General features: G+C 40.7%; 1 protein-coding gene across 1 annotated transcript; it reads left to right on the plus strand.

Annotated features, from left to right (window-relative positions):
- Positions 1 to 17,131: 17,131 nt before the first annotated feature.
- Positions 17,132 to 57,690, plus strand: NEIL3 (nei like DNA glycosylase 3). Its single transcript, XM_065405543.1, has 10 exons — positions 17,132 to 17,272; positions 21,384 to 21,508; positions 26,846 to 26,980; positions 32,802 to 33,015; positions 37,080 to 37,154; positions 44,119 to 44,285; positions 49,335 to 49,504; positions 51,426 to 51,852; positions 55,876 to 56,050; positions 57,508 to 57,690. Exons 1-10 carry the CDS (start codon positions 17,132 to 17,134, stop codon positions 57,688 to 57,690), a joined length of 1,812 nt encoding a protein of 603 aa, XP_065261615.1.
- Positions 57,691 to 72,089: the final 14,399 nt, after the last annotated feature.

Below are 72,089 nucleotides of genomic sequence, written 5' to 3' on the forward strand. Positions count from 1 at the left end.
GTTGGGCTCTCCCTCCAGCGTGGTCTTCTCCAGTCTTGTCTTGCTCTACGCCTCACTCACTCCTGGGTCTGCAGCTTCCTCTCTGTGCCTTAGCCCACCAGCAAGGTCAACAAAGTCCTCCCCCTTCAGGGAATTCACAGTCTTTCCAGACCTGCTGTCTGACTGGTGCCTCCAACACCCTTGCCATTTCCCACTGGCTGGTAGAGGAACCCAGGCCTGCCCTCTACAGTGGGTTCCAATCCAGGGACCCTATAACAAGCAGCCACAGTCCCTATACAGTCCTTCTCTTGCAGCTGTTTCCCTAGGCTTCCCTCCTCTCTCTGTTTGCCAGCCTCCAAGTCTCCTCCACTGAAGAAGTGACTACAACCTACTTTCCTGCAGTCTTTCCCAGCAGCAGCCCCGCTCTACTGCCAGCTACCTCAATTAATACAGGCCCTGGCTGTTCATGGATGGGTGAGCCTGTCCTTATTTAGCTGTCTCCAGCCTAAATCTCCCCGGTTTGCAGCCTAATTAGCTGATTGGGCCCACCTGGCCTAATTCAGCTCTTGCAGGGCTAGTGTGGGGTGTCCACCCCATCTCAGGGACATAAAGGAATATATGATTAAATTTAATCAATCTTTGAGAGTACAGATTTTTTATTTTCCCACTGCCATTAGGGACTTTGAAGTTGATCTGGCTCAAGCTAGATTCAGGTGATAGTGAGGTGACACAGATAGGCTGAGAAAGTAAAGCAGTAATTCTGCATCTGTGAATCCTGGATCATCGGTGGACATATGTCCATAATGTTTCCAGTTGGTCCGTGGAACTGCTTTGTCACAGTAGTGAAACATCTGCAGTGATTTTTCCTGATAGTTGTAGCCTAGGTCAGGTCACTTTTAGGGTTTCCAGAGGCTTTTTTGAACAAATAACTCCCTCTCAAAAGCAAGAAACCTTCTTACCCCATTATCCCTCTATACCCAAAACAAGCACTTTTCTTGTATCCTGTGTGGCTGCTGCTTCTCTTTTCTCATTAATGTTGGTTATAAATTCAACAGTGTTCAAACATACTGGATATACAAATTAGAAAGGGTGGCAAACCCACAGGAAAACAGATCCAAATAGCAAAGTGACTCAGATAGCTGCAGGCAATGAGATTACATTTTCCCCAAACTGAATTGTGTTTTGTTAATATCTGTTCACATTCGTAATCTATCGAGGACCCTTGGAATTACTTCTGTGTAACATCTGCCAATTTAATTAATGTGCTGCTTAATCCCTCTTCCAGATCATTAATGAAGATGTTAAATAAGACCAATTCTAACACTAGTCCCCATGGTATCTCAGACACCTCCCTCCCAACTCAATTTATCACAACCCTTTGTTTGTGGATTGCTTGGGAGATACAGCTGATGCAAAATGAGGCTGCCCACCTGCTTGGCTGTGTTAACCACAGGGAGCATATTACACCAATTATTTTAAAACGTCACTGCCTTTTTATTTGCTTCTGGCAGCAATTCTGAGTGTTGTTGACATTGATCTATAAAGTTGGCCTGACCACCTGAGAGACTGCAACTGCTTCAACAGTTAAAAATCGGCACAGATACTCTTGCTAGCAATCCATAGAACCAGATTCTCAGCTGGTGTAAATCAGCATCCTTCCACTCTCTTCCTTGGAGAGCCACAGATTTACACCAGCTGGCAATCTGGCCCATAGATCTGCACTTCTGGAAGATGAAGGTAGGTGGTTCATAGTGGAGAGCAACAGATGTGGAACTTACATTTCTCATTGGTCAGAACCAAAATATGTTAATTTCATGGGTGTAGTTTCAAACCTATCTATTCTTGTGGCTTTCTGTTAGGAGGAAAGAGGGGCTGGCTGGTTTTATATGGTTTATTCTGTGTGTCTGAGATAATTGCTGACATTGGTTAATAAAATAGCCATCACAAAAGTCTAAAGAACAATTACATCCTCAGTAAGTATCAAGAACACCTTAGAAAAAATGTATAAATTATTTTCTTTTAGTTTGAGGGCAAAGTCTATTTACCTTCAGTTGACACATATTCAAGTTAGCTTGGATTGAGTCATCTATAGATATCGCAAGTGAAACAGAGTAATTATCAGAAATTTAGTTCATCAGAGATCTACAGAGTCTCATAACTCAAGGTTTTTCAGATAATGGTCCATACAAAGGGGTTCTTACCTATATGGAATCACTGCCTTCATTTCCCCATCATTGCTCTGTATCACTTCCAGTACACGATTTCCCTGTGTCATAATCTGGTGCTTCTGTTTTCCTTGCTGTAGGATAGTTTGATATGGTCTCGGTTGCATTGGCTTTCTGGTCAAAGCAAGGGTCCTCCCTTCTGGAAATCAAACAAAATTCAAACAAAAACAAAACAGACTTTTATTTGGCCCTCCCCAGGCTCAGCACTCCTTAGCCTCTTTGTGTAGCGATTTCCCATACCACTTCTGTAGGGCCATGTATGGGGGCCTCCTACTACACCAGACTTCAACACTAAACTGGAGGCAGGAGTTTATGTTAAACCCAAGACTACCCTATTTCCCTGTTTCTCAGTGCCACTTCCTACAGTGCCTGTCCATAGGTCAGACCTTTTCCCCTGACTCCCCAGTATAGAAATCTCTCCCTGTTACAGGGTTGCCACTTCCACTGTGCCCCCTCATGGCCAGGGGTGGACTCTGCAGCAGTTCTGCCTCAGTTTCCTCTCCTAGACTTAACCCTTCAGCCATTCCATTAACAAGAAGTCCATCCCTTCCAGTCCTTACAAGTCCAAAATAAGCACAAGACACAGAGTCTTTGCCCCAGTCTCAAACTGGGCCCAGCCCCATCTTACCAAGGGCTCTGTCTTCCCTTCTCAAGTTCACACGCTCTTCTGCCCAGTCTCTGGACTCCACTTTCAACCTTCCCAGGCTCCTCTTCCTCCCTCCCCTCAGCCCTTCCCTGGCTCCTCTGGATTCCCAAGTCTGGAATCTTCTATGAGCCACTAGCTCCTCACTGCCTTCTGCTTCCCTCTCCAGACAGCACTCTATTTCTGGACTTCCTTCCTCTTATGGCCAACTCTGCACTGGTAGGGCAGGGGCTAATAGACCAGTGCTGACTGGCCCAAGGCCTCTGGCCCTTAAAGGGGCAGGCCACCCTATTACATCCCCTAATATCCTTCTGTAGCACAGCCCTAAGCCTCCTCTCTGGTCTTTTCTGGCTTCTTACAAAGGGCCCTTCCTGGGCTCCCTCTCAGAGGAAACCACCATTGATCCTTCTCCAGTTTCTGGAAAGCCTCCAAACACAGTGCCAATCCTTGTGCCAGCTCTCCTTCCTACTAACAGCAGCCTGCCTCTCAGTCACTTGCTCTCTCAGTCATACAATCCAAGAGGGGAGGGAGATGGGTTATGAGTTAGGCCTAGGACCCTTAGAAAAACATGCTCAGCCTGTGACAACCCACAATATGTACTAGTACAAAATGTAAAGATTTTACAAACCACACAAGGCGGTGGGGGGATGGGGCACAATACATAGAGTCCAAAAGAGACAAAGTTAAAGGGACAAGCACAGCAAACTGTTCAAACTGTAAGCATATTCTCAAGGAAAACAAAATAAACAAAACCAATACAAAAAACGTACAAGTGCCCAAACATGAATATGCCTAACCTCAGTAACCATGTGATCCTATTGCTGTAACCCTCATCCCATCTCCAGGGCTGACAATCCCAAACATTCAAAAATCATGAGATTGGCCCCAAAACCATGAGTGGTTTTTTTTTAAAGACATCACATGGTGTTTTGGCAGCTGACATTTGATTTTTGAACTCCCCCTCTACCCATCCCCAACGGATGTGACATTTAGTGTCGCCCACTCTCCCAAATGTATGGAGCAAGGTGATTTTGGTCCCCAAATCTGCAGGAGCTCTCCCTGCCTGCCTGAGCCCACCAGATGGTAAGGAGTTCCAAGCTTCTCCACAAACCCCCAAATTCTAATTAATTAATTTTTTCCCCTCAGCCCTCCAATTAATTATTCACCCTCCAGTTCCCACATTAATTATGCACCCCCTCAGTCCCTATATCTGCACTTCCCCCAGCTTCCCCTCTGGTCCTTTGCTCTCCCAGGCCTGGGGGCAGCAACTTCTGGGGTTCTTCACTCCCCTCTTCTCCTCTCCATGCCGGTTGTTGCCAGGACAGACAGGGAGGGGAGAAGCAAAGGAGCCATCCTGGTGCTTGTAGAGGGAATGGAGAGGAACAAAGAGCAGAATGATCCACTGTTCACATGAGGGGAGTACAGTGGAGGGAGCAGAGCCACTTGGAGCTGCTAGATTCTTTCTGCTCCCTCCTAACCACCACCATGAGAATGGTGTGGGCTTCTCCCTTCCCCTAACCCAAAACTTCTTTTGGCTCCTGAGGGGATGGGGAAAGCTCAGCCTACCTGCTGCAGCAGCCTGATTGGCTGCTATGCCCCAGGTGCTGAACAGATATGGCAGGCAGCCAATCAGAAGGATCTTTTTCCCCCACGCAGGGTTGAAACTTCTAGTGTCATTGTGAGACTGGCTCCAACCTTGGCCAAACTCAGCAACACTGTATCCCGTCCCTCATATCTGTCATCCTTGATTGCTGTGTCAAGTACAAAATTTGTAAGCTGTTAGGGACAGGGTTTGTGTCTTCCTATGGCTTCTTTGAGTGTCCATCACACTTCCTGGCACATGAAATAATGAGTGATCTGAAAAAAAGAAAACCAAAATTAAATTGATTAAAGGAAATTCTGTCATTGTTTCATCTACTGAATTCAAGTTCTGCTACCATGCTCTTGTATAACTTGCTTATGGAGGTGAAAATGAAGGTAAAAAATAAATAACATTTACCTATGGAAGGCAGCCAGTTGTGTTTAATTTACAGACAGTGTATAAGGAGCTATGAATCATGTCAGAGATTTAAAGGGATTACTGACAGAAAAGAGTGCAACCTTTCTTCTGATACAACAGCTGCACTGAGAAATTTCCATAATAACAGTTGCTTTTAATTACATAAAGAACTGCAAAGCCCTTTTAGCTTCATATCAATAATGCCGCTTTGATTCTAAAGTTGCTAAAGAGATAATCCTGGGCCCTTTTGTCAAGGCCATCTTGTGAATAGCGATTATTTAAATCCTAGTGTCTTAAATCTCTTGAAATGGAAAAAAAAGTAGGTTTCCCCCCCCCCCATATGGAGAGCATAATTATAAATAATGGCTAGGAGGCATATTTCTTGTATATGAGACCTCAAAAAAATACTACGGATGCCTAAATAAATTCAGTAAAAATAAAAAACCAAACACTCCATAGGCACCAGGCAATTTTAACCTAAACCATCTATTCCAAATCCTCTGACAAGAAATATGTGTATGTCTAAAATTGGTGCAATTTGTTAGTAAAAATGAGTGGTGGTTGTTTTAGGGGGGTCTTTTTGTTTGTTTGTTTGGGTTTTTTGTTTTTAGTAATTTGAGATCCAAAAAGTCAGTGAAAAACCTGCTTGCTTATCTTCCATTCTTCTAGCTCCTCTCTGTGATTGAACAGTGCCCTCTGACTGCCTATTACCTTATTCATTCCTCATTTTCTGGGCAGATCACTAGTTCGTGAAGATAATTATGGACCCCTGCTATTCCATCTAAGCCTTGAATCTTGAGGCTAATTAAAATAGAGTGCTGCACACATGCAGGCAGCTGATAAAGGCTTGTAGCAAGGACTGAGAACCAGAGTATTCGTATAACAGAGAGGCAAAAAGAAGGTGTATATGCTAACCCAGAAATTGCTATGGGCCTTATGGGCAGCGGGTATAACAGGCCAGGGGAGATGCCTGGGCCATGGTGGCTCTGCCTTTTCTCCTCCTTGCTCCTCCCCTTCCCGAAGGTCCCCAACGGTTGCTGCTGCCTGGCTGCTCCTATCCAGCTCTCCTCCACTCCACCCCCCTCTCCAGAGGTTCCCACTGCCCCTTGCTGCTTCCCTCCTCTCCCCACCCTGCTCCACACCCTCCCTGCTTGTCCCCCGCTGCAGCCATTTGCTGCATCCATCCTCTTTTCCCCCTCCCTCTCTGCTCAATCCCCTTGCTGCCACTCGCCCTGTCCCTCCTCTCCTCCCCCCCCCTCACTCGACCACCCTGCCGCCGCTCACTGCTTGCATCCCGTAATGGCAGCTCCTGGTGCCAGCTATGGGGCCAGAGATGGCTATGATGGGCCTTGCCCAAAGTTGTTCAGGAAGCGCATTTCTGAGTGATGGGGCTCTGGGGCAGCAGGGTCCCTGGGCTGGCCAGTCAGAGACATGCCCTGGTAGTGCATTGGAGGGTATTGCAGGAGTCACAGCTCTGGTGGATCTGGAGTGAATCCTGTCAGCTTTCCCTCAACCCAGACTCACAGCAGGCTCAGCAGCTTCACTTCCTCCATTACTGGGTCCAAATGTTAGGCCTAAGCCAGGCTCCTGCCCCCAGAGAGAGGCATCAGTCAATGGCCCTGGCTTGCAGAGCTGGGCAACAAGCCTCCGCCAGTATCAAGCCCCTCAGAAATCCAGTCCCAGTGCCCAGCTGCCCAGTTGGAAAGCAAGACCCCCTGCTGTCACCAGAACAAGAGGAAAGGAGGGACACACGCAGCGAGCGGTGTGGGGGGGGGGGCAGGGGAGGGACCAGGGCCTGGGGCAGAGTGTGGGGGGAGTGTGGGTGGGGCCGCGGGCAGAAAAGGTGGGATTGGGAGCTAGCCTCCCCCAAGAGAAGCTTCACCCCCCACCCATGATGGACCTCCTTGTTTGTATTTTGCAATACAGTCCCCAGTTGAACTGTAATAAAGCTCTATTATTAAAGTTTTTTGGATCTTATGATATATTTGTGCTGTTACTTTCAATATATGCTTTTCCCCCATGGTTTTTCTGGTGAGTCTGAAAGCCCAACCTTTCTATTCCAAGTAGAAACAGCAGATTCTTCATCCAAAGTTCTCCTTCTCCCAAATCTTTGTATTTTCTCTGGAGGATGTTAACCCTCTGACATAGAACATTCAGGATAAGTGAACCCAGCTCAGAACAGCACTATCATTCACCTGGAATGGTTTGAATAGTATGCAAGTATGCTGCATAGAGTGGTTGCTCTCTGTTTCTGCATCTCTCCAGTTAGCAAAGACTCATTTTTCTATATACTGTCTCTTTCAGCATGCAGATAGCCTGGAGGAGCTGCTTGTTTCTTAAATGGCTTACTATTTTATCCTCTGAATTAAATTATTCCTGTGTTGATTTTAGGTGATGGGCTTTTTTTCCAAACACAGGGTATAACTCTTAGTTAATTTGGGTGGTGCTATTGGCTGCATCCCTGATTTGTTGACATACGGCACTGGATTGGGCCTCAGGATGCAGCAGAAAGTCAGGACGCTGCTCACAAAGCTATTCTGTGTGGTTTGTCCGTTTGTATCCTGTGGATCCTCAGTTTCAATAATTCTGCTGATTGCGCCCTGAGGCAGTTGCTCATCAATGTCAGCTTTCCTTCTCCAAATGAATTTACATTGTGACTCTGAATTAGACTATGGCACTGTGAACAGGTGGAGGGATCTGTGCTAATGGGCCTGTGGTGAGTCAGATCCCCATCCCAGTCAGAAAGGAGTTAATGAGATCCTTTGGGCACAGTGAGCACCAACCCCTGGGCACCTGTGAGGCCTGTCAAGCCTGGAAGAGGCCAGGTCCTTAAAAGGGAGGTCCTGCGCAATTGCACGTGATACGCTAACGGAGCAAGACTGTAACTCAGAGCTTCCTGCCCTCTAGAAGATGAGCCTGTAGATTAGGGAAATGGCTGGAAGGCCTTGGCCCTCTCAGAAAGGAGAAGAGCTTGTACTTCTCTTCCCCCCCCCCTTTAGCTCCTGAAATCCTAGGACTCTGCTTTTTTGTGGGCCCTGTGTAAGGGGACGGATGCCCTGACCATCACAGCTGGAAGTCTGTGCCCTCTGAGACTGGAGCAGTGCCCACCCTCTCCCCAAAGGTGTGTTAGAGAGGTATAGTGTACTACAGGATCCAAGTATCTAAATGCAGGATTGAGAATTTATTTGGGAGGGGAACATGGGGCCTTTGTCACTATTTTTTTTTTAATATGTGTTTGTTCTGAGTTTTGAATTATTTTATTCTAAATCTAATTCAGCTCATGACCACCCATCTCTAATACTTCATTTATAATATTAGAACAAAAGAAACAGTCCTTTGAGGCCTAACACATTTACAAGAATAATTTTGGAAGCACACATGATCTTGCTTAATATGACTATGCAATTTAAGAAGGTCTTTGTCCCCATAAATGAACATTTTCAGACATTTCTCAGGGAATTCATGTGTTGAGATATTCCCTTTTCTCCAGCTCTGCTTTCTAATCCTAGGAAAACTACCTTTAGAGTAACAAAGGGCATGAGTCAATTAATAATGACCTGAGACACTGGGATCCATCCAGTCAAACATTAAGAATTAGGAATGTTTATATATCTCTTAAAATTTTGTCCAGAAACAGTGTTTGTTATTCTTACCTGACAATTCTCCCAGATTGACTCTCATGCTGCTCTTTCTAATCAGAAAATAAAACAGTTTAGGAGTAATCTTTAATAAAAGTGTAAAATATTATTTTAAAAAGACAAAAGTTACCACAAAAGCAATTGAAACAACCAGAAAAGGCTGGGAGGGTAGGTCGGGAATACTTTATTTTGATCTCAGGATTACAACCCCGTGTTGAAAGAAAATTAATATCCAAATGCCTCCAGCAACAAGTGGTAGTGCTGTACAATGTTTATTTTTAGAATTTCCCAGGTAATATAGGAACACTTATTTTGTTTATACTAGAGAAATAGCATATTATGTAGTCTGGATAAAAGTGGGATTAACCAGGTCAACTGACCTATTCCAATAAAGCTCCTGGAAGACCCTGGCGCCAGATGATTTAGCTATTGAAAGAGCTATATTGAGAATTGTAACCCTGGTACAGAGAGACTCTTCTAGTGTGGTTTAAATAGGGAAGTGCCAATATCCTGATTCAAATAAAACTAAGTTGGCATAAGATTTGATCATATTTATGAAAGGTGGTTTATGAGGCCCTTACTTATACACAAGCAAGTTTTAAGTTTATTTCTGAATGAACAAGTCTTGTCAATTATCAGTTTCAAACAAGATGGATACAGATATTCTATCTGAGTGTTTTCCTAATGAAATACAAAATGGTAAGGATACAATCAAGACAGGTTTCAGATCTAATATCTGAAAAGCACTCAATCTCTTGGGGTTCACACATAACCAAAGTGTGCCAGACTGAATGAACATTGGTTCAGATATCCTAGTTCAGCAAGGGGACAAAAGGAGGTTTACATAGCACAGAGGTTCTTTAGGAAATAAATATGATTCTTAGTGTTTGAAAGATAATTCACTGCTAATTTACTATGCCAGTTTTATATGCTAAGGTTACCATACTGAGAACTAACTTGTGAAACAAGCATTGATAAGGATTGCCAGGGATGATTATTGATTTAGTAAAGAAAAGACAGAAGCTGAGGTAGAGACATGACTTATAGCTATAAATATGATTAACCCTTTACTTAATATAATAAATTAACATTACATTACTGACATGTCAATATTTAGGGGTTTGAACAATGTACTCACTACTGGTGAATAAGAAGATTTTTCATTCCAAGTGCAGTATCGTTATCCCTGCAAAATTTTCACAAAGTTTAAGATCACACTTTTAAAAAAAAGTTCCTGGTTCTCATAATTGACTCATCCATAGGGCCCTACCAAATTCATGTCCAGGAAAAACACATCACGGACTGTGAAATCTGGTCGTGTCCCCCTCCCCCCCCCCCCCCGCCATGAAATCTGATCTTTTGTGTGCTTTTACCCTATACTATACCAATTTCATGGGTGAGACCAGCGTTTCTCAAATTGGGGATCCTGACCCAAATGGGGGGGGGGAGGTTGCAAGGTTATTTTAGGGGGGGTCTTGGTATTGCCACCCTTACTTTTGCACTGCTACCTTCAGAGTTGGGTGGCCGGAGAGTAGCGGTTGCTAAGTGAGGGCCCACTCTGCAGGCAGCAGTGCAGAAGTAACACTGGCAATACCATACCATACCATCCTTATTTCTGCGCTGCTGCTGGCAGCAACTCTGCCTTCAGAGCTGGGTTCCCGGCCAGCAGTCACCACTCTCCAGCTGCCCTGCTCTGAAGGTAGCGCCGTCACCAGCAACAGTGCAGAAGTAAGAGTAGCAGTACTGCAACCCCCCCTACAATAACCGTGTAACCCCCAAAAAACTCCTTTTTGGGTCAGGACACCTACAATTACAACATCGTGAAATTTCAAATTTAAATAGCTGAAATAATGGAATTTATGATTTTTTAAATCCTATGACCGTGAAATTGACCAAAATGGACCCTGAATTTGGTAGGACCCTACTCATCCGCATCTCTTCTTCTCCTTCATTTTTTCCTAAAATAGTATATATCACTATAGAAGACAATACACACAATTTTTATAAATAAATCTTTTCAAAGTGTTTTAGTGGACCCATTGGATTTTGGTATTATTTAACATGTAAAGTTTGATATGTTGCAATCAAGCTTTTTTAAAAGATGTAAAAATATAGTTAGTGAGAATTTTTTTTAAACTTTCATTTTTAAGCATCAAATAATTTGAATAAAATTTGCCTGGAGGGTTAAAAAAACTAAAAATTCTTCTGAACTATAATAAATGTATTCAGAAAATAGTTTAGTTAAAAACATTTTTTCAGTGCACCTGTCAGGGGTTTGAAGACAGACTCTATCATAAAACTGCAGCCGCAATATGAATTATGGAGCCATTACTGAGTGGTTCCATAATCAGGGTAATTTTTAGTCACCTGTAATTCAGCAACAGTTTGACTAGTTTTCTACATATGTAAAGGAACAGTAGGTGCCTTTCTGTAATTAATCAGTGCTAAAAATTAAAAGAAAATCAGCACTATTACTAAATAAACCATACAGCCCTGTTCGGTTGTGACTAGAACCTTGAGCCATTGGCTCCAAAACAAGACATTATGATATGAGCTATTGTTTATTATTTCTTTTACCGTAGTGCCCATGAATGCCAGCTGTGGACCAGGATGCTATTGTGCTATCATCATCATGGCAAATGACAAAGGGATGTAGCTTCCTTGCAGTTCAAGTGCCATCCAGTTTGATCTTTATCTGTATGTCTGTCATCGGCAATCTTATTATGTCACCAAAGGTATGTGATCGCCAACTATATGGTCACATTCCTTGGTAAATGCTCTTTCATAATTAGTTCATCTTCCATCCTAATAATATATTCAAATCAAGAAAGCCACCAAAACCAAACCACTGCTGATGGAGGTTGCTGGTGGGTTCAGCTACAAATATCCTCATTGTTGATATTATACTAAATATGAAGCAGCTGCTGAAGATGACAAGAATTGAAAAGGTCAATCCAGTGCTCTTTAGCCTTCCTCAGTGTCCACATTTCACTGCCATACAATAGAGCTGTTATAACTGTAATCTAGCTTTGTAGTAAGCTTGATGTCCTGATGCCTCCACAGAGCCTGCTGAAGGGCCCAGAACATGGTGCTGGCTGCTGCTAAACCACTGTCCACATCTTTTGAATATTGTGCTAGGCACTGTGCAAATGAGGTATCCTGTCAGCTACAGCAAGACCAAAAGTAGGTTTTGTTAAAACTCTTTGGGTGAAATCCTGGCTTCATTGAATTCAATAACAAAACTCCTGTAGACTTCAATGGAGCCAGGATTTCACCCTAGATATTTAGTAATAATCTAAAACCCTTACATATACTGCTTTACTTCCTCAAAACACTGTAAAACATAAACTAATTAATACTCTTTAAGGAAGGTAAATAAATATTATCCCTATGTTACACATGGGGACTTCTATGGGGGAAAGATTTTACCTAAAGAGCAATAAGTGACTTGATCAAGGCCACACAGGGAATCACTGTCAGCAGAGATTAGTCCTGCACTGCATCTCAAGTGTTATATTGTTAATCATGAGCCCATAGCTCAAGGAGGTGGTTATGAGAACCTCAAAATAGGAGTAACTTTGTATTACATAACTGAATGCTTATTTATATTGTATGGGTTTCCCTGTGGGCCCTTGATCAAGGTGGATATATAAACCATGACTTTTAAAATTAAATGAGAAAGTTCTTGTCTTTAATATATCAATTAGAATCCTAAAATTATGTTAATCTGGGGCCAGATCTTCAGCAGGTGTAAATTGTGATAACTCCAGTGACTTTAAATTATCGCTGTTGTTTATAATCCATTGATGCAAATGAGTTTTATTACTATCAGTGTAAAATCATATTGATGATATCATATCAGTTACAATTACATTTTATCTTGACTGCAACATTTAAAAAATACAAACTAGCCCTCACTCAGCTTGAAAATCTATTTCAGCCATAGAGATTTTACTGTGGTTTACTCAGAACCTCCTATCTCCACTTTTTTTAAAATTTACTTTACAATAACTACTGTATTATCCTTCAACAGAGTAAGTCGGAATAGTATAGTTTGTGTAATAGAATAAATTGGCTTTCCACAAACAGAGGTTCATACCAGACATGTTGTCATTTATATTATGGGCTAATAACCAAAGAGTGATTTAACTTTGCATCTCTGTGGACTGTACATAACCTTCAGCCTAGACGGGCAGGTTCATGACTCCATGAACAGGGTAAACTGCTTTAACACCACAACTTTGGATTAATTGCATTAACAGACTTCATTTAGAAGGATTTGGGAATGTTTTTACAAGGTTTAGAAAGGATTTCATTAGGATTACATGGTATGCAATTTTGTGTGTGTTTCACCCCTCTCATAAGCTCCCTAGGCAACCATGTAATGGATCATGTCAGCCTTGCTTATGCATTCTTATCTAACATTTTTTTCACCCACATGAATGCCTGCTCTGACTATATACTTTCACCATCCCAGAAGAAAAAAGGTTATGGCCATATGAAGGATCTCACTGTTAAAATTGCCTTTATGACTATTAGGTTTGGAAAAGTCAATTCTGTGTGTGTTGTTTTCAGAGAAATAGAAGAGATTATACATTATTTTAAAATTATATTAATTTAGATTTCTCTGTTTCAACATGTCCCTTTGCTTCTCACTACTTCTTTTTAAACTTTTGATAAATTGTACTTTTTATGGATTTTTAATTGTTTTGTTCTTAGGACATTGATGAACTAGAGAAAATCAAAGTAAAGCAGTGGAAATGATTTCAAGGTTAGAGGAATTAGCTGGCTTTATTCTCCACTATGTTACACGAGTTCTATGCCCGTGCTACACCAACATAAAACTTGTACAATAGAGTGGAGAATCAGGCCTCATATACAAATCTTGGGAAACAGACAACAAAAAGGGATACATACATTTTCTATATAACCCTGGGAAACTTGATTTTCAAAAAGAAAAAATGTCATTCTATTGTGTTTTTTCCCAGTGAGCTCATAAATGGGATAACATATTCAAGGTTTGTTTTCAAAAACCATATGCATGCAATTGTGTGTACAAAAATGTTTGTGCAGTGTATGCCTAATTTTGGCATGCAATTATTACAAATGCCTACACAAATTAGGTAACTGCATCCAATTTCCAGTTAGATACATACATGAGTATTTGCACAGTTGCACAATTTTCACACACAGTTACAATAATTGTGTGGAACTGTATGCACATTTGTGGAATTCCTCACTTGCAGATTTAAAAAAGTAGGTCCTAAATGTTTACTGAAATAGTAAACATTTAGGTTTGCCACCAGTTTCCACATCTGTTATCACAATACCTCTGAATGATGTGGTCCTGCTGATGTAACAGCAGAAAGGAAGGATAGCATTATGTGAAATGGCCAAACAATTAAACTTGTTCTTTAAATTCTGCAAGTAGACTTACCCTTGGGAAGGGCTGTTTCTCTTTGCCACTGGATTTTGCAGAGCCAAAATACAGTGCCCTATCTCTGTTCACAACAATAATCTACATTTTAACAATGGACCACAGAAAAAGTTGAAAAATACCCCCCCCCCCCCCCCGTAGCCCAAGTAAATGCCAAGTACATGGTTAAAACTTGAGGACCACAATTTTGAATTTCCTAACATTCAAAAGTATTGCAGTTATCACAGCAGCTAGGATGATTCTACTTATCACCCTGTAAAACACAAACGGTTTTACATGTTTGATCTTCACTACACCTCCAATGTAATTAGAAAACTGTATGACCACTATTTTCACTCAGCTGCTGTTGTTTATAAAACTGCTGTCATTGATGTACTTGTACTTTTCACCGTGGAACAAAAACAGAGATTTACAAAGTTCAATATTTGGCATTTGTTTTAAAGTATAAAAGTGTCAACCCAGTGTGTCTGTTGCAGTGCTTTTCATTGCATCCTTTCCCTTTAAGGTATTTGTATCCTTAAATGTTTCTCTTAATGAGAACAAACTCCAGACTGTTTACAAAGTATCACCAAATAATATAATGCTCACTAATAATGGTTTGGATACAACTAGAGTTCAATCAGAAAGGGAATGAAAGTGTATGTGAAGGGAGGGTCACTACAGATCACCTTGTTAAAATAAAATTAATTAGTGTATGTGAGAAGAGTAAGAAAGTAAAGATATCCTTATTAAATGGTTCTTATTGAAGCCATGGATACACCTCCTTCCCTGTAATTGGATGTGACTGTTAAAACCTGATCTGTTGTAACATGTCATAACAGGACAGTTATTGCCATTTATAAAATGTCCAATAATAAACTATTTTTTCGGGGGGGGGGGTTACATTTTGATTAGCAAGTAAATGGGAGCTGCTGGTCTCAATACTTCTTAAGATGCTTAAATATGAATTTATGAGCCTAACTTTAGGCACCCATTTTTTTGTAAATCTTGGCTGGAGCCCCAAAGTAGGGTGCAGGGAAAGCAGAGAGAGAGAGAGAGAGAGAGAGAGGGCTGAGATTCACACATTGCCCCTGAACATTGGTGGTTGCTTCCTCTGACTAGTGAGTTTAATTCTTTGGCCAATAATTGTCAATTTGTCAAACCTTGTTTTTTCAAGTACTAATTAATCTCAATAGCTTCTGAATCAGCATGTTTATTAAACAACCAGCTATAGATATACATAGTGATGTACACCACATTATACACTTTTTAATTTTCTGGGCAACATGTTGTATGCTTTATTTATAGGGAATATTTTGCATCTTCAGTTGGGCTTTGTATAATATCTGACTACGATATAATGCTGCCTACAATGGCTACATAACCTTGAAGTAAAAGAAAACAGACAGCATAAGCAAAGTTATCCATATGCTATCTTTTCTGACCTGCTTCTTTTGGAAAGTACTGTATTTAGCAATTTATTCACACATCCTTGAAAATTATAGGTATATGCAGGGGTATGGAGAGGGTCAACAAGTCTCCTAAGGTATGCACAAATGCACGAGCAGTGTTGCCCTGTGTTTAGCATAGGGGACTAGAAGTCAGAATTCTTTGGTTCTGTTGTTCCCAGTTCTTGTGCCAGGTCACATACAGTCCAAATCATGTTAATAATTTCTAAAGTATATTTTCCCTTAGTGATTATTAAAACATATATGGGGATGCTCCTGAGATTGCCAGGGATTTTTTTTTTTAAATACACATTTAAAGTTTGCATGTCAACACTCTTGATTTGGCTATGAAATTCGCCGTTCCACGCAGGTGTCTCTTCTTTTCAGAGGGCCCTGAGATTGTGTGGATAAACGCGTGCAATAGCAGTGCTTATGTCACCATTCAGGGATTCATATGATAATATCTGGGAATAATTATCTAGGATACAGCATTACAATGAAAATAGGAAAGAATTCATGAGAGAGCCACAGGACCTGGGGGGGGGGGGGGGGGGGGAATGATGTGTTAGGACAGTAGCTCCAGTCCTTTTTTCTGGAACCTTTCATTGTGACAGATCAGCAAAATGCCTGTATGGATGTGCCTTCCTCACCATGTCCCACTACAGTTTCCACCTTTTCTCATGCTGATGGGCCCAAGACCCAAAAGCTGGATGCTGGCTGACACGAAGTTCTGGTGGTGGGAAATTCAGATCCTGCATTTTGGTTTGTTCCTTTACAGAGACGGACCATTTATGACATTTGAACGCTGGCCTAGATTCCAGCTGAGGCTGAGGGTGTGCAGACTGGGTTAGGCTCAGGTTTGGGGTTGAAGCCCATTAGGCCACTTCATGGGTGATAGGGATGGAGGGTAAGGGATCCCATTTGGTCCCTGTCCACAGATCCAGGGCAGGAAGCCACCATTGACCGTTGCACAAAGATTAGGGTTTCCAGGTGTCCAGTTTTGGACTGGAATACCTGGTTGAAAAGGGATCCTGGCGGCTCTGGTCAACACCAATGACCGGGCCATTAAAAGTCTGGTCGGTGGTGCAGCAGCTAAAGCAGGCTCCCTGCCTGCCATTGCTCCACGTGGCTCCCGGAAGCGGCAGCATGTCCCCCCTCTGGCTTCTACGCATAGGAGTAACCAGGGGACTCCGCACGCTGCCCCTCCCCAAGTGCCACCTCTGCAGCTCCCATTGGCTGGGAACCATGGCCAACGGGAGCTGCGGGGGCAGCACCTGCGGATGGGGCAGCGTTCAGAACCCTGACCATGCCTCCATGTAGGAGCCAGAAGGGGACATGCTGCTGCTTCTGGGAACTGCTTGAGGTAATCACTGCCTGGAGCCTGCACCCCTCCTGTGCCCCAACCCTGATCCCCCTCTGAACCCCTCATCCCCTGCATCCCAAATCCCTCATCCCCAGTGGCACCCTCGAGCCCGCACCCCCAGCTGGAGCCCTCGCACCCCAACACCCTGCCAGAACCATGGGGGGGGGGGGAATGGAGTGAGCAGGGGGTGGGGCCTGGGAGGAGGGACGGGGCAAGGGTGTTTGGTTTAGGGGCAGTAGAAAGTTGGCAAGTTCCCTAACACAGATGGGGGAGTCCTATCTAGATCCTGGACACAGAGAGATCGGGCGGGCCTCCAATTTGCCCCACCCCAGACCTAGGCTACGGGCCTCCTCCTCCTGCAGGGCGCTGCGGAGACAGGGGCGGGGCAGCCACCGAGCGGGAGACTTGAGCGGCTCCGGGATGGTGGAAGGTCCCGGCTGCGCCCTGCACGGGGAGAGGATCCGGGCCCGGGTGCGCCGGGGCCAGGCGGTGCGGGGAGTGCGGGGCAGCGCGCTGCTGCCAGCCCGATCTGGGGGCCCGGGGCTCGCTGTCTGCACCGGGGTGAGCAGCGACTGCGGCGGGAGCAGCTCGGGCGGCAACAGCCGCCCCATGGCCGGCGGGACAGGACAGTTGCTCGGGCCCTTCCGGGGCCACGGGGGGCGGCAGCGACACGCTGCTGGTATCCCCAGGTTGCAAAGGGCGCTGGCGTAGGGGCGACCCCCGGCTGAGCCCCGCAGCGTGGGAGTAGCTGAAAGGGGAACGACGCGATGTTTATAGACACGTGCGGGGTGGGGGGAGCTCCTGCCAATCCCTCCGGCCCCCCATGTAAATAAAGTGCAGGGGGAGAGCCTGTCCCTTGCTGCACTCCTGCCTGGCTCTGGCGCTTTTCAGTGTCGTCATTCATTTCCTTTGACTCTTTCAAGCGCCGAGCCCAAGCGCTGGGCATTTTAGGACACTTACAAGAGAGAGCGTTACACAAGTTTCTGAATTTTGTCATGAAACGCTGAGCCCTGTTGCAAGGTGTCAGGACCTGCTGCTTCCTGGCAGTTGAGGAAAATCTGGCGGGATGTGCACAATCTCCTTTGGTGCTTATGCAAGAAAGCCACTCTCCTACTGTGCAGATAGCCTGACTTCATTCCCCCAAGTGTAAATATTTTCTGTCTCCTCAAAACAGGCATTCTTTTGATAGCGCCCTCCATCTGTCTTTGGGCACAGAGAAGAAAAGGATTATTGCACTGTAATCTTTCAAGAAGGCCGATACAAGGACTAATTATTTCGCTGCTTCCCCACTAATTACATTCAGGTAAAGTTTTCAAAAGTACATGTTCATTTTCAAAAGAGATGTAGGCACTTAGAGGGCCAGATTCTTAAAAGAATTCTGGTATCTAGAGATGCAGAGAGGCATCTAGTGGGGTTTTAAAAAGTGCCTAGACCCTGATGGCCCATCAAAATTATTTCAGTGGGAATTACATTCCTAGGTGTGTTTTTTTGAAAATCCCACCAGGTGCCTATGCATCTTTAGGTACCTAAATACTTTTTTAAAATCTTGCCCTAAATATTTTTAAAATGACATTCAGGCTCCTTAGCCACTTAGTACTTTTGAAAACTTTACTTCTCTGTTTAATGCTAGGAAACCGGATTAAGTGGACTTAATTTTAAATAAATGTTGAGAAGGCATTTGTTGCACTAGTGTGCTGTATCTGATATAAAGGTTTTACACCAGTACAAGTGATGCAGTTGACACTCCTTTTAAGTTTTGAAAGAATGCAAGAAAGCTTTACTAGATTTGTAAAAATTCTGTTGTAGTTTTGGGGATGATAAAATGTGCCTGACTGATCTGAACTTCAAACAAGATCATCAATGTGACTGACATAATTTGTTTCTGCAAAAATCATGGTAGAGTTAACTACAGCAGAGGTTTCTGGCAGTTTGAGATTTTTCACATTTTTTTTTTTAAATCAGTGTACCATAACATATTCTTGTCATCAACATAATAAATCAGCCATAGCAAATCTGATGAATTTGAAGAGATAGAGCTGGAGAAACATGCACCCATGTAGGAAATAATGAAGGAAATCTTTTCAAGTCATTTTTTTGTCTAATCAAAAAGATGGTAATTTTTTTTAATATCATTTGAGTTCAGGAACCCTGTAAGGAAAATCATAGAAGTTGTTGCTGGCATTAGTTGCTTTTTAATTATATAGGGTTCAGAAGTGTACAATACAAAGCCTAGAAGGAGAATGATACACATTAGCCCACAGAAAAGGAATTTTTACTTCCAGAATTACTTTGTTTTTTAAAAAAAAACACATTAACCAGACAAATTATTTAACCAAATAAAGATTGGGGTATCTGCTTTCCACGTACTCAGTATGTAATGTCTTGGCTAATTTTTACCCATTTTTGTTGCCAATATAAAACTATTCAACAGCGTACAACTTTTGGGGCTTGTGGGACCTTTTTGTAGAAAAAGTTAAAATATACATGAGCAGGTCTGGTTAATGAGCTGTGAAGATTCAGTACTCCATTCCTGATTGTTGAATTGGCTTTTTTTTTGGTCAGTTTCTGCACAAGTGTGGGAAACTTGGTGCATACCTTATGTTCTAAGCAATAGGAAAGTCACAGAAGGATTTTTTCTTATGTTTGATATGTAAGCCTAGACACAGATTAATGTTTTGCCATAAGTCTGTAAAAGGTTCTACAGCAGTGCTCTTGCCCACAACTTTAAAAAGAATGTAGTGCAAGAGATCGTGTCATAAATTAATTCTCATAACCTTCTGGTTTCAGGACTTAAATAGTATTTTTACTTTTTATGCTCTCATGAATTTAGCAAAGGGGAAAAGATAGTAAGAATCATATTCTCAGCTGGTGAAATTCATCCCAAGATGAATTTTCTCTCTGGACAGAGGACCATGACAAGGTCTGTGCTCCACTTAGTCCTTGTGATGGTCCTCTGCATCATGGCCCATGTAAGGACTTAAGTGGGGCATAAAGGGCCTCTGCTTTGGAAGAATGCAAGACCTTATCTAAGCACAGAAGTTGAAATGTTTAATTTAAATCCTTTAAAAAAACCATTTAATTGAACCTTTTTTTGTGTGGAAACTCTTGTTCTGGTTAAACTGATTGCTAATTGGCTTAAGATAAACTATAATAAACTTTGCTTATCCCAAAATAAGTGTCTATACAGGGATTTGCACAGGTTTAAATATATTGTTTCAAAAATCACACCTTGAGACTGGTTCGACAGTCTTATATAGGCAAAAGCTCATACATTTTCTTTTCTCTTTGTCAACAGGCAAAGTGATATTGAATATAATAAACAATGGGCTATCCAACTTATTTTGATTGAATAGGTACTTTTATAATTATAGTTAGGAATACTAAGTTACAGGATAATCTATATATAACTTAGTTATTTCACAAAGCTATTTAAAAAGAAAAGATAGTGATAAATAACAGTCTTGGTTCTGTTAATTACTCATAATTTTGACACTTCTGTACATATCTCAAAAATAGAGAGAGGATTTTAAAATAGTATGGCAAATGAATTAACTAAAAATGTCAGCATGGTTTTAACAGAATTTTTTTTGTTAATAAGGAGCAATTGTACCATACTGACAAAACAGCTAGTCATCTAAGGCACAAAATGTAGGTCTAATTGTGTATTCTTTATACAGACTTGAAGTTTTGCCTCAGACCTGTGTCATAACTGTTCACTTGGGCTTCTGCCTGTTACGAATGGAAAAATGTTATTTTTCTCATAGTTGCACTGGCTTTAGAGGTTTTGCAACAATGATGATAGAAGTCCTGGATACTTGTGAATTACAAATGTGGCTTTGAAACTAGTCTGATTATGCTAATGCTTGATCCATATACCAAAACATAAGCTCTGAAATGAAAGTAGTTCCCTGGGCCAAATTAATCCTTAGTGTAAGTACTTACGTCTCTATTTGAATAAATGGAGTAACACTTACTATGTGAGTAGTGAATTTTGACTCAGACCTTTAAAATGATCCATTCCCTTCATTCCTTCACCAGTGTCCCCACCCCAACACCTTTGTGTCTTGCTGTTGAAAATCTGATCTTTGAAAGGAAAGGTACTCCTGTGGGGCTGTATGCAGATTTTTGCTGGACACAAGTCTCATCTAGTACATAGAACATATATCAGCACTGTCAGTGGCTCCAAACAGAGGCATTTTGAAAAGGTTTTTGCTTTTAAAATAACAAAAAATGGTATCACACACTTTCTCCTACAAAATACTCTTCTCAGAACTCCTGAATGGAGTTGGTGATCTGGCAGGACACTCTGTAAGTGTCTGTTAGAGATTTAAGGTGACATCTTATCTGTCAAATTATGTTTTTACATAAATGATGAATTACTTATCTTTTTTTCTAGGATAATATTTTCTGGAAACCAACAGGGCAGAGTAAAATGGGCGAGTGTCTGATGGCCTTGGTTACACTGAATAGCAGCTTACTTTGCAAGTAGTCCCATTGATTTCAGTGGGATGGTTGGAGGAATAAGGCTGTACTCAATATGATTAAGGGTGGCAGATTTTGTCTGTATAGTTGCGTATTAACTGATGACTGCGAGATTTTGATATTGGTTTTAGGACTGTTTCTTTTCTAAACAGGTGTGTGTGTGTGTGTGTGTGTGTGAATTTATTTTCAGAATGCTGTGACTGGGAAAAAAACCTCCTGTCAGGATTTCCTGAGATTGCTGAAAGGATGTGTGTACACTGGTGTAGAAACTTTGGGGAAGGAGCTTTTTATGTATTTTGGACAGAAAGCATTGAGGTAAGAGAAATTTCAGTATTCCCTCCGTATGTATTCTCTATCCATTTTCAGTTTTTTTTCTCTCTCAGTACTATCATTTTCAATTATGTGAAAGTTAATTAGTATTGTAGAGAAGTTTCTCTGTGCAGTTTGCATCTAGGTGCTGTATATACTAGACCAGTGGTTCTCAAACTTTTGTAGTGGTGACTCCTTTCACACAGTAAGCCTCTGAGTGTGACCCCCCCCCCCCTTATAAATTAAAAACACTTTTAAAATATTTAACACTATTATAAATGCTGGAGGTGAAGCGAGGTTTTGGGGTGGAGGCTGACAGCTCACGACCCCCCCAGGTCATAACCTCGTGACCCTATGTTTTTAACCAGTTACCAATCCTTCGCTTTTATCCCATGACAGCTTACTTTGCTTAAGAGCCTTTGGTGAGGGACCTTGTCAAAGGCTTTCTGAAAATCTAAGTATTCTATATCCACTTGACCTTGTCCAGATGCTTGTTGACTCCCTCAAAGAATTCTAGTAGATTGGTGAGGCATGATTTCCCTTTACAAAAATCATGTTGACTCGTCCCCAACAAATTATGTTCATCTATGTGTCTGACAATTTTGTTCTTTACTATAGTTTCAACTAGTTTACCCGGAACTGAAGTCAGGCTTACCAACTTGTAATTGCCGGGATCACCCCTGGAGCCCTTTTTTAAAACTTGGCATCACATTAGCTATCCAACACTTCTAGTCATTGGCAAAGCGTGTCAGATTCCCTTCTAGTGGCTGGTCCACATACAAGGCAACAGCATACTGTTGCATCCAGTTCTCTTAGCTCAAGTAGTTGAGTTCTGTGTTGTGGATCTAAAAGTCTTGGGTTCCACCCACACTGATAGACTTTCTGTTTGCTTAAAAAAAAAAAAACTTAGAAAATCACATACAAAAACCTTAAAAGAATACTTAGGTGGTAGAGTAAAGCACTCAAAAGTTAGGAAATAAATTCCAGAATTGAGGCAGAGGGTTGTAAGACGAGAAAGAATATTTTCTTGTTGCAAAGTCTGAGAGTTGGCAGAGCTGGGTTCTATTCCTTGCTTTGCTCCAGACTTTCTATTTGACGTTAGGCAAGACTGGATGATATTACATATGCACAAGGGGGTCAAATCAAGCTTGCATAGTCAATGTTAATTCTGGTACTTCTTAAATGATGCGTGTTTGGCTTTGCATTCTTAACATTCCTTTTTTGTGTAATAACCAAATACATTATAGTAGTCCCATGGGATGGTAACCAAAATGAGCCCACCCAATTTTTAATAAAAAGTCTTCCACAGACTTCACAGCACAAAAGTGAGACCTCTAAAATTGGTAACACATACATGACATTTGTTGTAATTTTCTAAACTTAAATGGTTTGTTCATAATCAATATACTGAAGAGTCTAAAAATACCTTATGTAGATAACTCCCAATGATTTCCATTCAAATAGTGGCTACTCAGCACCTCTGAAACTTGGGCTCATACTGTCTAAGGATCTAATTATACTTCCTTTTTCCAATGTAGCATGCGGTATGTGTATTGCAGATGTCTACTGCAATGCAAGTGAAATGTGTCAAACCTAAACTAAAACGTTTGGGGTGACTCATTTGAAAAACAAACAGAAAACCTAGTTTATATGGTCTGTAGTGTAATATAAACAAGTAGAGTTCTCAGATATTTAACATGAATATGAAACATGCATTAACTAAAATTTTCTTTGTCAACTATACCATTTTGCAAAAGTTATTTTCATTGTATGTCCATTAAAAAAGAGAGGGTATGTGCCCTCATTGTAGTATTAGACTACAATCATATGGCACTGCAGGATTTTAAGTAATCTTCATTTTTAAACTACCTTTTAAAATTAGTTACTGAAAGTATGTGATCAAAGCTGTAAGTATAACAACAATTAAAATTATGTAGATGCTTCATTTAACCCCATCTGTTACTTTTGAATCCTGATCTGAAAATTAAAGGATGTCTAACACTGGAAACTGATGTCCCTTGTTGTTGTTGTTTTTTTTTAATGTTGGTCCACTCAATCACATCACTAACTGCTCTGGAATGCCTTTATAAATTGCACCTATGAAATTCATCCTGTAGCTAGCAGGCAGTAGTTCCTTATTACCATGGAAAAATGACCTTAAAATTGTTCTCTTAAAGCTGGACTGTGTACAGCTCTAACACAAGTGAGTGTGCAAGGGAGGAGCTGGGAAAGGGCCCAAGGAAACACTTGCTCTTTGGCCAAAGAGCCAAACACTATAGATTTCTGTCCCCCTGGCTAGCATCACTTCAGGGAAAAGGAAGATCTGGCCATCCTGGAAATCCTCTATGCTGATTGAATGACTTATAGATGAATGTGGTTCATCATGGATAACAATTAGCACATGAGGGAAATCCCATTTTTTGCTGAATTTGAGATCCACCTATCATTGATAAATGGGACAGTATGATCCACTTTCTGATTAATGAACAATAATGTCAGGGAATAATTCTTTTGAGGAATTTCTTTCATCTGAGAACAAGCATCCAATAGTAGTAGTAATAGAACAGGTGCAGTGAATTCACCAAAGGCCACAGTGTAAGCAGCGGCATGGAGAATTTGAACTTATCTCCTACGTTTTCCTTGATTTTTGTATTTCCTCTTAGTTGATTTTTGAGGATTACCACTAGATATCTTTGTGTTTATGGTAGTCTCTTAAAACTAAGAAAAAAAATGAATCAGTTAAAACCTGAAGAGGTGAGTGGTGGGGAATCTTGTAAATTAGCACAGTTTGTAGATGCATTTTACCAGTGACTAGTGAATAATTTGCTCTAGAGTGAAGGAAATGACAATTAGGGATGTGAGAGATACTATATAGAAGATGTTCCGACAATCTGTTTTCTTCAGAATAACTATAAATGTACCCTTGGACCTCGGCTGAATAATTCCATCTGGAAATCTTCAAGAACCTATAACAATACATATATTTTTATTTTCTTTAAAAAAGGCAAAACTTAGACACATTCCATGTGGAAAGGATTCTCATTTGTAGAGCCCAAATAAAATGCTATTAAAAGTAGTGGAAAGATTCCCATTGATTTCATTGGGAGTTAGATCCAGGACTTTAATGCACCCTTCTAATAAAATTCTGTTACCAACTTTTTTTCTTGTGCCTATAACATAGTTTGTGCTGTTACTGAGCAACTATTTTCTAGGAACTAATGAGAGCTTTGCAATTAAAAAACAAACAAAATCCCCAAGAACTTACGTCTTGTACACAACTGAACAGTTACAACAGCTCAGTTTTTTTCTGTTAAAAAATATTGAGCTTTTTAACACAAGCTGTCATCAGACAGCAGAACCAAGATTTCAATTAAAGTAGCTTCCATCCTACTTTCTCCTTAATTAAAATGACAAGAATGCTATTTTTCATTGTTTCAGCACATCAGGGATAATGAGGTACACTGGAGTGGAATTTGTAAAGTTCTTTAGGCTTTTAATATAAAAGGAATTTATGCATAGAAGTGATTGTGAAATATTCTATTACTGTAGCCATGAACTGAGAAGTAGTTATGACAGCTAATCGTTGTGACAGTAGTGCACCTTTAAACAGGGCACTGAACCTCCATAACTGAGACCATTACAAACATGCACATTATTTTTTTTCTTATCAAGAACTTTTGGGGAATCTTAAATGCATTTACGATTGATAGCACGACACAGAGTTTAAAGCCTACATTTAAAAAAAAACCAAAACTGCTTAATCTTGTGCAATGCTTTAATATCGCACCGGAGAATTGGAAGAATATAGCAATAACAACTACTGCCAAAATAGTTATATTTATTAACTTAACTCAACTGAACGATAAGAAAAAGCTTCTGAAAGGTACAATATATTTCTTGAGAATCAGTTTACAATACTTCTCTTCTTTGGGATTTGTAATCAATTACTAACAATGTAGTTTGTCAGTATTTATTAATTGATACACTGTAGCTTTTAAGTTAACTGTAAATATTTTTTAAAAACCATCCTTCCAGTACTTACGGAAAAATAAGAGTAAACAGATATGTGGCATTACAGGGGATGGATTAAAAACAAATAAATGTTTGAGGTGCTGTCTTTGTGTTCTGTCATGTGCCAGGCCTTTTTGTTGTTCATCTCCCAAACCACAAAATAATTAACCTTCCTCTGATATAAAATATTTTTTAAAGGAGAAGCTTAGAAATAAGACTTCCCTTTGAGGACGTGGGGTATATAAGGTATGTTTGGATTAACTTGTGAAAGAATACTTTAATCAGGGCTGCAAATCAGATTTACTTGTCCTTTGCTCACTACACTGATATCAGGTAGAATATTGCATCAAATTCAAGATCTCTGTCCTCATCTTAAAAGCATTGAAAGATCTGCACTTGGGGTACCTAAAAGATATATCAAGCTCTGGACAACTCCACTCCTTTGGCATGTTGCCTCAAGAGTAAAGCTCATCAGTGAAGGAGGCAGATCTTTCTATGGGCAGGCTTAAGACTGGAATTTCTGCAGTATCTAACAACCACCTCAAACGTCATCACTTTATATTTTTTGTGCCTTTAGTTTTCAACCTCACCTTAACTAATATACACCAGCACTTATATTTAAATAATAATTTTTAAGAATTTTAAAAACCTACACAATCTTTCTCCTGAAGAGAGGTCGGAAAAAGAAAGAACCAGCTACCATACGGCAGATGCTAGTCATATTGTTTTGAGGACAACTGGAAGATGCTCGATACCATGGTGAAAGTTGTGGTAGTGAAACAGCTGGCAATTTTGTCTTCTATATTGGATCATTTCCACTTGGCAGAAGAAGAGCTGATGATAGAATATTCTTTGAGAAGAACACTGTTCTTGTTTTAGTGAGTCTTAATTTTAAAATGAGTCAGCAAGAAAGAAAACAAGTGTATTTTTTTTGCCATTGTCCCTGGACTTGCTTGAACTTCCCTGGAGGAGCCTGGCAGGGGCTCTAGGAGGGCAGCAGTACAGGTGAAGAAACTCCCAGGATGTTGCATGTATTATGGCTGCACAAACATGTTTCAAATTTAAATCATTAACTGAATGATTGATTATATAAAGATCTAATAAAGTCACTATATACTTGAGTGCTTCTTAGTTGCTACTAAACACAGTCCTTTGTGGGAGGAAAGAGAGACCATGTAAACAAGCACGTCATGTCACCCTGTTGCTGCTAATGATAAGAATTATTATATATACTTAGTGAATTTAATTGCCAAGCTAGAAAATAGACTACTAACATGCCTGGGAGTGTTGTTAAGATGCAGATTTTTTTTCAGAAATGTGTTTCTCGCCTAGGGTTCACTTTGGCATGAATGGTTCCATGTGTATTAATCCAACTACAAGCAAAGACCGAAATGGAGCACCACCAATTCTGGAAATACACCTTACTGATGATATGGTTTGTTTCTTTGATGCAACAGTAGAGCTTAGGTAAAGTAAAAATTAAAGCATTTCTTCAGTGTTCAATCTGTGTTTTTTATAAAAATAAGGTTTTCACCATACAGTTGAGGAAATATTATTTTGCATTTATATAGTGGTTTTCATCTGAGAATTTCAAAGCACTTCATAAAAATTAATTAAATATGCCTCCCAGATTTAGGGTAGATAAGTATAACTCATTAACTCATTAAATCTTCCAACATCCTATTTACTTTGTGTATACATAACTTAGGTACAGAAAGTGACTTGCTTAAAGACATCTAGAGAGTCAACAGCAGAGAGTCAACAGCAGATTGGGATTCAAACCCATGACTCTTGATTCTGCTCCCTGCTCTAACAACTGAATGTGCCGCCTGTATTTTGCCCTTTACACTCCCGCTTCTGCAATCAAATCTAGGCAGATGGACTTCTGCTTCTGCATGGATCTGATTGCAGGGTGAGGGTCTAAGCCTTTAATGGTTACTGTATAGTTCCTATACTTAAAACATACCATGTACTTCTATCTTGTGCTTCAATATTTCAGAATCTGTCCCAAAAAATGTAGGCAGGTATTTTTTTAGCAGTGCTTGTGACACATTTTTTGGGGCATATTCCCAGCCATTGGCACTGTTCTTCTCAACTGTATGGAAGCTGGTGAGGAATAGCATCTTGGTGAAGTTTTTCTGTAAAGCACTGTGAAGCCTTCAGATGAAAGGGGCTGTATAAATTCAAGGTGATTTTAATATATGTATTTTCTATTCTAGAATAGGCATGAAATATAAATATGTGTAAATCTGGGCTTTCTTGCATCTGTTATTACTTTTTGTGGGGGGGGGGGGTTCTTTTAATTTATGGCTAAGCTTTATTTTAACATGTAAATATTTATCACAATAAGGTGCTGATCTCCTGAGCATTCACAGTGCAATGTGGTGTTGATATCTTAATCCAATAGCTTTCACTTCTGGACACTGAATTTTTTTATTTATTGTTTTATTTATTAATTCCATTCAGTATCAGCTGCCCTCTTTGTAAGTTAAACTGTAAATAGGTATTTTTATTTTATTTTTTTACACTTTGGCTAGAATGAAAAACAAAAATGCTGTCTCAGAACATCAGGAATATTTGCATTTGGAATGACACACACACTTTTTAAATGATGCCATACAGATATGTTTATGCATAAGAATGGTGGGCATTCAAATCTGATTTAGGTCATGAATCTGATTTAGGTCATGAATGAAATGAATCTGATGGTTCCTCTATATCCCCAAACTGTTTTTGAGGACCTGCTAATGAAATAAATTGCACTTCTGCAAACTGTGTTTTGTGCTGGAGCTGCATGTTTTCATGAGAGATTTGGGGCAAATTTCCCTAATGCAGATATCTAATCTCATTCATATTTCTCCCTTGTCACCATAGTATCTGAGCATAGAAACTCAGTCTTTAATTTATTGATCATCACAACACTCTGTGATGTGGGGCAGCACTAGTAGTTCTACAGATGGGGAACTGAGACACCCAGAAAATAAGGGCTAGATTCACAAAGGGAGTTGAGCATTCTGACGCTGAGTGTTGCAGTGCCTAACTTTTAGGTGCCTAGCAAATCACAGGAATAACACTGCCATTCACAAAGCCTGAGTTAAGTGCTTGGGCTCTCTATAAAATGAATGAGGAGAGAGAGGCACCTTAGACTGCCATTGACAAAAAAACAGTACTCTAAGGGACTTCCTGCCTAAGCTAGTGAATGGGAGATGCCATTGACATGGGTGTGTCCTAAGTCTCACCCTTCTCACAGAGATAGGCACCTAAATACAACCTGCAGAAGAGCACTATCTCTGCTTGTGATTCTCAGTTATGAAGCCTCTCCTAGAGTTAGGTGCCTGTGACAGTGTACCCCATAAGGCTTTATGGGGGGGAGGTGCTTATAAATGTATGTATGATATAACTGGAATAGGGTTTTGCTACATATGCCATGTAACATATCTATGTAAGGGTTATGATCTACTGGTTATGTTCATCCTAGTTGTATTCAGACACCATTCGTGTGTTCAAAGTTATGTATACTTGCTTGATTTCTAAGTAAGCTTTGTGAGGCATTTGGTCAGCTTCTTTAGGAAGGAATTCGCAAGGTTAAGTACCCGATCAGGAAGCATTTGGGGAACAATGCATCTTGGAATGCTGCAATCCACATAAGAAGTCTTCCTGGAGACATACAAGATACCATGTGGACAATGGCTTCTGCCTGTAAAGACTGAGTTATGCATGGACATGTGACTTGCCCAGGTGACTCCAGAACTCCATCTTGGAGCTGGACTTTGCATAGGAGTGAGGAGGGGGAGTCTCCACCCACAAGAGAAAGTCTATTTAAACCTGTGGGAGACCCCTCCATTTTGTCTTCAGCTGGCTAAAGAAGGAGCCTCCCTCCCCCTCCCCCCCCAGGATACTTGAAGGAAACTGGAACAAAGGACAGTAACTACAGGTTACCCGCATGGCCCCACAGTATGCCAACATCTTTATGGCTGACTTAGAACAACGCTTCCTTAGCTCTCGTTCCCTAACGCCCTTGCGCTACATTGATGATATCTTTATCATCTGGACCCATGGAAAAGAAGCCCGCAATGAATTCCATCATGATTTTAACAATTTCCATCCCACCATCAACCTCAGCCTAGACCAATCCACACAAGTGGTCCGTTTCCTAGACACTACTGTGCTAATAAGCGATGGTCACATAAACACCACCCTATACTGGAAACCCACTGACCGCTATACTTACCTACATGCCTCCAGCTTCCATCCAGGACACACCAGACAATCCATTGTCTACAGCCAAGCTCTAAGATACAACCGCATTTGCTCCAATCCCTCAGACAGAGATAAACACCTACAAGATCTCTATCAAGCATTCTTAAAACTACAATACCCACCTGCTGAAATGAAAAAACAGATTGACAGAGCCAGAAGAGTACCCAGAAGCCACCTACTACAGGACAGGCCCAACAAAGAAAATAACAGAATGCCACTAGCCGCCACCTTCAGCCCCCAACTGAAACCTCTCCAGCGCATCATCAAAGATCTACAACCTATCCTGAAAGATGATCCCTCACTCTCACAGATCTTGGGAGACAGACCTGTCCTCGCTTACAGACAGCCTCCCAACCTTAAGCAAATATTCACCAGCAACCGCACACCATACAACAAAAACACTAACCCAGGAACCTATCCTTGCAACAAAGCCCGATGCCAGCTCTGTTCACATATCTATTCAAGTGACACCATCATAGGACTTAACCACGTCAGCCACACCATCAGGGGCTCGTTCACCTGCACATCTACCAACGTGATATATGCCATCATGTGCCAGCAATGCCCCTCTGCCATGTACATTGGCCAAACTGGACAGTCTCTACGCAAAAGAATAAATGGACACAAATCTGACATCAGGAATCATAACATTCAAAAACCAGTGGGAGAACACTTCAACCTCTCTAATCACTCAGTGACAGACTTGAAGGTGTCAGTTTTGCAACAAAAAAACTTCAAAAACAGACTCCAAAGAGAGACTGCTGAACTCGAATTAATATGCAAATTAGACACAATTAACTTAGGCCTAAACGGAGACTGGGAATGGTTGGGTCATTACACTAATTGAATTTTTTTTTCCCCATGTTAACTTCTCCTCACACCTTCTATGGATCATCTCGATTATCACTTCAAAGTTTTTTCTTCTGCTGCTACTGATAGCTCATCTCAATTGATTGGCCTCTTACAATTGGTATGCGTACTTCCACCTTTTCATGTTCTCTGTATGTATAAATATCTTCTGTCTGTGTGTTCCACTCTGTGCATCTGAAGAAGTGAGCTGTAGCCCACGAAAGCTTATGCTGAAATAAAATTGTTAGTCTCTAAGGTGCCACAAGTACTCCTGTTCTTTTTGCGGATACAGACTAACACGGCTGCTACTTTGTAACCAGTAACTACAGGGGGTGTGAGTGATTGCTGGACTCAGGCTAAAAGGAGATTAGCCTGTAAAAGGGAGCATTCTGGAACTGGTGAGGATCTTATCTGTATTTAGTTTGATTAGACATAGATTTGCGCATTTTATTTTATTTTGCTTGGTGACTTACTTTGTTCTGTCTGTTACTACTTGGAACCACTTAAATCCTACTTTCTGTATTTAATAAAATCACTTTTTACTTAGTAATTAACTCAGAGTGTGTATTGATACCTGGGGGAGCAAACAACTGTGCATATCTCTCTATCAGTGTTATAGAGGGCGAACAATTTATGAGTTTACTCTGCATAAGCTTTATACAGGTTAAAACGGATTTAGACCCCATTGGGAGTTGGGCATCTGAGTGCTATAGACAAGCACACTTCTGTGAGCTGTTTTCAGGTAAACCTACAGCTTTGTGGCAAGTAATTCAGACCCTGGGTCTGTATTGGAGCAGACGGGAGTGTCTGGCTCAGCAAGACAGGGTGCTGGAGTCCTGAGCTGGCAGGGAAAACAGGAGCAGGGGTAGTCTTGGTACATTAGGTGGCAGCTCCCAAGGGGGTTTCTGTGATCCAACCCGTCACAGTGCCTAAGACATTTCTTGCAAGAAGCTGGGGGAGGAGGAGCAGCTCCCTCATAATCAGAGGTTAAGGTGTCTCCCTCAGTCTTGCCTGGAGGTGCTGTTTCACTTATGGATAAATAAATATTAATTGGGCTAGAGAGCGAGTGAGAGTGACTCTGTTGCTTAGGACACTCGCCTAGGAGGTGAGAGAGCCGGGGTCTAGTCCTCTTGCTCTAGTGACTCTTTCTTTTATGATTTATCCACCGCAGAACAGCTTCACTGGGAAAGACTGAGGGAGCCCTATTTCAGAATATCCCATCGTGCAATGCCCCTGAAAGGTGGCAGATCCCTGTTCAAATCCTCTTCAGGCAGAGTGGGACTTGAACTGGTGTCTCCCACATCCCAGTGTTGAGTCAGTTAGGTGAGCACTCTAATCACTGGGCCAAAAGTTATGAGAGAGCACCACCTCTCTTCCTCCTCTCTCTTCCCTCCATGTTTTGTGAAGAGTTAGGTGGCCTCTGAACATGCCTACTGGATCGGGGGCCCACGTGTCTGTTAGGTAGATGAACAACCTGTCTTCCCCTAGTTTGTGAATCATTTGGGGGTCAGGCAGGGGATAGGTGCCTGGATGCTTGGAGACAGCAGTATATATGCTCAGAGACAAAAGCTTAGGTACTTAGGGAACTTTTTACTGCAAAAGCTTAGGTGCCGAGCGAGTTCAGGCTTCCCCAGGGTTAGGTTGCGACTGAGAAAGAATTTTGTGAATTCTAGTGGTGCCTAAAAATGGGATTTAGGTGTCTAAGTCTGGGGGTTAGGCACCTAGCATCTTTATGAATCTTGCTTAAAGGGTTTTGCCACACAGGAAGTTTGTGGTGTAGAAAGGGATTGAAATCAAGTCCCAGGCTAGTGGCCTACCCACTGGACCATCCTCCCCTATGGTTAGTTACAATTGAGAGTCTCTGCTTAGGAAATGCCTTTAACACTGTAAATGCTAGGCACGGACTGATAATTTATTCTTAGAGCTGACCTGAACAAGGATGGGATGCTTGCCTATGCACATGGCCTGGCACTAGTGTATTCTATGTATGTGTCATTAAACCACCATATTTTTAAAAAAGGGTAAGACTTCTGTGTTTTTCTATGCATGTCATGAGTATCTGCGTGGCTTTTTGATCTGTGTGTAATGTGCTATGGCACTCATAAATAATACACATTGTGTAAGTAGTGTCTAGTTACAATGCAAGTTAAAATACAAAATAATCTATCTTGTCTTGCAGGAATGCTGCTGAAAGTGAGCAGAAAGTAAGAATGATGGAAGACTTAGATGTATGCTCTCCAAAATTTAGTTTCTTAAGAGCAGAAAGTGAGATTAAGCAGCAGAAAGGTCGCATGTTATGTGATGTGTTGTTGGATCAGGCAGTGTTACCTGGAGTGGGAAATATCATAAAAAATGAAGCACTCTTTGACAGTGGTCTCCATCCAACTGTTAAAGTAAGTGAAATATTTCCAGGGATTCCCTTCTGTATTTATTGCAAGCAGCTATTAAGAACATAAACATATATCTACAAGATATTTTGGTCTAGTTTAGATTTTTGTAGGGAGGAGCTTGTAACGTCTGAATAATCTTCTGCTCCCTCCACTTTCCCTAATTGATGCCACCCTGGATTCTGGTGATCTCCCAGACTCTACTGTCATGCTTGACCATCCTGCCCTAGGAGGGTTAGTGTGGCACTCTCTGGAGCATGTCAATACTGCTCATGGGTTGGATGGGAGAGTTGCTGCAGCATTTCGTTCCCCATAAGGAGAGGCATGCTTTCTCTTCAATTCACATCCCTTCTTGACCAGAAATTAATTTAATTTTCAGACTTTGACCTGCTGTCTTGAATCATGTTGTGCTACCATGAAATTGCCATGCCAGCCATTATAAAATAATGAATAAGCATGTAACAGAATGTTCTGATTTTGCTTGCTAAAATTCCTACACAAAAATCTCTGTGGGCTCTAGATAGTTTAAATTACAACATATTTTCTTCATCATATTCAGTTACTTTAGTCCTTCAGACTCTGCTCTCAAGCTTTTCCCATACAGTGCATTCACCAAACCTCATGAGACTCTATCTCAGGGGTCGGCAACCTCTGGCACGCGGCTCGCCAGGGTAAGCACCCTGGCGGGCCGGGCCAGTTTATTTACCTGCTGACGCGGCAGGTTCAGCCGATCGCAGCCCCCACTGGCCGCGGTTCACCGTCCCGGGCCAATGGGGGCGCCGCTTCCCGCCGCCCCCATTGGCCCGGGACGGTGAACCGCGGCCAGTGGGGGCCGCGATTGGCCGAACCTGCCATGTCAGCAGGTAAATAAACTGGCCCGGCCCGCCAGGGTGCTTACCCTGGCGAGCCGCGTGCCAAACGTTGCCGACCCCTGCTCTATCTGATTTGAGGCTCCAGACCTTCCTCAGAGTGTGTACGCCTTGTCTTTCATGACAGGTATGAATAAATATCCTCGAAACAATTTAAGATCACTTGGATTCTTAACTAAAACAAGGTTGATCCGAGTGAGTGAGAGAAAATCATGATAAGTCAATGGAATGAAAACATATCTAGCCTTTGACTGTACGAAAGCTAATCTAGGTGAGTTAGAAATTTAGGCCCTAATCCTACAAAATGAACTCCTGAAGCTAGTGAGGGGACCTCTCATTCTCTTTGCAGTATTGAGGGCTTTTAGGTTAAAAACTTAAGTATTCCTGTAGGAATGGGCTTTAGGCCTTGTCTACACTGGGAAATGTTACCCCAAAATTCCCACTGGTTCTGTCACTGGCTCATCGCAACCAAGGTTAAAACCAGTGGGAACCATAGCTTGGATAAGTCTCCAGCAGTTGGAATCAATTTTACCACTGTTTCGGTTAGAGCAAATTTAAGTAAAGTGGTGGTTTAAAAACTGTTTAGTTGCCAGAGTCTTGTCTACACTCTATCTCTCGTTGGTTTTAACAGTGATTCAACTGAATTGGTGGCGGGAATCTTTTCATATGCTTCCCCAGTGTAGACACAGCTCTAGAGTTCAGGTATTCCTGTCCATTCCTCAGGTATTTTTGTTCACTCCATTGTTAGTTTTGCTCATGGTTTGAACCTTAGTGCCCATGCAGCTTCCACATGATAACTATGTTCACCAGCTAATGATAGTCACGCTCAGAAATGGAAACCCTTTGACCCTCTCTTCACTTGCTCCCTATGGGTATGACTTTACAGGGATAAAAGACCCGTGGCACGTCTGTGGCTGGCCTGGGTCAGCTGACTCAGGCTTGCAGGGCTTGGGCTGCAGGGCTAAAAATTGCTGTGTAGATGTTCAGGCTTGGGTTGGAGCCTGAGCTCTGAGACCCTCCACCCCCACAGGATCCAGGCCAAGCCAGAAAGTCTACATAGCGATTTTTTTCAGCTCTGGAGCCGGAGCCCCGTTAGCCTCAGTCAGCTGACCCAGGCCTGCCGTGGGTTATTTTTTTTTTATCTCTCTGTAGACCTATCCTAAATTACAGGAGAAACAGAAGTGCTGTGGGGTGTGTCCTGGTAGTTAATAAATCTGGGCTCTGGGGGAGAAGTTCATTTCAAAGTTCAGCGACCCATAATAGAAAATGTGTGGCTCTAGACACTCTCCTGATTAAACTGAGGAGCCTTTAACTAGAGGTATGCACTGTTCTTGTAGCTGTGTTGGTCCCGGGATATTAGAGAGACAAAGTGGGTGAGATAATATCTTTTATTGAACCAACTTCTGTTGGTGAGAGAGAAGTTTTCAAGCTTACACAGAGCTCTTCTTCAGGTCTGGGAAATGTACTCAGTGTCACAGTGGAATACAAGGTGAACAGATTGTTTAGCATAAGTAGTTAACACACAATTCAAGGCACCATTCAAAGTGAAGTGGCCTGATAACACTTCTCCTAGTCATAGACGAGAAAGGGGGGGGGGGGGGAGGGAGCTTATAGGAGTGGGGGATGGGTTAAATGGGTTATAGATCGTTGTAATAAGCCATAAATCCAGTGTCTCTATTCAGTCCATGATTTTGAGTATCAAGTTATGAATTTAAGGTCCCAGGCTCGTCTTTTGAAGTTGTTGTGTGGGTTTCCTTTGAAGATGAGGACTGAGAGGACATACATAGAGTAATCGCCTTATGAAAAGTGTTCACCCACAGGTGATACATTGTGTTTGTCTTTCATCATTTTTCTGTGTGAGTTCATGTGAGAGCACAGTGATTGTCTCACCACATAGTTGTTATTGGGGCATTTAGTGTATTGGATGAGATACCCACATGTAGTGATAGGCACAAGTAGGACCCATGGATCTTGAAGTGTGTGTTGTGGGGGTGTTAATCATCATAGCAATGGAGATAGATCTACAGGTTTTGCATTTGTTCTGGTGCCACTTCGGTTGGTGTGTCCTGGTCTGTAGGGAGCTTGCTTCTAATTATGAGGTTGGGGGGTTGTTTGAAGGCCAGAAGTGGGAGTTCAGGAAATATTTCTCTGAAAATGGGGTCCCCATCAATGATGGCTTGTAATTGTTTGATGATACCCCATATGGGTTCCAGTGTGGGGTGGTAGGTGATAACTAAGATTATGATTTAGTCATGGGTATTTTTAGTAAAAGTCATGGACAGGTCATGGGCAATAAACCAAAATTCATGGTTGTGGCGTATGCATGACTTTAGTATAAATACCCCTGACTAAATCTTGGGGGCTGCTGCTGCAGGAGTGTGTGTGCATTGGAGGGCTGCTGTTGTGGGGCTCAGCATCCTGGGGGGGGCTGCTGCTGGGGGGGCCGGGGCCAGTGGCTGCTCCAGCCGCTCCGGGGACTGCTGCCCACCCGAGCAGTGGCCGGTGCGGCTGGTTGCGGGGCGGCTCCAGCAGCAGCCGGTGTGGCTGTTACGGGAGCCACCAGAGCAGCTGGCCCTGGAGCCAGCTGCTTGGGCAGCCCTGGGGTCAGCCACACTGGCTGCTGCAGAAGTCATGGAGGTCATGAAAAGTCATGGAATCTGTGACTTCCATGACCTCCGTCAAAGACCCGGAGCCCTAGTGATAACTAGAGGTATGCGGTCGGAAGGGGTTTTATTTCCATATTGAAGCAGGTGGTGGAGATGTCACACACAAGAGAATTAAATTCTCTAATACGAGATTCTAAATCATGGAGGTGTTGGTGTTAACCTATAAACTCCATCAAGAAACCAAGAGGCAGCTAGTGCAGATTACTACATGAAACTAAAACCCATTCAACTGTACTACTGGGGACCATTAGGTCAACATTGAAGTAAAACACTGAAAATGTGTAGCTGTTTTGGGGGAAGCAGCACAAAGTCAGACACTGTGGATTAGTAAGTAAGCATATTTGTGTGTGTAAATATACAGCAGAGGAGGCAAAAAAGTATGAGAATATATGAGATCACGTAGCTATGTAATACCATGTTTGTTGGAGGTATCCATAGAGACATTTTAATTATAAATCTCTTTACTGTAGTTGCTCTAGTGTATTATAGTTGTATAAACCTATTTTTTTTTAAAGCATTTTTGCCTTTTTCACAGGCTTGTCAATTGACAGATGAACAGACACATCACTTGGTGAAAATGACCCGTGATTTTACTCTTCTCTTTTATAAGGTGAGGGCAATAACTTCTAAGAGAGAAAAATCCACTGAAATTTTGCACCAAAATGTGTAAGCTGTATGTAGCCATCTAGTGGAAACAATAAAAAGAGGCAATAAGTCAACATGCTTGAAGTGGGAAGGACTTTTTGGTTCAGGCACTACTAACTGTTTGAGAAAAAGCAAGCAAATAATGCGAGATATTTGAGGGTAATTGGATCCTCACTGCTTTGTTCATAAAGTTTGATATAAGATGTGTGGGGTTATTTAAATACAAAGAGTAGTTTTGACCTAGCTTTTTAGATTTTGAACTTAAATTTTGTAGAAATTCACCAAGACAATCTTCTCATTCACCAGGGATGAGTGGGGCTTTAAAACCCTGAATCCATTGAAGTCAGCACGAGAGAGAGAGAGAGTCTTGTGGTTAAGACACAGAACTGGGAGCTAAGAGATGTGGATTCTGTTCTTGGCTGTGCCAATGATTTTTAGCATGACATTGGCTAAGTAGCTTACCCTTTCTGTGGCTTGGTTTCCCAATCTTTAAAATAGATGTAATATTCTGCATTTATACAGTATTTGCGTTGAAGGACCTCAAAGTGCTTTTAAAGAATGAAGTAAGCCCCTAAATCCTCTCTAAGATAGCTCCTTAGCTAACCCATTTTGCAGTGTTATTAGTAAGAGTGGTAACATCTTATCATTGTTTCTAAAATGTTAAATACTGTGGTGTACACAAATTCCAGTTAAACTTTACATGATATTGGCATAGAAAGTATGCTTACTACGTTAGCAGATGATACCAAACTGGGAGGGATTGCAAGTGCTTTGGAGGATAGGGTCAAAATTCAAAATGATCTGGACAAATTGGTGAAATGGTCTGAGGTAAACAGGATGAAGTTTAATAAAGACAAATGCAAAGTGCTCCACTTAGGAAGGAACAATCAGTTTCACACATACAGAATGGGAGGAGACTATCTAGGAAGGAGTATGGCAGAAAGGGATCTAGGGGTTATTGTGGACCACAAGCTAAATATGAGTCAACAGTGTGATGCTTTTGCAAAAAAAGCAAACGTGATTCTGGGATGCATTAACAGGTGTGTTGTGAGCAAGACACGAGAAGTCATTCTTCTGCTCTACTCTGCGCTGGTTAGGCCTCAGCTGGAGTATTGTGTCCAGTTCTGGGCACCGCATTTCAAGAAAGACGTGGAGAAATTGGAGAGGGTCTAGAGAAGTGCAACAAGAATGATTAAAGGTCTAGAGAACATGACCTATGAAGGAAGGCTGAAAGAACTGGGTTTGTTTAGTTTGGAAAAGAGAAGACCGAGAGGGGACATGATAGCAGTTTTCAGGTATCTAAAAGGGTGTCATAAGGAGGAGGGAGAAAACTTGTTCATCTTAGCCTCTAAGGATAGAACAAGAAGCAATGGGCTTAAACTGCAGCAAGGGAGGTTTAGGTTGGACATTAGGAAAAACTAACTGTCGGGGTGGTTAAACACTGGAATAAACTGCCTCGGGAGGTTGTGGAATCTCCATCTCTGGAGATATTTAAGAGTAGGTTAGATAAATGTCTATCAGGAATGGTCTAGACAGTATTTGGTCCTTCCATGAGGGCAGGGGACTGGACTCGATGACCTCTCAAGGTCCCTTCCAGTCCTAGAGTCTATGAATCTATGATGCAAATATTTTGGGTCCTGATTTGTGTACACAAACATTGTTGGGTATTCTTAAAAACATTACTAAAATAGGAAGGAGCGCAAGTATTTAAACAAATGCTACAAATTACAGAAAGAACTGGCTGGTCGGTCTTCTTGGTAGTCCATTGATCCGATGATGACAAAATCTGTGCAGGTCATCAATTGGTGTCATGGTGTGCCCTCTGATGACTGTACAAGCCAATTCTAGAGGTGCACATTTTGCTGCAGATGGTGCATGGGAAGTTCGCGGTCAATGGATTGTGCGCTGCTGATGCTCTGTGACGTCGTTCGCGTGCCTCTTGTAGACGCCGGCAGCGGTCTTCCTCAGAGGCGATGCAGGTATTTCTGACTGTTGCACGCCACTGTGTTCTGTCGCTGGCAGCGTCCTCAAGGTCCCTAGGTTTGATACTGCTGTAGTGCAGATTAGCTTTGATGATGTCCTTGTAACGTTTCCGTGGACGACCTATATGCCGGATGCCCTGGGAGAGCTCACCATACAGAAGCTGGCGGGGGATTCTGTTGGCATCCATGCAGCTGACATGACCGGTCCAACATAGCTGTGACTTCATGATCATCATTTCGATGCTTGTCATCTGGGCTCTCTCGAGGACCTTGAGATTGGGCACTTTGTCTTGCCAGCGGATCTTCATGATGTTGCGGAGGCAGTGCATGTGAAATGCTTCGAGCTGCTTGATGTGACGCCTATATAGTGTCCATGTTTCGCACCCGTACAAAAGAGATGAAAGAACAACAGCTCTGTACACAAGCAGTTTTGTTGACATCCGGATGTTGTGGTGATTTAAAATTTTGACACGCACACAGCCAAGTGCCTGGCTTGCTTTGGATATTCGTGCGTTGATCTCATTATCCAGTGATCCATCACTGGATATGGCACTACTCAGGTATTTAAAGTTCTCCACTACTTTCAGCTGAGTGCCGTCAATGGAGATACTCGGGACAGAAGCATTTGATCCAGGTGCAAGATGATGGAGAACTTCTGTCTTTCTGAGGCTGATAGTTAGTCCGAAAAGTTGCGAGGCCTCAGCAAACTTGTTGACAATGTGCTGAAGATCATTTTCAGTGTGAGCCATGAGGGCACAGTTGTCAGCAAATAGTGCCTCAAGAAGGAGTTTCTGCACTGTCTTAGTCTTTGCATTCAGGCGACGGAGGTCAAAAAGTGAACCATCATGTTGGTATTTCAAGTATATACCTCGGTCCATATCTTTCGTTGCATGGTTAAGGACACATGCAAAGAACAGGTTAAATAGGACAGGAGCGAGAATACATCCTTGTTTCACGCCGTTGGTGATGTTAAAGGGGGCTGATGTGGCTACATCAGACAATACTTCGCCTGTCATGCTGTCATGAAAAAGGTGAATAATCTGGGCAAATTTTCTTGGGCAGCCAAGTCGTGTTAGAATGGTCCAAAGGGCTTCCCTGTTGACAGTATCAAACGCCTTTGTCAGATCTATGAAGACAGCATGCAGGTGCATGTTCTGTTCAATGCACTTCTCTTGTATTTGTCTGACAGCAAACACCATGTCGACTGTGCTCCGGCCAGGTCGAAAACCACATTGACTTTCAAGTAGATTTGCCTCAGAAATACTGGCTATTAGGCGGTTCAAGATGATGCAGGCGATGATCTTCCCTCCAACGGAGAGGAGGGATATGCCTCTATAGTTTCCACATTCTGCTTTGCTGCCTTTGTTCTTGAAAAGAGAGACAATAGTAGCATCGCGGAGGTCCTGTGGTATGTTTTCATCCTCCCAGATGTTGATGATCACACTGTGGAACGCTGCTAGTGCTGCTGGACCTGCTGCTTTGTATATCTCTGCTGGAATCCCATCTTTTCCAGGAGCTTTCCCTGAACTCTTCTGGCTAATAGCTTTCTTAATCTCATCTATAGTAGGCGGAAAGTCAAGATCTGTCAGAGCAGGTTGTTGTGGAATTTCATTGAGGACAATATTATTCACGGTTGATGGTCTATTGAGAAGGTTGCTAAAGTGTTCTCACCATCTTTCGTTGATGCCTTCTTTATCTTTAATCATCGTTGTGTTGTCTGAGAGCAATGGGGTGGTCCTTGGTTTAGAAGGTCCATAGACAGTCTTAATAGCACTGAAGAACATCTTTAAGTTGTGGGTCTCAGCATAGTGCTCAATTTCTTTGGCTTTGCTCTCCCACCAGTTGTCTTGTATCTGACGGAGGTCTTTCTGTGTTTTGCTCTGAAGGTACTTGAAATGGCCCCGTTTAGAGACTGAGGAGGGATCATTCTGCCATTCGATAAAAGCTTTTCTCTTTACTTCCAGTGCTGAGCATATTTCTTCTTGGTTCTCATCAAACCAATCCTGATGTGTTCTTTTCTTTGGTCCAAGAGATGTTATTGCTGTGTCAGTCACTATCTGCTTGAACTGGTCCCACTTTTCGGTTACAGTACCGATCAATTGTCCGTGGGATGTCAGTTTGTCATCAAGACTCTTCTGGAATTTGTTGAAACATTGAGCATCCTTCAGTTTGGCTATATTGAAAGCAGGTCGCACATGCTTAGGGCGTCTGTGCCGAGAAGGAACGATGTAGAGTTGAAGAGACGTCCTGACTAATCTGTGATCTGTCCAGCACTCTGCACCTCGCATTACTCTAGTAATCAGTACGTCTCGGATGTCTCGCCTTCTAACAATGGCATAATCTATCAGATGCCACTGTTTGGACCTAGGGTGCATCCACGTCGTTTTGTATTTGTCCGCTTGTCGGAACAGAGTTAGTAATGGTAGGTCATTTTCAGAACAAAGACTCAAAAGGAGTAGTCCATTGCTGTTCATTTTGCCTACACCATGTGGCCCGATTACTCCTTTCCAGTTCTCGCTGTCAGCCCCGACTCGGGCATTGAAATCTCCAAGTAGGAGTAGTTTGTCTGTTACAGGTGTGGCTTTGATCAATCTGTCGAGATCTTCATAGAATTGTTCCTTTGAGTTGTCAGAGCATGTTAAAGTGGGTGCATGTGCACTGATGATGGTGACATGACGTTTGGCATTTAGTGGGAAGCGTAGCTTCAGCAATCTTTCATTGATACCCACTGGAAGGTCTGGGAGTTGATGCATCAATAAGGTTTTTATTGCCAGACTAACTCCATGTATTCCATCCTCTGTCTCAGTCTTACCCTTCCAGAAGAAGGTGTAACCACCTCCTGGTTTACTCAAGAAACCTTCCCCAGGCAATCTTGTTTCACTTAATGCCGCTATATCGATGTTATACCGGACTAGTTCTCGAGCAATGAGAGCTGTCCTTCTCTCAGGTCTTGCAACAGCTTCTCGATCCATGAGGGTACGAACATTTCATACACCAATGGTAAGTTTTCTCAAATTTTTCTTTTGGTTTCGGCCGCAGATTGGGTTGAACTGCCAGCCGCGGCTTGCTGGCCAGTTGTTATTGTAGGGCAGGCAATTTTTAGGCCACCTTTTCTAGGCCCCTCCCTTACTAGGGTGAGCAGTGCTGTCCTGAAGAGGGCTGCTCAGACGCCTGGGATGCTGCCGGGCAACTCTGCTGCCCCAAGTACAGAGCTGGACGGCCACCTATCCACAGACCTCCTGCGTGCAGGATTGGGACTACGACTCCCAGTGGTAACCTCCACCTGTCGCTTTGCCCCTCCCCCATTGCCGCAGGACTTGGGTGGTATGATGATAATGTTTGATGATTTGCACAGGACCTGTGCGTGAAGCTTTTTAAGTGGTAGAGCCGTCGCACAGGAGCAATCCCACTCTCTCGACCTTAGAAGCCAGACACCAATGGTACGAAAAATCGTCACAACTGGTAACTTCTTTGGTTGCAGTGGATGGCCTTGACGTCTTTTGTGCCTTGTCAAGCCCCTCGCTTTCCACAAAGCATTGCAAAACCGCCTTCTTGGCCATTGGATCTTAGTGATCTCTTTCGCCCAGTCCGCCGGAGCTGATGTTGCATGCGGGGTAGGCATATCCCTAATTCACTGAGGGTTTGAATCCCATCAGTTACACTCACCTGGTTTGGCCGGCCTGTCGAAGCCATTGCCCGGCGTGTGGCTGCTGCGCATGCTGCAGCTACTTGGAGCCACAGGTGAGAGCTGAGTGACAGGTGGGGACCAAAGTGGATGGACTACCCCTGAAGGGGTACGACAAGTCCCCCCATCAGAGGTACTACCCCTCCCTAGCCACCCCATACACCCCAAAGTACATGTCAGGAGTGGGAACTGGCTGGTAATGAGAACATAATTCTAAATGTAGAACAGAAATCCAAGAAGAATTGAATTATGAATATTTGAATGAAGTGGTATTCATGTTTGAATCGGATGCAAAGACAATAGATGAATATGGCCTGTCATAACTATAAAGGGAAGGGTAACAGCTCTCCTGTGTACAGTACTATAAAATCCCTCCTGGCCAGAGACTCCAAAATCCTTTTACCTGTAAAGGGTTAAGAAGCTCGGGTAACCTGGCTGACACCTGACCCAAAGGACCAATAAGGGGACAAGATACTTTCAAATCTTGGGGGGGGGGGGGAGGCTTTGGTGTGCTCTTTGTTTAAGGGGTTGTTCGCTCTTGGGACTGAGAGGGACCAGACATCAATCCAGGTTCTCCCCATCTTTCTAAACAAGTCTCTCATATTTCAAACTTGTAAGTAAAAAGCCAGGCAAGGCGTCTTAGTTTTACTTTGTTTTCTCAACTTGTAAATGTACCTTTTACTAGAGTGTTTATCTTTGTTTGCTGTACTTTGAACCTAAGACAGAGGGGGGGTCCTCTGAGCTCTTTAAGTTTGATTACCCTGTAAAGTTATTTTCCATACTGATTTTACAGAGATGATTTTTACCTTTTTCTTTAATTAAAAGCCTTCTTTTTAAGAACCTGATTGATTTTTCCTTGTTTTTAGATCCAAGGAGTTTGGATCTGTATTCACCAGGAGTTGGTGAAAGGAAGGAGGGGGGAAGGGTCAATTTCTCCTTGTTTTAAGATCCAAGGAGTTTGGATCTGTATTCACCAGGGAATTGGTGAAAAGTTTCTCAAAGCTTCCCAGGGAAGGGAATGGTGGCAGCGGACCAGAACTAAGCTGGTAATTAAGCTTAGAAGTCCTCATGCAGGCCCCCACACTTGTACCCTAAAGTTCAAAGTGGGGATACAACCTTGACATGGCCATTCTTAATTATCTGTGTAATTTATTTAGCTGCAAAGTTGTCAGTTTGTGTGTGTGCTCTCTCTCTTTATATGCAGATGTCTTGCATTGGATCAAATCTCTTTCTAATCGCATTATAAAAATGTTCTATTTCAGTGCCGCAAAACAGGATCAGCACTCTACAAACATTACAAGGTGTACAAACGCCCTAACTGTGGTCAGTGCAGTGGAAAGATCACGGTTTGTCGTTTAGGAGAGAATAACAGGATGACATACTTCTGTCCTCAGTGTCAAAAGGATAAACCTCAGCTTGTTGATGTTAGGTATGGCATTTGCTTTATAACCCTTTAAAGTGTGGCCCTACTCTGAAAAGTGCTGAATAGAACTGCTCCCTGTGTGTATTCAAAACTCTGTATGCTGCCTTTACTGACAAAAAGGAGCTTTTATTGTTTTTTTTCTTGTGAGCACTGCAGCACTAGCTCAGCTAAGAGAGTGAGCTGAATTCAATTCCTATTTGTATGTCAACATAGTTGTTGACTAAATTCCACACCGTTTCAATTATTGGCTAAATTCCAATTCAAAATACCCTATTCAAACCTTTTAAAATTATTTGAACCATCAATTGTTAGCCTACATAATGTGGATTTACATAACTATGTGAATTTATAAGTTTTCCTTACTCTCGCTCTAATTGTCCATCAATCATCTTTTACTCATTTGTGTCATCTTGTCTTAAATTAGATCCAGATCCTGCAAATACATAAGCAGGTGCTTAACTTTATACATATCAGTCCTGTTGATCCCACTGGGGTTACTTGTGTAAAGCTAAGCACTTCTGTAAGTCTTTGAGGATCAGGATTTTAGATCATAAACTCTTCTTGCCAAACTTGACATTTTACAGAGGCTGGATTTCTAGGAAATGCTGAGCATCTACATTTCTGCAATTCGGGCCATTTTTAAAGTGAATCGAGTTGGGCACCCAAAGTTACTCCTCAATTTTGAAAATCCTGGTCCATCTTCTTACTGTTACCAGCTAAATGTTCCTAGTTAGCCTTTGCGATTTACACGCTGTTGAGTTGAACAGGATAGAAAGGGAATTAATTCACATCATTGATGTTGCTATTGGTTGGCTGTGATGTATAAAAGTGAATGAACCGGGCAACAGCATGTCTACGTAATTTGTTTTGGCTTTATAGTTATAATGAATAAAATTATAGAAACTTATATTTTAAATGAAAATTGAATTTGCAACATATTATAATGGAACAAAATTTTGCAGTCCTTGTCAAATCATGGGAATCTACTTATTATTTTAATCAAACTTTTGATTTTCTCCTCACAAGTTTTGGGAGGATTTTACTCTGTGTGTGCCATTGAGACATTTTCAGGCTTAGACAATTGTGCTAGCCTCAGTCTTTCTGCTTGGAAAGTTGGGAAGGGAGAAAATACATTGATATCACAGAGGAGCAAGGGATACAATTTTCAAGTGCCTCATTTTCATTGAGCCTTCAGTTCCTTAGTGCCTAAGAAACTTTTGAAAATTTTACCCAAGACTTCATTAAAATAAAAATTGTAGCTAAGATTAGAGAACATTTAAATCCCCTCCACCATCATCTTCTTCTCAGGCAATTATAACTCAAATAGCTGAAGGAATTTTGCTAAAGGTTTGTTTGGGTTTTTTTAAACCTTTGATCACAGATCAAACAAAGAAAATTTCAGCCTATAGGATAAATATTTTTCACATGCTGATAACTTTCTGAAAATATGGGGGAAGAGGGTTATAATGAGAAGTCACTAGCAGCAGGCTGGGGTGAGAGTGGTGTTCTGTGTTGTCAAGTAAACAGAGAATGATACAGAAAAAAATCTGCTTTTTTCTCACCCCCTCCTAGAACAGACTGGTATGCTAGAACTCACAGACAACAGTAAAAGTGAAGCTGTACAATATTGTGCTTTTAAGGAAACAGTAAAAGAAACAATATAATTTCTCATTTGAAAAAGCTATCTGGTAAAGGTAGCCATAGACCAAAATAATCTCCCTTTTCTCCCAGCACTATTGTTATTCAAGTGTCAGAGCACAGTATGTTCCATTGCTTTGTGTTTTCTATTAGACAATACCTTTCCCAGAATGAAAACGCACTTATTTCAAGTGTCAAGGATTTTATGAAAAGGCTGATTTACTGCTTCAAGATGCTCTGATTTTTAAGGCCAGAAGGGAGCATTGTGACTTGTTGCAGGTGACAGTCTGATTAAAGTATCCTAAAGACTTAAAGGAATTCTATTAAATGTTCTTTATGTTATCAAATCCAAGCAAGTCTTCAATCTTTAAGATAATGAAATGACAAAATTCCAGTCAACTAAGAATAAAAATATTTTAGATTACTAAGCAGTCTTCATACCTAGAGCTGTCACAGATCCAGTCAAGCACCCGTCTTGGCCACTCACCAGACTGCTGTGAGGGGATCCAACTGCTGAATCCCTGGGTGTTTTAAGCCTCAGTAGTCTGAACAGAGTCCAGGCACTGCTCTTGTCTTGGGGTCCTTAGACACACTCTTGGGATGCAGACCCTGTGTCCAGCACCCGCTTATGAGAGCCACAATCATACAGCCAGCTGCCCACCCCTGGAAGGGTGCTGACCCTTCAGACTTCCCCCTGTAGCTTAAACACATCTTCTTCCAGAGCTCAAACTGTGTGGGTGTTCTGGGCCCACAGTTTACCTCTTCAAGGGACACATGAATAGTGTAACACATAACACCCTTTGCCCAGGATTCTAAAATCATTGCTCTTTACCTAATTGCACAAGAAATACACAGTTCTGTGCAAAAATAATAAGCCACCACCACTACCAGCACCGTTGTTTTTTGCGAGAAAGCAATTAGGTACCTAACTCCAGGAGAGGGTTCATGGCTGTAAATTCCATGAAGAGATAGGCACCTCCCTCCAACCCAGACATAGGTACATAAAACTCTTTGAGGGGTGGGACTTAATACCCACCCCTTTCCTTGGCATTTCCTATTGGCTAGGTTAGGCAGCTCCCCACTCATCTGGCTGGTTTTTGTGGATGCCATTCTTAGGTGCATGACTCTCTCAATGCATGGTACAGGGAGCATGCCTGCCTCGAGGCCGTGGATTCCGCTAGGCAGCAGGGTGCCTAAATGTTAAATATTGCAATGTCGAGTCTAAATCCCCTTTTTGGATCTAGCCCTTTGAGCAGGGATGGGCAAACAACAGCCCGGGGGCCGCATCCGGCCCATCAGACATTTTAATCCAGCCCTCGAGCTCCTGCCAGGGAGCGAGGTCTGGGGGCTTGCCCTGATCTAGCGCTCCAGCCGGGGTCTTGCCCCGCTCTGCATGGCTCCCGGGAGCAGCGGCATATCCGCCCTCCGGCTCCTACGCATAGGGGCAGCCAGGGGGCTCCACACGCTGCCCCCACCCCAGGTGTTGTCCCACAGCTCCCATTGGCTGGGAACCACAACCAGTGGGAGCTACAGGGGCAGCACCTGTGGATGGGGCAGCACGCCGAGCCACCTGGCTGTGCCTCCATGTTGGAGCCGGAGGGGGGACGTGCCGCTGCTTCCGGGAGCTGCTTGAAATAAGCGCCACCTGGAGTCTGCACCCCTGACCCCCCTCCCTCCCTCCGAACCCCTTGGTCCTAGCCCGGAGCACCCTCCTGCACTCCCAACCCCTCATCCCCATCCCCACCCCAGAGCCCGTACCCCCAGCTGGAGATCCCACACCCCAACTCCCTGCCCCAGCCCAGAGCCCCCTCCCACACCCTGAACTCATTATTTCTGGCCCCACCCCAGAGCTCTCACCCCCCTCCAACACCCCAGCCCCCAATTTAGTGAGCATTCATGGCCCGCCATACAATACATAGTTAGGGTGCCTCATGCTTTCATTTTCCTCTATGAACCAGGCTCCTTGGTCTGACTACATGTCCCATGATGCAATATGGTCTCTCCTCTTGGAGAGGAGAGGTGATGCATCAGGGAAGTTCCTGGCCGTGGTGCATCATGGAAAATATAGTCTGTCCAGGGAGCTGGGCTAACACAGTGGAAAGGGGCATGAAGTAGCTAACGAAAACTTCCAAGTGGCATCTCAGCAACATTTCCAAATTTAAAAAAAATTATTTTTAGATTAAATATTTGTTTTCTGATCAACCTATGTTTTTTTTTCTGGAAAGACACTTTTGCAAAAAACTTTTAGCCAAAAACCCAGGTTTTTTTTGTCAGTTTTGATGGAATTTTTTTTAACCAGCATTAATAAAACCTTTAAAAAGAGAGGGTGAAACTTTTAAAAAGTAAATAATTCTTACCTCTCACAAAATTGATAAATTTATAAAATACAATCCTAGGCATGCTTAATATGGTAGCAGAGCTCAGCGGGCCTTGCTGCTTGCCACTAGCAAAACATCGTGAGAGACAGCCCAGGTTGGACAGTTAAGGGGATAGAGCGATCCCACAGTCCCAGGCTGCACCCCGGGGATCCCATCACGGATACCAATCCTTGAAATCATGTTACTGTTTCACATCCACCACTATAGTGCTGAAGTGTGCCAACAAAAGAGTATAGTAATGTATCATGAAAACAGTTGCATGTCAGATTTCTGGAGATGAATTAAGATCCCTGTACAACTTGGCAGGTCAATCAGGAGTCAGGAATGTGGTATCTGGATTTACAGCTATGACAAAAAAAATGGTGGATTTGATTGTTTAATGCTCTGATTCTGAACAGGTTCCTAAATACCAAACCTGTTTCAGCCGTATGCATAAAACTGATATTGTACGAGACTGATTTATATATTTAATATTTTTGTTTCCTTTTCAATGAAAGGTAAGTAGATGCTTATGCTTATTATTTGTAAGTGTTAGATTCCCATTTCAGTGTGAAATCAAGGTTGTATTCCCTATGCTAGTACTGGTTCACTATTGATCTTGTTCAAGTCAGCTTCTCTGTGCTTTAATTTCCCCATTTGGTTCATTGTTGATGAATACTGTGGGGGGGAAGGAAAACAATTGGACTACTGGATACTGCCTCCCTATACTCTATTGCTTATTGCTGCTGGTGCAAAAGGCTATAGCATGATGATATATAACATAGCATATAATAATTAACCTCTGTTAAAGCACTTTGAGATCCTCTGAGATGCCATTTTAGTTTGAACTATTTTTTTTTTTTTATTGGCCTATTCAGCATTGAGGAGGATTTGTCCTTTGGGTAAAGGAATCGTCTAACTAATCCAAACTATGATATGCAGCTGTTGCCCTGGGTACCACTTGTTCTCCAGGCCTGCATCTCCCAATACATGCTGGATTCAAGGCAATTTGTGGAAGAAACTTCACAAAAGGTTAACTCCGTTTTGTTTTGTTTCACAGCAAACTGCCAACTAGAAATAGCCTAATTGGCTGGGCATATGGCAGGGGGTCATGTTCTAATGAACATGTAGCTCAGAAATCTGAAGAAGAGTGGACATGTACTATCTGCACTCTAATAAACAAACCTTCTGCTAAGATCTGTGATGTTTGTTTGACTTCAAGGCCTGAAGGTAATGATGGCTTTTGTGTGCTGCTTTTGTAGTCTGTTTATAGTATTGTCATGTTGTAGAAAATGGTATTGAGAATCTGTTGTTTGTTTGTTTGTTTTTGTTGCAAACTCCAGTCTTAGTTTTAATTTTAAAACCAAACTTTACGGCCAGATTTTCAGTGAATTTCAACCCAGAATATAACCTTGCAGGTTATTTTTACATGACTAACTGCATATCCGATTATTACCTTGTGTGCACGGGTATAGATTTTGCACAAGAACACCAAGAGGTAACTTATTTGACCCTTTGAATCCTGTAATATTTGCTCACTAATAGCCTAATTTTACAAAGTGCTGTGCATGCTTAACTCCACTGTGTTCAGAGTAGGGATGACTCTTGGCTCTGCCAGCTCCCTCTTGCAGCCAGGGTGCCTCCTACTAGGCCATGCTGCTTTTGACTAGATCTCCCTGACACTGCTCAGTAGCAACTGTGGATGGGACCAAGAGAGTGTGGGAAAAGAGCTCTGAACTGTAATACCTCCTGCTTGGATTTGTCTGGAAATCTGTGTACCAGGCAGGGAATGGTGAGGTGGAGAGCAGATATCCCTGGGCTCCATCATTTCCCAAGTCCAACTCTACTGCATAGGCCTGCATAGAGACATTAAGTGGGGCAGGGGCGAGGAGCCCTTCCCAATTCTTCCAGGTGAAAAAGAGATCTGTGTACAAAGGGAACTCTGAAAAACAGCCTACGTTAAGAACCCAGCTCAAAAATCCTTTGGTTGCTACATGTATTCTAAGAATCTGCATCATAAGACCAAATGTGTTTTTAAGGAAGACTGCTTACACCACAGGCACATGTGCCTTTTTACCTCAAAAACACTTGCATCTGTTACTCTACACTATGCTTATGCTTCCTATGTATATGTGCAAGAAGTGTAAAGGATCATATAGATTGTCAAAACCAACTAGGGCACTTTAACACACAATTCCCTAGTCGATTTGAAAATCTCAATCATAGTGCTGATGTTTGTTTCTACTATACTTTTTATTTATTTTTTTTAACGGAGGCTATTACTTCAGGGTGTCTTTTTGTACTGGGGAGTGAGATGCGTTGACTCCTATGTCATGTTTAGCTGGCACAGATGTCTTTCCCCAGGCCAGGAAGGAAGAAAAGTGTTTATCTCTGCAGCTAGCATAGATTTCTGTTGCCAGCAGAGGCTGAGCTTGCTGGTTCTTTTCCTCCAGAATCCCAGTGTGAGAAACCTGAAACCTGTCTGCAAACTCAGATTTGCCAATTAACTTTTTTTTTTTTATTTATACACCCACCTGATTTTCTAAAACTTACAGCAGTCTCTGTACAACAAAGGCATTGTAGCCTAAGGCTTTAGAACAAAATCCTGATTATTCTGTTTCTTTTTCTCCACCTCTTCCCCATTCCAATCATGTAGCACTTAAGCTGTTATCAAAGACTGAGGTCTGGAACTTGAGGATTTGGTTAATTCAGTGAAACATCTTTATCTACAAAATTTCAATTACATATTTTCTGTTTAAATCAAATTTTCTTCATGTTGCAGAAAGTAGTATGTAAAGTGGGTTTTCTTTTCCAATGTAGGGCTTTATCATTCACCTGTCTTTATAGACATTGAGATTCTTGGTCCTTTTTTTCCCCCCTTTGTTCAATTTTATATAATTAATTTTCCCCTGAAGTTTCAGTTGTGAACAGTATTCTACACTTGTGTAGTACTGTTACCTGCTGTTAAACAGCTGCCATGTTTGACTCCAAAAATGGCTAAACTTCTATGATGGAGGAGAATGAATCCTGTGTATATCTAATCTGTGAAGTAGTCTATATAAATGTATGGCGGATGTTAATACATGCAGTTTATATATGAACTATAGGCAAACTTTCACACAAATGGATAACCAAGATTTTTTTCTCCAAGTTTCAAAGGTAGAGAATGATAAAGATTCTACAGCCTCTAATAGCAGCTTAGTCAAGTACCCTTGTAACTGCTTTGGAAAGCCAAACACAGAAATAAAGGTCAATAGGAAAACCACATTTGGAATGACAACTCTAGTTTTGACAGATCTCAGCAGTAAAGTCACTCCCTTAAAAAATGACAGAAGTGATAGCCAAACGCCAGATGGAAATTCTCACTGTGACTCTCCAAGAAACTACAACTATTGCCAGAATAACACCCGCCAGAGGAGTGGGAAAAAGTATGAATTTCATTCAGCAAACTCACTCACTGCAGTAAATACAGCATCACCCTCCCACCATCAGGCTGATTCTTCTAATCCAGTGAGGAAGAAACAGAAGATTGATCATTCATCCTCAGATTTCAAAAGTAACGTGAGTTTGTCAAATAGGTATGTTATTTTCCAAAACTTAAACAAGCTTTTCATATAAAGTGCCATCAGCCTTCTATAAAAATAAATTTGCTAACTGGAAATTAATGTAAGTCTGTGTTTGGGGGGAAATTTGGTTTTGGCCTTTGATGTTTTACTTTAGGAACCTAAGCCAGTTCACTTATTTCTCTTGTGCTGGTGTGATTGAGCAACATCAAAAGTGCTTGCTGTAACTTCAGAAGGCTCAGGGGAAGAAGGGAGGAAAGCCCGGGGGGAGACATTGGCCTGGAGATGGAACAATGTGTTCCGTGGAAATGAGGCAAGTCAGAGAGTTGAGTGAGAGTCGGGGGATTGGGGAGGGAGAGAACAAAGCCAAAATGGAAAAATTCACAGAAAAGGAAGAAAATAAGAACAGATTAAAAAAACAAAAAGGAGACAGCAAAAGGGGATTAGGGTATGATGAAAGTGTGCCAATCTATTACCATTAAAGGCTGGGAACCACTGAGTTTGCGGATTCTGATACATTTATGTCAAAGCCTGACACAAACATGTTTCACTGTCTGCAACCTTGTCTCCAAAGAGACAGGAATTAGTGGGCGAGCATTGCAGGAACAATGTGATTGGGTGCCTTGGTGGATGAACCAGTGCTTCCCACATCCAAGAGCCCAGTATGTGATCACACTGTAATGAGAGAACTTTGAACAGTATTTACTTAAGTATTGCTTCCGTTCCACTGACATTTCCAGAAATGATAGTGATAGTAGTTGAAAGAGATGGGATGAAATATCTTCACGTTTTTGGGGACCAGACTATGGGTTATTATTATGTAGGTCTCTCTCTCTCGTGAGAGCCATTCCAGAACAATTAAATAATTAAACACTAAGTGGGCCAGAAAGAAAAGTAATCACTATATAGTCCAGTAAAATAGGGAGATTTCTTCCCAGTAAAATTGGGAAGAAATCTCCGTATCTCACAAGAGTGTTTCTGGCACTTGGATATTATATAAAAGGACCCACACAGGTAAAAATGAATGTAGCTTACAAACACTGTGACTTAAAAAAAAAAAATCATATTCTCTTTCTAATTTTCAGGTTAGGTACACTACATAGTGCTGCTAGACCGTCAGTTTAAGGAACATAACTTCAGTGCAGCCCCATTCTGATTAGCATCAGCATTCTATTGGGCACAATCAGAACACATTCATCCAATAAAATACATACTTCCAGTGGCACTTCCACTCAATGAATTGTATAAATTTCAAACTCCTTTGGTTTGGTTTGTTTCATTTTCCTTTGACTAGTGGCAGTAATGTATCCTGAACAGCAACTGAAAACGAGCTACTCTAGAAACACTGGAACCAGTCACAAAACTAGCCACCAGTGCTATTTTTCCCTGGTAATCTCTGGTTAATTGGATTGTAATTATATTATTCAGTGCAAACATCCACTGGGCCTTGGACCTGACTTTTGTCTAAAATGAAAATATCTTTAATTGCCTTGGAGTGCAGGAATTCATTCATTCTGGATGATTTAAAAAGTATAATGGTTCCAATATTACTTAGGTTAAAAAAACCTAAAATGATCATTTAGGCAATGTTTTGTTTTAAAACGAGAACTAATTTTATAGCAAAGATTATCAGGCCACAGCAGTTATTTCGTTATATTTTGCACATTTAAAAGCCAGATTCTCAGTTCTAACTGGTTAGAGAAATCCATCCGGTGATGGGCATGAAAGGGCCTTTTGAGCTCCTTTGTTAAAATTCACTACCAAATTTAAGAGAAGGTTGGAGTGATAGTTCTTCTTCCCATGGAGTTATTCCATCTTTGATCCCTGCCGGGGGTGACTTATTCTTGTGGAAAAAACAAAAAACACTACTTCTGAAGACCTCTTTTTTTCATTTTGTTTTTTGGCTGCTGTTGCTGCTGCCGCTACCTTGGGAATGGACAAAATTATTATATTATATATTATATTGTATTTTATATTACATTCACTTGCCAAAAAAAAATAAATATGGTTCTACAAGGTCATAAACCCTGCTTCAAATTGCACAAGTTAAACATTGGCCTGTTCTGTCACACATATTCAGTTTAATTTTTCCTGGACAGCATATAATAAATACTTTTCAGAACAGCTTCAAGGGATGCAGTCAATTTGAAAATCACACTTGTTTGAAAATTTGTGACCTACTCTAGTTAAAAGAAATATCTACGATTACTAAAATGGAAATGAATGAATGGGGAAAATATTTCTCTTCCAGTTTGTTTACTTTATGCATTTGACAGCACTTATGTCCAGACTTCAGAGGAGCAGAGCAACCCAGATTCCCACTGGGGGGAAAAAATCAAGCTTTTAGCATCTGGTCAGTTTCAATGCAGCCTGATAATTATCTGAACTCAGCTGTGGTAAATCAGCATGGATGAGTCAGTGGAGCTATGCTGATTTACCCCAGCTGAGGATCAGTCCCATGATCTTCTGCACTAGCAATTTACTTCATTCACTTTACCTTGCTGAAAGATCTATAACACATCATCAGAAGGCAGAAAATTCATTATGAAAAGTCAAGTTGATAGAGCGCCTTTTAACTTATTTGTTTGCCAGGTGGTGTTTCCTCCTTCCTGGGTTATCTTTGACTATTTTTTTAAAATGGGAAAACAAGTTAATGAATTTGTTAGCCTCAGACTTCTCCTATTTGCAAGTACATGTGCACTTAGTACACGGGGCTTATCACCTCCTAAAGGGAGGGGGAAGAAATTTTTCTTGAGAGCTCGTTAAAAAATTGAGCAAATGACAATGAGTTATAGACCAAATACCAAAGGTAAATTCTGCCTTTTGCTTAAATATGTATATTCCCATTACCTTAATATTGCAAAGTAATTGGCCAACAATCATATTTTAAATGGGGTTAGGTCAGAGGTTCTTCTGTACTACTGTGACTGTATCCAAAGAGACCATTAGGCTCACCAGTGATCTTCACCAGTCTTCCAAACCAGAGGTTCCAACATGAACCTCTGTTGGAAAGTGAATGTTTGTAGATGTTCCTCACATGTACCCATTTAAAAATAAACATGGTGGGCTGAGCTCTGAACAAACACATACCCTGATAGGACAAAATGCAACCAGATTGGAAGCAACTGAGGTGGTCAAGGGAGAGAAGGGAGACATGGTAAAAGTAATGGGAACACAAGGTTACGCAGATAACTTGTGTTGTGCATAAAATGCTTGAAATTTCCTGGTCAGATTTTTGTTCTTTAAGGTAGAGATGAATGAATCTCTTACATTTTCACCCCAGTGGAAGGCTGTTCCACTCCGCAAACATGACATGTAACCTGTACCTGTAAAAACAGATTCCTTTTTTCTCTAAAACACTGTTAAAGAAAACTCACCTAATTTAAATTGTAGGTAACTAAGAAATATGCCCTTCTGTGTTGAATTCAGATACAATCTCCAACTATTCTTAATAACAGTAGGGGAGAACAAAGCTTCCCTACCAGCTTTATAAGAGAAGTTTCCGCTCAGTCAGCTAGACAGTTCCTTGTTGGAATATGATTGGGATCATTACAGTAGATTTGATCAAAGAGCGTGGAAAATTTTCTCTAAAGTGAACAAGTAGGTAAAGATCCTTGTCTAAGCTATTTGTGATGGTTTTCCATTGCATGAGAGACTGAGAGAAGATGGTAACTGTAACCTTTCTTGCTGCTGAAATTCAGGATGTCTTAAACTAGATAAAATCCGATCCATAGTGGGAAAACTGGTATATATGTAAAAGCCCTGAGGTAAGACAGCTTCTAGATGTAGATTGGAATTTACTACATTTTTTTTTTTTTAGAAGTTTAAATTTAGCATTCAATGTCAGTGAAATCCATCCATTTTATATATAAAGAACCAAAGGGGTGGATTAGAAAAATTCTATCCAGCTGTCACTCTGTGCAAAGGTACATTATTGACAATCCTGTTTTACAAGCAGGAGTGTCTGGGGGGGGGGGGGGTTGGTGGTGTAATCCCTTTAATATTATGCAGGAGTTATTTTGTAACCTGTCATTACAGTGAACATCGAGTTAACATGACAGATGGTATTTGTACCTTAAATGCGGTCAGTCCTCGCTGCAGTAAACACAACCGCCTCTGCAGTCTCAGAGTTGTGAGAAAGGAGGGAGAAAACAGGGGCAGACAATTTTATACTTGTCCTCTACCCAGAGGGACTCAGTGTGACTATTTCAAAGTAAGTACAAGATCTCGGGCCTTAGTTTTAAGCTTCCCAATGAAACAAATAAAACTATTATTCATCAGTCAAAACCCCCTTTTTTGCTTTAACTAAGTCCTTTTTTCTCAAATATTTTTATGTTTTAGAAAGTATGAATAATACTTACATTAATATCTAATGTTCACAAGTTCATATACTTTCCTATTTATTAAATAGAAAAAAACGCCATGGAAAATGGATGCGATTCTGGCCAATTGTTTTGTTTTGTACCTGAGGAAGGTTGGATTGTTGTAGGTTTTAAAATTACTATTATTCAAAAGTAATGTCTGAGGGAGATCCCACTTTGGCTACATCTATGCTATCTGCTAGGTGTCTTTCTCCTGCTCGCATACATATACTCATGCTGGCTCTCATCAAGTTAGTGCAAGTATAAATAGCAGTGTAGCCGCGGTGGCAGCAGAGGGTATGTGCTCGGTCTGGTTTAGCCATATCTCTGCAGCCACCACCCATACCATCACAGCTACACTGCTATTTATATTTGTGATGGCTCAATGAGAGCAGGGGAATCACACCCCTAGCTTGGAGTGTAAACCTTGCCTGTACACATTTCAATTACTACTGAACTATTAAAAAAAATTCCTTTGTAGTAGTAGTGAAGAATCAGAGTATAACTGTGTATGCATATTTGCAATCTTCTATATCTGAGCACTATAGGAAAATGAAATTTTATCTTAGATACAATTTCAAAAGTACCCAAGTCCCACTAACTTTCAGCATGACGTAGGCTCCTAAGAGCCAGAATTTCAAAAGTATTTAGGTGAGGTGCAGATAGTTACCTAATGGGATTTTCAAAAGTGCCTTAGCAGGGTAGGCACATAACTCCCAGTTCACATGCTCAGTTACTTGAGGCTATCACTCGGGTAAAGAAAATGTGTGTACCACCTCCGGAGTGTGGTGAATTTAGACCCATTGTTCTATTGCAGTTTGTACATGGGGTGGGGCGGACTGGTGCATTCAAGTCAGTGGCTTTAGGACCATGTGACCAAGAAAGATCCCCCTCAAATGCCATAAGTCTAATTAGTAACAGCAGTTGCTTCCCTTCGTTATTCTTAGTAAAATGAGGAAATTGCAACTTAGACCTATTGATCTACGCATGTGACTGTCAGGCCACTGAGAAGAACTTATAACACAATAATTCATTTGTAACACATCATTCAGAAGAAAGGTGCATTTTAATACCAAGTTGAAGTTATTTACTGTAACTTCAGTTATAGCTATGGAAGTCAAACTACCTGACTCTAAGAAATGAAACAAGCAGTTTTAAGGGGAGCTTTTTTTTTGATTGCCACTTGCATGGCTGAATCGAGTGGGAGGGCTTATCCTGTAGGTCTGAATTTTTGTCATTGGTCCATAAAAACGAATTTGACCATTAGACACAGTAACACCCACGGTAAATTAATAATTTCTCTTTACAGTGGGCAGACTTACAGTTTCCATTCTGCAATCATGGGAAACGCTGCATTATGAGGACAGTATTGAAGATTGGGCCTAATAATGGAAAGAACTTTTTTGTGTGTCCCCTTGGGAAGGATAAACAGTGTGATTTCTTCAAGTGGACAGAAAATGGACCAGGAATGAAGATTATTCCAGGATGTTGAGATTTTCATCTATAGTGACATCGTACTTTTCATACTATGTGTACTATAGTTCTCTGCTCCAAAGGATATTATTTTAGGAGATTCATTCTCAGGTGACATTTCACAATAATATTTTTGCCTAGATTGTGTTTGGAAAGGAAAAGTGTGAGGTAGGGGTTAGAGAAAATTTTATTTTTTGTTCATTCCTTGTCATTGTAGCTGTTTTATCTAACTATAGCATCTTTCAGAATTAGCAGTTAACGTATCTGGCATTCTGAAAGTTAAACAATGGTAACATATCATTAGCATGCTAGTTTCCTGGGAGAAGACCTAGTCTGAAGGGGGAATAATGTATCTGTCATTAAAATGTAGCTGTCACTTGTAGTTTATGATGTATTGTAATATTCTGTCAGTGCAATATTTTTGGTTTTGATTGGAGTCTGTCTGTTCCTTATATAGGTGTCGCGTTAGTTCCTCAGCATTGCAGGTGTTCAAATATTTATTGTTATATGTGAACTTCTCATATAATGGAAGATGAAAATTTGGTGTTCAATAAAATTTAAGAAAAAAATCACTCTTTAAATTTTATTTATACAGATCCATGTTTAATAGTTCGTTATGAGGATCACTGTATTTGTACACTCAAATCTTGTCATACTTAATGAGTTCACTATTGTTGGCTAGACTTGTAATAGAAGACACTAACATTTGTTTTATAATTTTACAAATCTCTCTAATGCATATTTTAATCTGTCTTAATGACTCTAGTGCCACTTAATAGACCCCTGAAAGGATGTTACTAGTGTGCTATTGTATAACAATACTAAAGACCCTAATTCTGTTGTGATTCACAATCAGTGTAAATCCGTTAAGCAGCAGTGCTATTTATTCTTAACAGCTTCTGGAAATTTATGTTTGCATATGTCATGTCTGTGTGGCTGTTGTTCAGGATCATGGAAAAGAGGAAGAAATGGAGGGGGGAGGGAGTAATCAAAAAACCTTACACTTCCTCACTAAAATATAATCTGCTCAAAGTAGTAAGCAAACTAAAATCTAACTAAAGCCTCAATTATAAAACCCTGTGATCTTTGTTCCACAAAGCACTAATGCATCTTTATAATACAATGAAAATATTAAATTACATAGAAAATAAGAACACGAGTACAAGGTTTATTTAGGTGACAGACTACTAAAGGGACAATGCCTTCATTTTACAGAGTCTCCCTTACAACACTCAGATTGTAAAAATTAAAGCCTTTAAATTTTGTTCCACCTTTGTTGTCAATTTTTACTTTGTGCAACCTGACTGAAGTGCAAAATGAAAACAAGTCATTTGTCACTTTCTTGGTTCTCCTGCACAGGCATAATTCTGCAATGCTTGAGTTGTAAACACTTCAAAGAAATGACTAAATTCAAAATACACATTTTTCAGATTTTTTTTTAAATAGTAGCTTAACACTAGCTTATATTAAATTCCTTAAAAAAAAAAAAACAGTAATTTTTGGCACTGTCCATCTTGCTAACAGGGTCAACCTTGAAACTAGAACTGGATGAAACTTTTCAAATTTTGACAATTCAAAAAATGACGAATTCTTGAATATTGACAAAAGGGCAAACTCTTGAATTCTTTTTAGCCAGTTGTTAAAGCAAAACAAGTTGTTAAATGCTATGCTATACAAATTGAAACAAATGCATCTCACTATTTTTAGGTTAAAGGATTATAGCTGTTTGTACCTTATTGCAGATTTTTCTCGTGCCCTATTCCAGCAATTTGGGAATCCATATAGAAAAATATATAAAAATGAAAGGCTAACAATCTGATCAAAGAGCAGTGAGCTATAGAAGGCAATCAAATATTAATTTGCTTTTTAATCAGAATTCCCCATTGAAACAAGTGGTCAGTCCTGCGTAAACTGAAGGCATGGTATGCACCATGCATAACATCAGCAGATCAGAAAAGGGGCTTCTACTCTTTAAAATGTCTGCTTTTAGGATCTGATCCAACACCCAGTGAAGTCAATGAATAGACTCCTAATGATTTCAGTAGGTTTTGGATTAGGCATTTAACACACATACACTGTTACTGCTATTTGGGCAACATTTGAAAAAAGTCTCTTGCTATAAATTGCAGAAAGCAATTTAGAAATTGGAGCAAGAAGTAGAATATTTAAATCCAGAAAATGGTAATGTCATACCCAGTCAGTTTTATGTTAGCACGTTCTCTATTATTTCATGTTGAATGTACAAGGGAGTAAATCTTTGGCTTTGAAAGGAATACTTGTTTTCCAGTGTATGACATACTGGTTATAGTCAACACATTTTATACTTTAGCCTCAGGCCTTTATCCTCTTTATTTGGATTGATTTTATTACCATTTATTTTCTAAGGGCCATGTACTGTTCTCAGACCATACACATAACTCCCATTTGATGTTAATAGGCATTCCACAGCTGGATCGAGGGTAGTCAATGGCCTTTAAGTTCATAATTCACTAGAGAAAAAAGAGGCAACTCATAAGATACCCACAGTATATATTCAAAATTTAAGAAACTATTAAGGCATAATTGTGACAAAAGGTTTTTTCCCATTCTACTGCAGAGAGATTCAAGTTTGAGCTATATATTAAAAAAAAAATGCCTTTGCATGCAAAATGCAAGTTGCTCGTAATGTTTTCCTGTAGCTATAAAAAATGTACATGAGAACTCAGCATGTAAACCCTAGTATGAGAAAAATTGTGGGTGAAGTTTCAAGGCTAGGCTTAAGACCCTTGAAAGAGGGCATGCTTTTATCTATCTGTTGGCTGCCCATCCCCATAACATCCAAGCACCTTTCAATTAAAATCAAAAGTGGGAGCTAAGTCCCTGTTTCACTTCATGGAGTCTCTGGCCCATCTCCCTTTTTCAGGTGAAAACTCTGCCTGGGGTAAGGATTTTGATTTCGTAGATTTTGTCAGTCACTTGCCTTACAATTAGAGTTACACAAAGGTTCTAAATAAAACCTTTGTGTAACTTGTTCTGTGGGAAGCAAGAGATTAAAAAACTATAAACCCAACAACACTAAATCAAAAGCAATTTTAATATTTTCCACTGTTGGAAATATATTTACTTTGCTCTAAAAAAACAAAAGTAATTGACTGCTGCCATATTTTTGCTTATGACCTCTCCTATAACCTCCAAAACACTATCCCTAACAAGAATTACTATATAATGGTAGCTAATAGGCTTCTAGGTGGCTTATAGTCATCACCATTTTGCCTTCTATTCTGGATCTTACCTGTACTCACCTACACTTTTATGCATTTAAACTGACATTTGGCCTGTGCTCTTGATGCCAGCAATCAATGTTCAGCATCCAGTTTGAATTTACACATTGTACCTGCCTTCCCTTTCATTCCTCTAATACCTCAAAGCTTATTTCCATTTTTTTTTCACTTGAACATTCAGGATATAAACTAAAAATCCAGTCAGACCATTGTAGAAATACAGTATAACCAATTTTTTGTAGCATGCAGCATAACAAAATGTATAAAAATCCAATCAAAAGTAGAAAGAGAAGGCTGAAGTTTTTTTTATTATAGTTGGAACAGAAGGAGATAAGAGCAGACATTCAAGGAAATAAATGGGTAAGAATAGATCCTCACACTTAAATAAAAACCTAATTTAAAATTCCATGGACACACAAGCTCCCTGCTCAGTTCTACCTCTGCAAAGTTATGAGTTGATGGAACTTGGAAATGTACAGACATCTAAATGTAACTGGTGCTTTGGTTGTTTTACTTGGCTGCAAGACGACCTAGTCTCTTGGCGGCCAATAGTCACTTCTCCATGATGTGCAAATCTCCTTGGACCCCAGATTTTATCATTTTCACTGTGAAAGCAGGTTCAAATAACGTAGCCATTTTCTAGCTCTTAGGGTTGTGGGTGTGAGCCAGTAATTTAGTATTTGTTTTTAGTAGGAAGGCTTAAGATGAATGACACCTTGGCGCAGATAGCTGGGTGTACAATTGAAAGTAAGGCCCCAGCTATTGAGAGACAAGGAAAGAGACAAAAGAAGCCAAGATTAGAAGTGCAAAATGAAAGTCTAAGTGGATAAGAGTGAGGGAAAGTTTTAAAAAACAAGAGGATTGTTCCTAGTTATATTTGGATATGGTTAACACACCAATGACGGTGGAAGTGATATGGCCCTGCTCTTTGAGTGACATCTGACTGCAGCATTTTGCAAGCTTTTTTGCTTCACAAATACAAATTAGTAAACAGACTTGCACTACTTTATAAGGAATGTGATTAAAGCATGGAAAAGAACTGCAGCAGAGGAAGAATCAAGGAATGATATCAAGATGGTAACAGACTTCTACATAGGATTGAGGTGGAAAAGTGTTCAACATTAAGGATGACCAAGATTTTTGGACTTAGGAAAAATTTGAAGTCTGATATTAAGAAGAATGACAGCAGAGATACGTACCAAACAAAGAGGACTCTTTACCTTGGATAATGTCTTCACTCCTAAGAATTTAGAAGAAGAAAATCAGAATGCACCCAAAAGCTGACAGAATCCAGATAGATAAGATTCATGGGAAAAAGAATGAGACAAGAAAAATATGAAGTAGCAAGGTGTCTCCTCCAGATTCAAACATGTATCTGAAAATTATTTTAATCAAGAAATCAGATTTCTAGTTGGCACACTTTTGGTAAATGATATCCATGTATTAAAGATAATTTATTCTGAGATTAAACTGCCAAATATGATAATCAACTCTGTTTTCTCACATCACCCAGGCCTTAGAACATGACAATCATGCTCATTTAATTCCCCACGTGCACTTTGTCCATTAAGCCATCTCCACTGGCATCTATTCTAGAATTCCAGTACCATTCAGACAGTGGCCATTTAAAACGTTTCCTTTCCTCCCAATGTAGCATTTCTTCCACCAGAAATCCACTGGTTCAGGAAATAGTCAGTCCTAATCCAGTGCCAGAGTTATGGTTGATAGCTAGCAGACTTGCAGTGTTAAAAGACAGGCACCACATCCATTGGTCCATCCTGGGCTAGAAGCAAATACTGTAAATTCTGAGATATTGGACTTTAGTGTCATGACATTTAGCTAAAAAAAAGTTTTTAGTGGCTTTATTTAAATTTAGTTAAGTTTGCTCTCCCTTGGTTCCTTACAGTTGGGACCATTGTTACTACAGAGGGTCAGAAGCGAAGGAATACACTTAGCTTATTTTTGTATTTGACATTTCTTAAATACTTTGTCAAATGTATGACAATGTGTATGGTGGCAGATTTTATTTACCCTAATGTGAGATAACCCACATAATTGATTAATGGCTTTGCAATTACTGAGTAATGCAACCATCTGCTATTCATGCTGATGTAAATGTTACACCACTCTACTAGGAGTTCTCTATATAAATAACAGGTATTTCCAAAGCGAAGAACTACATAATATTTTGGCCTTCAATTAAAATTCAGAAGAGAAATGCAAATACATGTGGTAGTTGTGCTTAACTTTTACACTTACTGCACTGCAATATTTTCCCATACCGTGAAATCTTCTCTATGTAAAAAGTATACTTCAAAGTAGTGTGACTTACCATAGTGAACCCTGGTAAAAACATTGATGTTAAGTGTGCTTTATATTTAATTTTAAATTGAAAAAGTAGTAACTAAACTTCCAATGTAATAATTTTAATTGAAAACCAAAGTTAAAAGCAGTTTCCAAAGAAGCTAGTGACAGACATGCACAACTCAATGCTTGGTGCATAGGACAGAAAAACAGGTTCAGAAAGATAAACCAAAATAGGACTTAGACTCAAACATAGTTCTAAATATTAAACTAGATTAAAAACAAGACAAAAGTTGTGTTTAAGAATGTAAGATTATAGTGTTTCAGTTTTCCTCTTCCCTGTTTTTAGTTAGCCTTCTACAATTACTTATTTTTCATAAGTGAAGGATTCATTCAAAGGTTAGCTTGATTTCCTAATAATAATAAAACATGTTATATATTCTCAACCTCTCGTGGCTTACAATTTAGCCTGATATATAGTGTAATATCCTACTATGACATCCTGTTATACGAAGAGTGATTAGTCACTAGTAATTGTGTATTGTAGTCTTCTCTTCTCCCATTCTCCTCGTGTGAACCTTAACACACCTTCATCTATCTCAAAACAAGAGGCAAAGATCAGTCAGTCATAGGTGGAACACTAGCCCCAATTTGCCCCATTTTAGAACTTTCAAAGCAAGAAACAAAACTGTAGAAGGAAAGTGATAGGTAAGGATAGTGGCACTTCTTAAGCAGGGAAACCAAAGAGATGGGAAAATGGGAGAACAGGATGAAAAATTCATGGTAAATAATATTCCCTTGTTTTAGCTATGACCCTCTTCTGTTGTAATCCACCAGTGTTTATTATTAGTAGATGTTGCAAGCAACATTACCCTACAGGAAGTTTTGAGTATAAATCTGTACAATAGAACACTGACAAAGAGCTCTAAATCTGCAGTAAAAAGGCAGGGCTAAACTAGAAAACTGTCTTGGAAATAGGAAATGGATATCTCAGCCTACCAAGTTTTAGATGTTGCCATACTTTGAGAAGGCTACACTATAATTCTAGTTTAAAATATCTTATCTTGGTCATAAGAAGGCAGCATACAGTCACTTAGTGGGCACCTACAATTGTTTTAAACATTTTCTAACTGGGAAGGAAAGGATAGATGAATTTATATACTACCTATCATTGACAGATCTTTGCTTCCCACTTCTTGGCAGAGCCACAATGCTGTGTTTAAGGCAATCACCAGGAAGGATGAGAGTTTGTAAGAATATTTCCACTCTGTTCTATGTGATTTTCTTCAATATTCTGGGATTCAAGTACAAAGCAGAAAAGCAATCTCTTAGTGCCTAACTTCAATCTCAGGAGAAGGCACCTCTTCCCCAGGGTTTTTGTATCAAAGCTCCTAGCTATCCTTGCACCACAGGATCAGAGTCATGAGATCTGCAATCAACCTGGGCCCACTCCTTAAGATTCACATCCAGAATGGCCAAGTGCAAAGGAAGTAACTTACCTGAGGGTCTGTTGAGGTTTTTTTAGACAGTGGGTGGGTGGGAGATAAGGGAGGTTGAGTTTGAGAAGGTCTTTTAGAAGACTCCATCTCCCTAGGCAAATATTTAAGTCACTACCCGGCAATGCTAGGCTTCAGTGGGTAAGAGTCTACAGCTAAGTTGTCTTCATCTTCAAGAGTTGGCCAGAGCACTGAAGATGAAGAGCTTTTGTTGTCTAGACGATGAAATGGAGGGAGCTCTATGCTCAGTGGTAAGATGAGGGTAGGAGGAAGCTGTGTGGAAAAAAGAACCCAAGGCTGTAATACCTCATGGAAGGTCTGCTTTAACTGAGCCTAAGGTAAAGAACTGGGAGGAAGGAGGCAAACTGCAAGTTATACACGATCTATGACTGGTATATCTTTGCCTCCTGCTCCCTAACAGATGATGCTGTATTTCCTGCATAGGAAGTTGCCAGGTACAACTGGAGAAAAGGGATGAACAACAAAACCACCTTGCATATAGAGTAATTCAGTTCACTGTACCTTGTACATAATGAGTACTTTTCCACCATCAAATAATGTCATTAAGTTATTTTAAAAGAACTGAATTAGGAAAACTATGATGTAAATTCAAACACAGTTTTTTTAATAAGACAGGACTAAATCTTTTGCTATTACATATTAGTACTTACTTTTACATGATCTCACACATACAAATGGAAATGATTGCTCACTGTGCTTTACAATAAATATTCAAGCAACGTAAGCTGTAAAATACAACCTTGCAATTTAAGTTACATTACTTTAACATTATGCTTTAGTCATTCTATAGACACTGAAAAACTAATTATTTCAAATGGAATTTTGAAGGTAAAGGTGGTGGGTTTCAACTTCTTAGAGTACTTCCAGCTGAAACAGTCTTGAATGCAAAGGTATAATTTACTCTGATCAGAACCATAAAAAACTCCTTACGCATGTTCTGTGCTTAGTCTATGAACAGTATAAAAGTGATTTTAAAATGCTGTATGCTCAATAGGAAAGGAAGCTGAAAGAACTGAATGAGAAACCAATAGTTCATTGAACTATTTTAAATATCCCCATGAACAGAAGTTTGACATCCACCCTCATATGGGTTGTGTTATTGCAAGGCTGTTTTTAAGTTGTATTCATGTTACTTGAAATACTTCAAAAGAAAGTATAGAGTTCAGAGAGAGAACTGAAGCTTACTGGAAATAGGAAGGAACACAGCTACACTTAGGCAAACTTGTGAACGTTTATTACAGTATATTCATGTGTAAACAGTATCTTTTCCCTTCTATTCTCCACCTGCCTACATTTCCCTCTTCTCTTTTTCCAAATCACTTGGTCAAGATCCAGTGTTTTGACACTGCAGCTCTTCACCATAGAAGCACTTGTATCAAGCACTGCACTTTTGTATGAATAGGCTTGTCTTCACTAGAAAATTAGGTTGGGGTAAAACGTAACCTCAAGGAGTTTGGTTTTTTTTAATACTGTTACTTAATATGACTGCCATCAGAATAGACAGGAACAAGTCATGTGCAGTTAACATGACATCTCATGGTTGTGTGCTACCACAACTTAATTTTCTAGTGAAAAGAATCATGCAGAAAGGTAAAAGTTGCTAATCCAAAAAAACCCAAAAAACAAAAACAAAAAACAAATTGTTTGTCTACTTCTATGTTTTGTGGATAAACAGCAGTGGGAAACATAGGCTCATTCAGCTTTCAGAAAAATGTCATTTTAAAAGTTTATCCATGTGTGATATTTTACACACAATTACCATAAGTCAAAAAGAAACTAAGAATGTAAAACCTAGAAGGTTATGAGGTGCTCAGGTGTTGGTGGTTCCGATAAGCATATAGGAAGAACTTGGAACTTTTAAAATTAGACATGACATGTTTGTATTTTCATTGTTCTGCTTATGTCAGTGTACCCTGACTTTAGAAGGCTGTCATTCCTTTGCAGCAGTAGAGCTCTAAAAGACATGCAATTTTCTTTTCTTTTCAAATTCTCCACTGAAAGTCTTTTGACCTTTATATACATATTAATCCAATATAAATCCTGTGGTGCATTGCATGTGGTAGCTTACCTTCTTTTTAATTGCTTTCATGAGATTCTTCACTTATTTTTATATCAATTGGTATTTTTACACATACCACATTAAATCAATTAAAAGGCATATTTTACACACATCCATTTTTGCCGTAACTACCTTCAGGGAAACTCTCTTAACAATAATGGAGAATGCAGCATTGACAGCTTTTCTGATAGAGATTTCTTATCATCAGAGATCAGTCCCTGCGAGGTTACTATTAATCAAGCAAAGCTAAGTTGCTTTGATCAAAATAGTAATCACGGGGTTCATGGCAATGTTTCAGTGACCACCATCAAGCAGGCTTTGATAGGGAAGAATCTTTGAATGACAGTTTAGGTGAGTGAGTATAATCCCTGTTTACTGACAGTGTAAACCAATGGACTGAAGAATTTTTGATGAGGAACTTGCAGCTAAAGGTGAGATTCTTCACTGGGAATGGTAATGCCAACAGCCTCAAATAGCTCACTGTCCTCAGGGTTCCTTCCCCCCTGCTGCCCATTTTGTAGTGTGCTATAGCCTTAGCAACCAATGGAAACTGATTGTGAGCACACTGTATTTAATGAGTTAGGCAGAGCCTGACCATACTCAATGTTCAGGTGCCTAAATGGTAGGTTTAGCCTCACCTCTTTTGAAAATCCCATTTGCTGCATAAACCCTTGGCCACAGCTGGAACACCTAAAATTTTTGTGTATCCAGAAATCTCCAGGTATACCTAGTGCCCTTACCCTGTTTTTGAAAATAGCATACATACTGGAGCACTCATGGAAAAAAATTAGGGGGTGCTTAGCTCCTCCCCCTCCCCCCAGGACCTCCCGTCCACCACGATCAGCTGTTCCATGGTGTGCTGCAGGTGCTGGGGGGAGGGAGAGAAGCTGGGTTGGGGTGCACTCTGGGTGAGGGATGGATCTGGGTGGGAAGAGGTGGGGCAGAGCAGGGGCCGTGGGGGAAGGGGTGGAGTAGGGGCCTGGAGCAGAGCTGGGGTTGAGCACCCCCGGGAAAAAGGAGGAAGCTGGTGCCTGTGATATAAAGTCACATTAAAACATATTAGCATGGGTTTGGTCTCTCACAATTAGTGGAAAATCCAGCTCTAGACAGCAGGCTTATTCTCCTTCCCCAACCCTGTAGGAAACATGAGAATTATTTGCATGTAAAACATACCATTCTTAAGGGAAATATTTCTCTCTCATTTGCATATGAAATATATAGTTTATGTAGAGGAGATTAAAGGGAGAGACCATACACCTCAGTTGAAAGGATGAACCTGCTTGTGGCCTTTTATAGACCCCAACATTTGCCAACCTTGTTCCAGGACAATTTCATGGGTGGGGGGGTGGGGGGGGGGAGCAGAGAAGGGAGCAGAAGAACTACCAGCTGGTCCTAAAGCCCTGCTCTGACAAAGGAGCAATTAAGTCAAGCTATTTTTCCTCTGTTATCTTCTTCCTGAACTGGAGATATGAAAGGCTTTTTTACTTAATATATTTTATTGATAGCGTCCCCCAGTACTAGTGAGGGATTTGTGGTGTTCTTGGCTCACCAGATTTAAATCACATTAACAATGCAAAGAAAGTATTTATTCAAAGATTACAAGAGGGGAAGTAAATAGATAAAAACATTTAAAGGACATTTGTTCCCTACGGTAGAGGTTAGTGAATCTACCTCTGCTAGGGGGAAAAAATACATCATGACAGCTACAAATCTCCCACTCTCTCTAGCCCCTCACCACTTTCCTCCAGCCCACAGCAGACGCAGCCTCTGACCCTCAGCAAATATTGTCTTTACTATAGTTTACTTCAAAAAACAGTGATTCTGGCTAAGAGTAGACAGCAATGGTGAATTCTGGATCAGACACAATATAGGTCCACTAACTACACTAGCTTTGAGATGTGTAGTAGTTACACCTCAACTGAAATGCCACCAATATGGGCGTCACCTAAAATAAAGACTGTAGCCCAGAGCCTCAAAAAGGTACTTAGGCTCCTAAATTCCATTTATTTAATGGAATTTAGTAAGCTTAATTTACCTTTGGGAATCTGGGCCTGTGTACCTGCCAGCCTCTTCCCCATGGAAAGGGTAGCCCTCCGCTCTGGTGCTCCATCTACCCAGGGATGAGCATTCAAATAGTTTCTTTCTGTGTTTTATACCAAACTTAGACTTGAAACAGTTGCTTAATTTTCCAACACTTCTTACAAGCACTGCAGGAGTCTACATAGCTTTTGTAATTGCAGTTATCTTATCTGGAACTCCATATGATTTTGCTATTTTTCATTGGCTTCATGAAGGCATTTGATTCAGTTTGGAGGGAAGCATTATGGAAACAGCCAACATCTTTACTCTCCATTCTTGTTTTCTCCCGACCCCTACCCCCCGCCCCCAAATCAACCATCAAAGTGTAAATATCTGACCAATGCAACTTCAGCTTGCTCTAAAGCTGCACTGTTCCTTGCCTACTACTTCCTTTAAAACTGGCCTTAATCTGTTAATTACTTTCATCATGATTTTTCCCAGTACTGGCAAAAAGCTTATGCCTCTATTATTATTTAGATCAGCAGGATTTCCTTTCTTCAAGATTGGTACAACTATTGCCTTTAGCCAGTCATCTGGTACCTCCTGTTGCTCCCATACCTTCTTATATATATATTTTATAATACTTTGATAGAGGTTGGTCTGCTGGTGTTTAGCAGCTCAGCTGTTACAGTGTCTGTTCCTGCAGCTTTCCTATTTTTTAAACTGCTTCACTGCTCTTTCAGTCTCTTTTGATGGTGGTTCAGTGCTCATACCCATTCTGCCTTGCAAGCTGCCCTATTTATCTACCATGTCTAAAATGCTTGCATTTGGACAAATACAGGATTCAACACTTTGTCAACATATTCCTTCTATACTTTACCACTTGCATCATTGACCTGATATTGTTTCGACACAACTTAATCTTTTGGTATATAATTTTCTGACTTTTTTTTTTTTTATTATTATTATTAAAGGTGTTGAGCCTTTCCTTTCCAAAACTTTTGCTCATCTAGTCTTTGTGATTTCTTCACTGCTTTGCATAATGCTTTTACTTCTTAAGCTATCCCAGCAGTCTTAGTTTGTTTACACTTTTTCTGTAGTGTTGTTTGTCCTGCTTTTCCTTGATTGTTTATGCTTCCCACTAATTTCCTCCACTATGTTTTGTATCACTTCCTTGAATATTTCCCTTCTGGTCTTTAGTGATACTTCTTCATCACCACAAATTAAAGGCCTGAACACTCTCCAAGTGTCACCTTGCATGCCTCCCTCACACAGCTATACCTGAACTTATCAAGATCGAATTTGACTCCATTTGCACCCATCTTTTTCATCAACTTTAAGTTAATCTTTCCTATTTGTAGTTCATGATCACTGTCCCATTAAGCAATTCTATAGATTTGAACGTCCAACACTGAACATTTATGCATCTAGGATTTTTATAACATCAAAGTTTAACTTTCAGTCTCCATTTTGAAAAGGATTTCATTCTTACGAGTATGAAACACTACAGAAACCTAACTGAAAAGCAATGAGTGCTATAAACTATAGAAATAATACAAATTGTCACAAGACTTGTTCGAAACAGAAAATTTAAGACTTTCCATGCTGACAAGTTCATATTAATTACAAATAATTAAATTCAAATAGCATTATAGTTCATTGACACCACTGTGTATTAACAAATCTCAGACTTCACTTCATGCTCCTAAGAATTACTCCAAACTTTCATAATTACAAAAGCTGAATTCTACCATAACATTTCAGGTTATTTTCATGAGTAAAGCAGATGTCACCCAGTTATAGTTATACCAGTGTGTTGCTCAGTATTGACTTTTAATACTTAAATTTTATGTTGTTCTTTATTGTGAACCTTTATTACGAGTATTTCTTTAGAGACTGATCATCCAGCCATTACACAAGGAAAACTTCTACTAACAGCATATGGAGAAAGGATTGTCTTATTTTCACACCGTTCTACTAAAACAAAAAAAATAATCATTTTCTTTAGAAAGTGTCAGATTGTACAATTCTTTGGTGATCATCAAGACTGCCATTTTACTGTTGTTTAATGAGATAGGTATTTGTTTTCTGTACAGCTGACCTCTGATTGTTCCCCAGGCTGTATCTTTTTTTTATTGCATCACTGCAGGATTGCTCTATTTAATTGTAACAATGGCTGGCAGAGCAGTAGGAAACTCTGCTAGAGACATGGCATTCTTGGCAGAAAATATGTGACAAAAAGAAACTGTCAATTCTATATTGCTCCTCGGTGTTACAAAAATGACTGTTGCAGATAGAAGTGTTTAGTTAGGGAAAGTTTTTGTCTGTTCAAGCTACAGTATATATCCACCTGCCAAGCTTAGACTCATTTCTCAGAGGCCATATATGATAATTTGCTTTGGAATTTTTCCCATTAGAGTGAATATCCAGGAACAAGACTAAGCCAGCAGTGTACTGTTGTAGTTTAAAATAGCATCTTCTTGTCGGTCTATTTTTTGGGATGACAGCACAATTATTTGAAACTAGAACAGCCATTTTGTTTTCAAGTAGCATACCACACACTGTAACAACCACCATACCAACAAAGCATGTGTTATAAACAATACGCATGACATTGCCAAGTTAAAGTAAATCTATATAGGCAAGTATAGTATTGCTTCTAACAAGTTAAAATATACACCAGAACAATGTAGCTGTATGACCAGTTGCACCCTTGTATTCATATGCTACACACTATTGTAATAATCTTTGTACAAAAGGATAAGCTGCTGCCTCTAGCCAACTTTCAAAGTTGATGGGCTATCATCTATCAAGTGGCCATTCTTTGGCAAGTAACTTAGCAAACAAGAACTCCTTGTCTCTATCCTCACAGTGGGAATGAAGGTTATCTAGGGGTAACTCCCAGGAAAAAAATGCATTTCAAAAGGGGACAACTATAAAAATGAGGGAAAACACTCTAAGTTCTCTCTCCCTATCCATCTCTCTCACTTAAGAAGATTACTTCTGGGGGAATTCTGCACCAAAAAATTAAAAATTCTGCAAAATGTTGCATATTTTATTTGATAAAATAATGCAATACAATCACACTGGTTTCAATTATTTTGGTAATTTATTTAAACTACAATACAATGGATGGGAGAATGGGAGTGGGGAGCATTGGAGGAAATCCCCCAACCCCCTCTGTCTAACAGCAATGTAGCTAGTATTGACCCTTTACTTCTAGTTATTATTCAACAAATATATGCAGCCATATGCTCAA

This window comes from Emys orbicularis, chromosome 5 (assembly GCF_028017835.1).
Source record: "Emys orbicularis isolate rEmyOrb1 chromosome 5, rEmyOrb1.hap1, whole genome shotgun sequence".
Taxonomy (NCBI): Eukaryota; Metazoa; Chordata; order Testudines; family Emydidae; genus Emys; species Emys orbicularis.

Excerpts from the sequence above, each read along its gene's own strand:
- NEIL3 (XM_065405543.1), top strand. The coding sequence starts at position 17,132 with ATGGTGGAAGGTCCCGGCTGCGCCCTGCACGGGGAGAGGATCCGGGCC. Across the intron at positions 37,155-44,118 it reads TTACTCTTCTCTTTTATAAG|TGCCGCAAAACAGGATCAGC; the intron begins GTGAGGGCAATA and ends GTTCTATTTCAG. Across the intron at positions 51,853-55,875 it reads AACGTGAGTTTGTCAAATAG|TGAACATCGAGTTAACATGA; the intron begins GTATGTTATTTT and ends CTGTCATTACAG.